Source organism: Lissotriton helveticus, chromosome 4_1 (assembly GCF_964261635.1).
Source record: "Lissotriton helveticus chromosome 4_1, aLisHel1.1, whole genome shotgun sequence".
NCBI classification, from domain to species: Eukaryota; Metazoa; Chordata; class Amphibia; order Caudata; family Salamandridae; genus Lissotriton; species Lissotriton helveticus.
In genome coordinates this window covers 1,764,997,375-1,765,069,463 of record NC_136063.1, presented here as the reverse complement: position 1 = coordinate 1,765,069,463, position 72,089 = coordinate 1,764,997,375, and the positions used below count along the sequence as shown (strand labels likewise).

Sequence of the window (72,089 nt, the reverse complement as noted above, 5' to 3'; positions counted from 1 at the left end):
TACCTTTGTGACTGCATCAAGCTCACAATACTAACAGTTGCTCACTCTCCTTTTTACTTATCAAAATCTTTCACGAAAGGTTACTTGCGAAGGCTGATTTCATCCCACAAATGCAATACTGTAATACAAATAATTTGAATGTAAACGAGAAGTTACTTTACAAATTGATGGGGATGCAGAATTCAGCTATTCGAGTCATTTTTCACTAAGCAAATTATGCAAAGTTGCTCTGCAATGAACTTGATTGGGAGACGTGATGACAAAGTAAAGGCACGAGTTGTATCCGTAGGTGAAAATTGGGTAAAGGTTCAGGTCGGCCGTATTATTCAGAATTGGCAGAACCCAGGTTTAGAGAAGCAAAATATTGCACAAAAGAGTCTGGAAGTAGTGAACATGTATTGATGTATTTATTAGAAGTTTTATGTACCACGAATCGCTCAGAACTAGTAACAGAGCACTTTACAGAAATTCTTGAATTTAAGGGACTCGGGGCAGGGCTATTAGGTTCTGAGATATCGGTTCGATAGTGTAAACGTCTGGGGGAATTATACGCAAAACTTACAGCTTAAACACCTGAGGAGTAAAACTTACTAGCTGCTGCTAGTTCTGCTCTGTTGAGAAGTGCTTCAGATGAATGGATAGCGATCAGTGCCATTCATTCATATATACCTAAATTCTGCCGAAACAGTAAGCTGTCTAATTCTTTTTTACATGAATCTTGGGATGACATTCTACTGGCTGTACAATACCTGGGGAAGAGTACTTTAGTATTCTATCAGGCTTTAAATCAGGAGTTTCCAGCAGGCTCCTAAAAATGCGCTGGCCAATCGAGATTGACAGTTTTTGGCCATGGTAGGCAGGGGTTTCTGCATGTAGCTCTTTGTCGGGGATGTAGGCTATTCGATGAAAGACTCTTGCTTCAAAAGGAATTTGTTTTTATTATGAGATAAAAGAACTGACGCGATCAAATGCCCTCACTCACATGGCCAATCCGGCAACTGCATGCAAGAACAGCACTGAAATTTAAAAGTGCTAAATTGGGGAACATTTCAACACATACCTTGAGAAATACTCATGTGCTGTACTTTTCCAAAATACTATTGAAATGAAGTTTTTTCCTATAAGCCACTTAGATTCATGCCTTATCCACCAATCTTTACAACATAGTTGGTTCATGTCTGTTTAGTGTTGTATGGGCAACATTTTTGTTTGAGCCTTGTTTTTAATTTGTATCCGTTTTACTTTGTTATTGTCTCTTTTGATGACGGTGTGTACTTTGGTCTTCCAATGGAATTATTGTTTGCCAACTGATTGTAAATTACAAATAATACGATTAAACTAAACTCCTAATTGTACTTGCACGAAGTTCGAAAAGACAGACAATCACCGTTTTTCCAGACACAAGACAAAGAAACTGTAAACTTGATCAAAGTCAACGTTTGGTCCCACTTCATACTCCATGAATTCTGACATAGCTACATATCTCACTTTTCAATCTTGGTCTATGCATCTACAACAACTTATTGTTCTACCCTTCTTTTTTATGTAGCAGAATGAGTCTGTTATGTACCTAATTATGCTGTGTCTAATTTGCATTAGGCGGCCTAATTACAATTTCATTGCAAACGATGTGATTCAATCTATAGGATATTGCAATATTATTCGTTTTCTTTCAACGTTTTGGAGGTCGGACACTTTCTTAAAGAGGGTGCGTGTATTTTTAGTTGAGTTGCCACATTATTTTTAACTATATTTACCTAGGAATATCTTTTCTATTTTTAATTTACTTGCCGCCAAAAAAAAAATGAATTTGTTGAATTGGATGGTTGTATAACATGTGGTTTTAAGAAGTGCAAACAAGCAAAGACTCCTTGTTCAATTACTTGATTCGTCTAAAGGCGACCCTCCTGACTTCGACGTCCCTTTAATACTGGTAGGCGATAAAGAATTAAAGGTGCTGAGTCTATAGAGAACAACAACGAAAGAATCTACTACATGCAAGGAAAGTCATGATATCCCATATTGTGTATGGTTTGGTTTACTGAGCTTAAGGAAAGAAACTTGGAACCAACATCTATTTTATTAACTTTTTGCACCTTTGCTTGAAAACTGAAATAGAATGTGTACTTTAGAAACACGATAAGACAGAAGGAAATTATTTCTCCATGACCTTTACTACTATGAACAAACAACCTTGTCCACGTTAAGTCATGTGAGAACATTGTATATTTCTTGGTCTTCTCGGTTGGGAAATCATAGGGTAAACATTGACCTTTTGCGAGTATTAAAAAATTAGCTCTGGCCACAACAGGCCCACTATACTTGAAATGATGAAATGTCGTGTGAAAAGCTCATTTTGAAATAATGCCAGTTTGTTTTACTGTGCTTTTACACACATGCAAGGGGGGTTTGGCACTATTTCCTTTATTTCAAAGCAAAAAATGACAGCTTATGATAAAAACTCACTGCTCGGTAGTTCTGTAGTCTGCGCGGAGGAGCAAGATGGCGGATTGACACCGCCACTGTGAAGAACGCTTACTGAGGGTCCGGCTATCGGCAGCGACTTTCACCTTCTTGAACGGCTGAATGTTCGTTACTTAGCAGCCCATAACCGCGATACATCAGCGGTGGTTCTAAGGGTGCATAAAAATAAGAAAAGAAATTTGGACACCGAGAGAGACACCAAGACAAGCGAGAAAAGCACGCCAGCCCGCTCGTCCACCCGCTCATCCGATTGCAGACTCACCTGCCTGCCGGCGTTTTGGCCGGCCTGCCTCCCCAGCTGCTAGTCATCAACTGCGTATACGCTGCATAGGTGGAAATCACGGTGTGATTCTCGGTAAGGCAAGGCAGAGAGCAGCGAAGCAGCGAGGTAGTGAAGGCGGCGGGGAGCGGCTGGGTCGATCTGTCGGGTCGGGTCTGCCGCCGATGAGGAAGGAAATCAGCAGCTCACAGGACTGAGGCGGTTGCTGTGGCGGTGGCGGTGGCGGTGCATGGTGCATGGTGCATGGTGCTCAAGGCAAGTGAAGGGCTGCTTGGAAGACTGGGATAAGACTATGTAAAAGAAGTGAGTGACTGTCAGCAGCGACCGTTTCTGAGATCGTTTCTGAGAAGGAAGGCACACTGCATATTGGCGAGAGGCTGGGGGAAAAAAGGAAAAAAAACTTTAAAAAAAAAAAAACATTTTTCCCCCTTAGCTTGGCACAAAACTTTGGTCTTTTTTTTCTGGGGGAGATTTAGAGTCTGAAATAAGTAATCTGTACCCAGGAGAATTATATATATTATCTAGCTGAGTGGGGCTGGTGGCTGGCGGCTAATGCAGTGGTTGCAGCTAATTGAAAGACGGGTGAGGGAGCTGTTAGGTCTTGCACGTCTCCCACACTCCTTTTTGGTACTGCGGAAAAATTGGACTTCCCACGGGCAGTTGGGCTCACTGACCTGTAGGATAAGCTTAGCACGTGCAGTTGGGAGGAACGCAAGGATCGGGGTCATGGCTCCCAAACCCCAGGGGAGGAATACCCGGACTACAGCAGCAAAGCAGATACTAGCAGGCATTGGGGGAGAAACTAACGTATCTGCTTCTATAACTACTCCCACGGAGGTAGTGGGGGTAGAACAAAGAACAGCCCCAGATGCTGGGAAGAGAATAGTGGGTAAGCAACTAGCAACTGTGCCATCTAGTGTTGTTGATGTTACCCACACACCTGCTTTTTCAGATACTATATTTGGTGAGGAGAATATCGGATCACCAATTATGCAAGCAATAATTGAGGTTAACCAAACAAAGGTGGTTGCAGCCACTATTACCAGCTCTACGGCCCCAGTAGGGACGACGGAGGAGGAGGCTGTCCCAGTAATAATCGCTAAAGATCTGTTACAGGTGATACAAGAAATGGAAGATATAGATGAAGCGGAACAAGTCAGCAATGCGGAAACAGATGAAGAATACTGCGATATTTTAGATTCTGGCAGTAAAACATCTATAACCCATGCCAAAGATAAGGCTAAAAGTATTAAAAAAGACAGAGCAAAGATAAAGAATAAGGCTAAGAGGAACATAATCAAGCCTAAGCCCGCTACAATGAAAGCGATGGCGGAGAACAGCCCTATCAGAGAGTGGGTACAAGCTAAAGGCGGGGTGAAATCCATCGTACTAAGGTTATCGGGCAATAGCCCTACTGAGACAAGCACGGGGCCAGAAGAGATAGGGGGGGTAACTATATCTTCTACGGAAGCTGCGAATATTGAAGCTATGGACAATACTATGTTAATGGACCCTCCTATATCAGTTTGCAACCATCTTAATGCTTCTGCCCTCAATGCCGATACAACAAATATAGGATCAGAGACAGCTAAGGTCGATCCAACAACGACAACTGGGGGGGTCTCTCTTCGACCACTTAGGTCAACAATTCCAACATCTGCACCGGCAATTCCAACCCCGGGACAAGTATACACTGTAACGACTCCTCCAACGACATCAACTATTTCTGGAGTTAATCTCGGCTCTTCCTCTCTATCTTATTTACCCTCTGGACATGACTTACTAGCCAGTGATAATACTAGTAGTCCCCCTATCAATGACGCTTGCGGGAGTAATATGAATTTGAACACAAACACGAACTGGAACCTTCAGGGAGAGGTTTCTTCTTCTTTTCAAACGATCCTCCAACTACTGAGTGAGCAGAAACGCGAAGCTCAAGTACATTACGAACAGATGCGGGAAGACAGTAGAAGAACTCAATCATCCCTGCAAGAGATGTTTTGTAAATTAAATACTGTTTCACAGGATGTCGAGGAACTTCAGCACAGAGTGGTTGTAACTGAGGAAAGATCTACCCGGTCGGAATTTGTTGTAAACAAACATGATGCTCAGATATGTCAATTACAGGCAAAGTTGGAGGACATGGAAAATAGGCAACGTAGACAGAACCTACGTGTTTTTGGAATATCAGAAGGGGCAGAAGGGGCTGATGCGAGAACATATATGGTTCATTTATTCCAGAAAGCTTTCCCCGACCTATCAGACTGGGATTGGGACTCTCAGATTCAGAGGGCGCATAGACTGCCACTAATACAGAGAAACAAAGGGGATACATTTCCGCGTCCAATGCTGCTCTGCATTGGAAATTTCTTACTACGCCAAGCAATATCGATTAAGGCAAGGCCAAATACCCCGGTTACCTTTGACTCTACCACATTTATTGTAAGGTCTGATCTAAGCAAAATTACGATGGAGCGACGCTGGCGGCTGAAACAATTTATTGACCCTATAAAAGAGCTAGGAGGTCAAGCTTTCCTACAAGAACCAGCTAAGCTGAAAATTCTCAAAAATGGTCGTACATATTACTTCTCGGATGTAAACGAGATTGAAGAGCTAATGTCTGAATGGAAATCTGGGGAATCTGGGGAAGGCCGACAATAAGCTTGCTATTATTTGGTCTTTGTTTTTTTTTTTTTGGTTTTTTTTTTGTTATAATTGGAAGCTTCCCTCCCCCCTTTGTTAGGTTAATTCTAATTTTGAACTGATTGTGATGTACAAGCATAGAAGGTGATATATGATCCATGGTGGTTTTAGAATACTGACCTGTCGGGCCCTTGGGGTAGCGTCTTCGCTCGGCTGCCACTACAGCGGCAGTCTGGTAGTGGGGGGGCTCCTTGGTAGGCACAAGGGAGGGGGGGTGGGGGGTAATCCAAGGGTGGGTAGGGGGGGAACAAGTAAAGGAAATGGGGGGGAGAAATAAAAAAATGCATCATGAGTATAAATATATTTGTTGCGTTGGCTAAGGAAAGCTTATATGTATGGTACAATGTGTTTTTTTGGGTAGAAGGTATACTAGAATATATATTAAATTTCATTAAATGTATCAGGTAAAGTTTCTAGCATGGAATGTGGCTGGATTAAACAGTCGGACTAAGAGGAGTCTGGTATATGAAGAGCTTAGGATGCATAACCCCCAAATAGTGGTTATTACTGAGACTCATATCGCATATAAGGATAGACGTTTATTGAATCAATTAGGTTACGATCTTTTGGTAAGCACGGAGTTTAATGCTTCAATCCGAGGCGTGGCTATACTTAAGCACAAACAGTTTAAAATGGAAGTTAACAGAAAAATGACTGATAAAGCTGGTAGGTGGGCCATGGTACAAGTGACATTGGAATGCTTTAAATATATAATATGTGGGATTTATGCCTCTAACCAGGATGAACCAAGAATAATTGATCAGGTTAATATGGAGCTGCTTACATGGGAGGGGGAGCGGATAGTGTTAGGAGATTTTAACTGTATCATGAATTATAATTTGGATACTACTAGAAAGGGCTCGTTTCAGAGGATGCGTAAGACGAGGGCAGCGATTCTAGACTTGGCCACTATACATGCAATTAAAGATGCTTGGAGGTATTTATACCCCTATATAGCAGGCTATACTTATTATTCAGCTGCTCACAAACTGTGTTCTCGCATCGATATGGTCTTTGCTTCTGACTCTATTTTATCAGCCAGTACAATGTCAATATGCCCTAGGGTAACATCAGACCACAACCCGCTTTTATTTTCAATAGAAGTTGTTAGAGATATGCGTCCACCTAGGCCTTTCTCGTTTCCTAGGTATTTATTCTCTGATCCTGAGTTTGTGAGCATGCTAAAAGAACACATAAAAGATTTTACTGATATAAATAGGTTCTCTTCATCTCCTTTGATGGTATGGGACGCTTGTAAGGCTAGCATCCGTGGGTTTACCCAACAGTTTGTCTGCCAACAAAATAAAGCTGGTAGAGCTCAAAACAAAAAATTACTAGATGATATATCTAATATTGAAGATAGGCTATCTAAGATGTTAACTACTAATACAGGGGCAAATGAGGTCGAGGCTTTAAATTCAAAATTAATGGAACTAAGATTAGCACTGAAAAATCTTTTTAGGGAGAAATGTATCTCCAAACTAGCTAAATATAGGCTGGATCAATATGGAAGTGGGGAGAGGATAGGAAAAAATTTGGCATACAAAGTGGCAGAAGACCGAGCCCAAATGTTGATTAAGGAAATAAAAGGAGACGACGGACAATTACATCAAGACCCCAAATTAATTTTATCTCAGTTTGCTTCCTACTACCAAAAGCTATACACACCTGAAACGTCCCCATTAGGAGATAATATAAAGGCCTATTTGATTGAAAATGTGGTACAGAGTATTGAGGAAGAGCAAGCTGAGCGTTTAGAGGCAGATATAACAGCAGGAGACATTCAGGTAGCTATTAATTCCCTAGCAATGGGAAAGGCTGTTGGCGAAGATGCAATTCCCCTAGAGCTTTACAAAAAATGTATGGAAGAATTAATTCCACTCCTATTAATGGTCATTAAAGCCATTGGCAGAGGAGAACAAGCCCCAAAATCTTGGAACCACATCAAAATCATATTTTTTCTTAAAAAGGGTAAACTCCCACAAGAGAGAGGGTCCTACAGACCAATATCATTAATTAATGCCGATGCAAAGATATTTGCGAAAACTTTAGCAACTAGGCTTGCACCATTACTGCCACAAATGGTTTCACCATTTCAACATGGGTTCATTCTTAAACGGGACACCACTGCCCATATTAATACTGCTATAGCTGCATTTTATGTTGCCAGGACGTGTCCCACCCCGCTCGGTATGATCCTTTTAGATGCAGAAAAGGCATTTGATCGCGTGGGGTGGGACTTCCTCTGGGCAGTTCTGGCCGCATTCGGCATAAAAGGACAATACATGAAATGGGTTAAATCTCTATACGATCAACCAAAGGGTAAAGTATGTTATTCAGGACTATGCTCACCTACTTTTCCAATTGAACGTGGTACAAGACAGGGGTGTCCCCTATCGCCTTTGTTATTTGCTTTAGTAATAGAACCTTTTTTGATTGCACTGTACAAACAAGAAATGATTCCCCCATTTAAAAATGGTCTTAATGTACTAAAAATAACTGCTTATGCAGATGATGTGGCAGTTTTTTCTACAAATGTCCCTGATGCGATACTAGGTATTGGCACTGAAGCAGAGAAATATGGTTTAGTATCAGGGTATCGACTAAATATTAGCAAAACGCAAGTAATCATAAACTTTCCCTCATCCACACCATTAGTAGGGGTATGTAATGTGGCAACATATCTTGGGGTAAAAATATCTTCTAACCCTGAATCAATAATAGCACTAAACTACGAACCTCTACTAAAAGAAACCTCTATTCTCCTTAAAAAATGGCATAAACTTCCGTTGGGGATTCTGGGTCGAATCAACTTAATAAAAATGAAGATCCTGCCTAGATTCTTATACCTTTTTCGGTCTATACCTTTAAGAGTGTGTAATACATATTTTTGTAGACTGGAGGGTATCATCAGTAGCTTCATATGGGGGTATAAGAAAGCACGACGGGCTTTATCTCTGCTTAAACTACCCTTTGATCATGGTGGACTTGGGTTACCAGACTTCAAATTGTACTATTGGTCTGCTTTTTTAACTCGTTTTCGCAGTTTGCTTGTCCCTGAAAAAAGCCTTTTTTTTTCATAGATTCATACTAGGGGGGGAGGCTATGATGTTTTTGTATAGACTTAATGACCCTAACTACTTTAAACGAGTACGGTTTAAGACGATCCGAGACACGCTTAATATCTGGCGTTCCATTATTAATAAGAATAATATCTCTCTTTTTCATGCCAAAACTCCCCTTTGGTCTAATCCAGGTTTGCCAGAAGTGTTTCATGATCCAGTTAACACTATGTTCTCTGATCATGGCATAAGTAATCTTGGAGATCTGTTTGATCATATTGGATTCTTTACTTTTGAAAAGCTGAAGATAACGTATAACTTACCAGAAGGGGCTTGGTTTAAATATAATCAGATCAAAGATTATCTTACTCGTAGGTTAGGCCTTAACAGCATAGCTGAATCCGAAGTCTGGAGTTGTATGTATAGAGATTCTGATAAAGCATTAATTAGTTATGGTTATAGGACTTTTTCTGTTTTACACAAGGACGACATCAGCAAGGTGGCAGAAAAGTGGAGTACTAAGTTAGAGGTGAATGTAACCCCTGATATGATAACTTCTTCACTGAACAGTCTAAATAATGCAGTTCAATCGTCAAGTCTGAAATTACAGCTGTTTAGAACATTATTCCAACTGTACTATACTCCAGACAGGATTCTAAAATGGGCTTGTGATAACGATTTGAGTGATCGTACAAAATGTCCTAAGTGCGCACTTAAAGGGGCAGATATCATTCATATGTTTTGTTCCTGCCCTGAATTATCTATTTTTTGGAAGGATGTAGTTAGTGTTATCTCGGCCAAAATGGCTAGGCCAATTGTACTCACCCAATTGGATATCATGATCGGGGTCGATGGGGAAAACAATACACCTAGGGAATTAATGAATATACTTTTGACATGTGCCAGACTAGCTATTGCTAGGGTTTGGATTCAAAATCATCCCCCCATGGTTATGGAATGGTGGCTTTTGGTTAAAGACATTTATCATATGGAAAGCTCTTTGGCGGTAACTAGGGGACATGGGAAAAAACGAAAAATGGAAAAAATATGGGGATCAATTATGTCCTAATGTTTTAACTGATACAATGATTTTCAATACTGTTTGGAGCTATGCTTTATCTATTTACTTATTTTTTTATTTTTTTTTTTTATGCCTCTTCTGACCCTTATTATTTTTAGCTTTTCTGAGCTATTTGTATCTGATGTTACTCATGATGCTAATAAAAAATTAAAAAAAAAAAACAAAAAAACTCACTGCTCATTCAAAGCCGATAGTTGTATCAATTTATGAGACATATCACATAAAGTAAGCAGTGAGAGTGCTAAGTTAAGACTCAGAGCCAGATGTAAGGACCCTAGTAAATTGTAACTCGCAATTTGCGCTCAGTTGCGAGTCCTAAATTGCGAGTCGCAATTTACTATGTACAACAGTGCCCGAGACATTGATTGCAGTTCCCAATGGGTCGCACAATACGAGGCTCATTAATATTAATGAAGTATTAAAATTTTGCGACCCCATTGGGAAGTGTTGGCTCACCCAGGGATGGTGGCGTGCTGGGCTCAGCAGACCACTATGTCTGGGACTGCTTTTAAATAAAGCAGGTTTTTTTTTTAAATGCAGCCTGTTTTCCTTAAAGGAAAACGGGAAACATTTAAACATTTTTAAATGAAACGTTTTTGTTTAATTTTTTAAGGGAAAGCAGTGGTCCCTGGAACCACTGTCTGCCCTTAAAAAATATTTTCGCATGCATTTGCAAAGGTGAGGGGGTCCCGTGGGTATCCCCTTCCATTTGCTATTGCATTACCACCTACCTGAAGTAGGGGGTAACTTGTGAGTGTTTTGTCACTGCCAGTAGCAGCTACTGTTGGGAGTGCTGCTGGGGAGTGATTTGGGTCGGGGGAGGGGCAGGGTGTTGGGTAGTTAACACAAGAATACATATGAATGCAGGTAAGTAGACAATTAAATCAATAAAACGAATTTCATTGTGCACGCTGCATTGCCATATGCGATGCAGCACACGCAACAGCATTTTTTAAATTGATTTAATTGTCTACTTACCTGCATTCATCCGTATTCCGGTGTTTACTATCCCTCATCCTGCCCCTCCCTCGCCCCACGTCACCGCCCGTCAGCACTCCCACCAGTAGCCGCTACTGGTGACCGCAATTGCGGTCGCAAAGCATTCATACATGGCTCATGAGTCTCTATTAGGAAGGGAACGCGCCTTCCTAATAGCGAATCGCAAAACCTTTTTTGAGAGTTGCTAATTGATTGATCGCAAAATAGGTTTTGTACATTGGTACATGGTCCCAAGGTTTTTACTGTGCGCAAACAGGTCTAAAACCCGTTTGCGCATACTTAAAACTGTCGAACATCTGGCCCTCAGTGGGCTGGATCACAAAATACCTTTTACCGGTTTATTTTCGCTAATTGATTAATCGCAAAATAGGTTTTCTTCATGGGTACATGGTCCCATGGTTTTTACTGTGCGCAAACAGGTCTAAAACCCGTTTGCGCATGCTTAAAACCGTCGTACATCTGGCCCTCAGTGGGCTGGATCACAAAATACATTTTACTGCTTTATTTTGAAAACAGAATTCTGGAGGCCATAATACATCAAAATACCATTTGGGTACATGTTGTTTTGGCAGTGATGTGTTTTGTTTTTTGAGTTGCAGTGTTTTGTGCTACATTCTTACAATACGATACATTTGTGTTTTATTGTGATTGTTGTGTTGAGTTCATTATTGACTGTTTTGTTGTTACTTATTTTGATTCTGTGATGTTGTGTTTCCTTGTAATGTTATAGCCCATCTTTATTTAGAGGGAATTTCACAGGGCCTAAATAAGAACCTAATACACATGAGCGAAAGCAATATAAGGCCTAAAAAGAGAGATGCTGAGGTCATGTCTACTGGAATATTATTTACCAGTTTAGTTGGTTGCTTGTGAGTGCATTTCGGAGCTCATTAACTGAACTTAAAGATTTTCCATTAGTTGGACTAACATTTGATAGTTCAACATTGCACACTTGCCACTTCAAGTACCTCCAAGCAATAGAGACCTTGGACAGGCCCTTCACAAATCAACATCCATCTCAGATGCACTGCTAATTTGAAAGCCTTGATTATGACCGGCCTATGTTGAAATGCCAACCACAACCGCTTTGTCTTATTTAGACTCTTCATATAGACCTTGCAGAGCCGCAAAAAAAATGCACTGGAATTGGATCCCAAGAATTCCATAGCATGTCTTGCAGTTTACATTGAGCGCTATTGTTCTTCCTTAAAGGGTTTTACTTCACCTTTTACCTAAATCTGTTGCACGTTTATTCACTCCATACTGTGACTCCCACATATGTGGTCACTTTGTGCCATTCCAAAAAAACTGACTGTAAGAATTAGGGTTTTTAGTTGCAAAGGATGTGAGTCCTTCAGAAGTTTTTTTTACTGGAAACCAAGTATAGCCCTTGACTCTCTCAAGGTAAGCAAAGCAGAGGAGAAGATGTGGGCTAGTGTTGGAACTGGTTGGCTGAGCCGAGGCCCTAGACAGGCAGAACCTACCACTCACATCAGGGGTGGATGATTACACCCACTGTATAACCTGCGCTCACCCTTGGGTAGCATAGCACTGTGCAGTCAGGCTTATTACTGAGGTATTGTGTGAAGCACTGGCACAGGTCTCTCACACAATAAACATTGAGTGTAAAACCTTTTTTCTTTGCAGTTTTATATAGCGTGAACTCGACCCGAAATTATCAGAGCACTTCACTTGAGCACTAGTTGCATTACAGACTGACACATTCATTTTTTTAGGCCAGGGGAGATTAAGTGATTTGCCCAGAGTCACAGGTTGTTTGAGCCTCCTGCCAGACTCAAACCTGGTTCCCCAGCTTCGAAGCCAACCGCTCTAGTCTTTAAGCCACATACATGGTTTATGTAAATAAAGTTTGTATTAAACACACACATTAATTATACAACATGAACATCATGTATTTCCAGGCATAAATCAGTTTGAAATATCACTAGCAGTATTATGACCAACAGTGTTAAAATTACATAAGTAATATGCACACTTGGCAAAGATTTTACTACCCCCAGCACCCTTATGTGGTGAAAAGCGTTGTCAGAACAAGGCCCACCATAGCAATTATTGCAATTCAATACCACCCAGTTATTGAGTGCACCCCTGATCACAACAATATATGAAATGTGTACCAACAGATAATTACAACACTTTTAAACAGCACCGTGGGCTGAGGCCGCATATGTAAAACCAATGTCAAATGTCTAATTTGCAAGAAATCAACATATAAAGCACCCCCATGTGATGCTTTAATAACAGTCAGTCACTCCCACACACTCATTCAGCACTGAGGTCCGCCAGAGGGCAGCAGTGAGCAGTAAGCAAGCAAGCAGCAAGCAAGCAGTGTGCCGTGAGCCGTGATCCGGGAGGAGTCGCAAGCCGTAAGAGGCTGCAGGAGACCACAAGCGCCTCTTTGGTACAGAAAACTTGGCTCTGCAGCGGTGCCAGCACCAGTGAGAGGCAAGTAGGAGACTGCGAGTGCCTCTCCTGACAGAAGTAAAAAAAAACTTCGGCAGTAGGAGGCGGCAGGCAGCAGGTGGCAGGTGGCAGGAGACCGCAAGGAGACCGCGGGTGCCACGAGTGTGAGTGCCTCTCCATAGCTGTAGTAGCTGCAGAAAACCCATCAGCAGCGGTGGAAAACGCAAGAACCGCAAGAAGCGGCAAGAAGCGGCAAGAAGCGGCAGGCGGCAGGAGTCCGCGAGTGCCACGAGTGTGAGTGCCTCTCCAGCGGCAGGAGTGGTGGGAGCTACAATAATCCTTCTTGCAGCGGCGGACGCTACGAGGGTCTTTCCCTGCACACGGTGGGAACACTGGTGGTAGAGGCGGCTGCGGAGGTGAAGACTTGCGGGACGCTAGAGACCTCAGCTCAGAAAAACGAGAAGTGCAAAGTGCCAAATAGAAATAGAAATAGTGGTTGCCTCGAGAGTAGTGAGACCCCTAGTTGGAGCTTCAGGGCGCTCAAGTGTGCTCAAGTGTGCGCAAGTGTGTTCCAGCTAGCAGTGAAGCCTCCTGAACTCTTGACTCTTGACTTACAGTGCAGCACTTTGAAATCCCTTTTTTAGCACAAGCAAACTACCAGTCAAGAACAGCCAAAAGCCCCTACAAAACATAACACATGTGATTTAAGAGAGCACAGGCTAATAAGCCAACACTTTGCACGACCATCCCCACAAGGAGATATACCTGCAATAGAACAGTGGGCGATTAGTTTTTGATGCAGAAGCAAAAAAAGACTCTGTAACTCTGTAATGACTGAGCATCGGCGCATCTGGGCTTTGGTGCTACAGTACCATAAGGAGTATTTAAGAAGCATTCAAGATCCGAGATTGGTGAATTGCGAGAAGCGAGAAAGCGAGAAGCGAGACCCTGTAGAGAGTATTGTGGCTGCAGCACAATACCACACAGTGCTCACAGCGCGGGCCAGTGGGAGAACCTGCCCCCCTTCATAAATCTGGGTAGTGGTATCTGTTGTGCCGGGTCTTTGATAAGGAAAGAAGAAAGCCATCAATCACACAGCCGCATAGCTAGACAATCATATATAGTTACGTGACCCCCAGCTCTATACATATCTATATAACTACATAACTACTTAAATAATTAAATAAATAATTGTACTTCACAACAAGAGTTGGTGAACGCGACGGGCTGGAGTGACAGCCTCTAGCGCCTTACAGTGACCACAGTGATAAGTGAAAGGTCTGTGCACTTGGTGCACCGGGTCACTATCCATTCTCTGCATTGCAGGCACCATGAGATCGGGCAAAGAAAGACGGAGTGTCTCATCGCTAGTGAACAACCGTAAGAAGAAAAACAAGATACTTAAGGTGTCCTCTGATAGCCAGGAGAAGCTAACAAGTCAATCGAGATCTGGCCTACATCCTGAGGATGATACCTTAGTTACTCTGGTCAGGGACGCCGAAGCAGAGGGACCATTGCTCGATCAATCTAATCCACAAACCCACATCATACAAAAACTAAAAAGACCTCTTTCCCAACCAAAAATCTATTCCAAATTTGCCTTTGTAAAAGATGCTGGAGCAGTGCTAAACTACATGAACTCCACACAGAGGGACCTTCCCTCCCCTATGCTCCCGGAGAAAACTGCCTTGACAAAACCAGACGGCATAGAGCCAGGAGCAAGCTCTCCACTGGCAATGACATTGGCAACTCACCTGGACAATGATAGTCCTTCGCAGCCCCATCAGGCCCCTACGTCCAATTTGTCTATGTCTATGTCTAAGCACAAGCCAACTACAGCAGCTATCATTCACCAATACATTGAAAAAGATGGAGCAAACTCCACAAGGTAAACTAAACGACCAGAAGCCATTAAGGAAGTGCACGCAAAAAGAGGTCTTGGAGCAGGCGAGTATGATGTCCAAGGCAAAGAGACATCCTTTTATGAGCATCTAAAACAACTCCCTCTACAAAATCAATTGAACCACTCTACACCAGTTAAAAAATCAGAGTCGGAGCCCCTCGAGCTAGCTCTGGAGAAAATACCTCCACCTCGACCTAGCCTCCTTGGCACAATTCGAACTGAGCAAGCCGTAAACTGGCAACAAACGAAAATTGCCTCTCCACAGAACAATGCTATCAACAAACAACAGTCTCGATCGCCGGGGACAGTTGGAACCAATTCATTCTCCCTGACAACTGAAGAATGGGAGAAGATGGTGGAAACATACTCCCAGGGAAAAGGGGCGATGCTACCTCAAGACAAAGAAAGCAAACCTGACGACTCAGCAAAGACTCAAAAGACAGAAGAGAGCGGTCTATGGGCGTCACTTCTAAATACTATGAATCTCGTGACAAAAGCAATGGAATACCACTCGGACAAAATGGACATTCAATTAAACTTGCTAACTCGCTTGACCACTCACGTCATTAACATTGACACTAAGTTATTAGATTTGAATGAGTTGATTAAAAGAGTTCAATCACAAACTACAATCATTCCGCCCAGTTGCACATGTTATTCTATCATCGACAAGTTATCCACCTTACCAAATGCAATGAGCGAACTTTTGACAGACCTCAAGTCTGTAAATAACTTGCAAAGAGAGGCGTGGGTAGCAGCAAGTAACGACAGAAACAATCCAGACAATGAAACAAGGGAAATAACTGAGGTCGTGCCCATTCCAAACTCTATCATGGATCTAAATAAATTAAATGATCAGCCCAAGGTTTCGAATGAATCAAGATTCCAACAAGCCGGATGCCTTTCTGCCCACCAGCCAGAAGAACTTCAGCAGGTCAAGACAATTGTCGAAAGCCAGGATCAACTGGGCAAAAGACCACTGACGGCTAAACAAAGAAGGAAAATGAAGAGAAAAGGGTGAAACAAGACAGGCTCCATTAAAACTTATTTCCTAGAAGTAAACAAATCATTGGCAGAACTAAAGAAGGATCAAGGGAGCACAAAGGAGGAAATAAGCACTAGGTCCGGGGAGAACACCTCCCCCGGTCCCGATCTCAAGGGTCCAGAGACAACTTCTCCCAAGCTCAATCTCACAGAAGCACAGCCCACAAAGGGGTCAGATGAAGAAGGGCTAAAACGTGGCGAGTTGGGGGCGACAAACAAAAGTGTAAAAAAATCCTTATCTCCCCAGATAGCGGATTCACTAACAGTTCACAATCTGGTTGTCCAACCGATTGGAGGCACTAACCCTTGGAATCCCGCTACCTGTATCTTTTCAACAGCCAGTAAAAAAGAAATCAATGTAAAGCTTGACATGGAATCACAGACCCGGAGAGTTCAAGTCTCTGGACCAGCTGAAAATACAGCTTCCGAGACAATATCTGGACCATTGCTGGAGAACAACAAATATGACCCCTACCATCTTATAGTTAACTCGGGTCCCTTGACCGAGAGAGAGCATGGCTCACAAGCCCAGAGAGGGCAGGGCTCACAAGTCTACGATATACATCAAAGTATGGGATGGGCTACAAATCATGAATTACTACTGGATGCTACCACAGATGATGAGTATAAAACAATACTCTTCATTCCTGACTATAGATCCAAAGGCTATGAGGATATTCTAAACCGAAGTAACATCCTTCGAGTATTGAACTCGATTATATCCTTAAGCACGCTTACTAGTAAAAACTTGGAATTATTGAATTTATTACTATGAAACACCTATCCGAGCAGGAAATAACAAAAACAATCTGGAACACAGGAGAACTGGGGAAGAAAATTCTAAAAGAAGAAAAACAACTGAAAGAATGGGGGATTCGAATCAAAACATACCTCACCACCGGCTACCCGGCTACCCTACTTCGTAATTCCCAAGAAAAGATTATATCGACCTTGAGTAAACACCAGCCTGGAACACTCAAAAAAACCTTACTAAGAGGAGCACGTGGAAGCTCAGCCGAAAGAAAGGCCGGTGCATCCCCCCAGCAAAAAAATATGATCCCACATCATGAATGGGATTGGATCGCTAAAACAATCAACATTAGACAGCCCGCCCAATGACAATTTAAGGAAAGAAACAGCACCTCCCTAAACACAAGGCCGCCACTAAAAATGTGTTCCTGGAACATAAATGGACTAGGAGCAAAGACCCTTAACAAAAACTTACTGACATACTTCCAGGAGTATGACTTAATTTTGTTGCAGGAAACCTGGTTAGCAGAACCATTCCATCTTCAGGGTTATAAAACATTCCACCTCCCAGCAAGGAGAACTTCAAAATGTGGTCACGAGAAAGGAGGCTTAACCATACTCACCTCGATACAAACAATAAATAACGCAAAAGAACTCCTTAACAAAAATACTTCGGGGATCGAAAACGGGATCATTGGAGTCCAGCTGGAAATATCGACATTGGGAACCATCAAGCAGGAATTAATCCTGGTTAACACTTACTTGCACCCAAAAGGCAAAAAAGGCGGGGCTAAACACCTAGTGACAGAACTGACTAAACTAATAACGGAAGCAGAAAACTCGAACCTTATTGTCTCAGGAGACTTTAACATGTTCCTTTCGAAGTCATCTGGCAAGAATCCGCCAAGGGAAGATAATCTGCTTGCCAGGGGGATTCCCCCACTGGAAGTGTGTCCATGGGGCAATTTGACAAAACTATCAAAAAGGTTAATGGAAGATTTATCAAACCTTGGCCTGATTTCGATAAACGGCCGGTCCCTGGGGGACAGACCCCAGGCGGCAACTTTCCATAATACCATGGGCAGCTCGGCGATTGACTACACCTTCCTGTCTTTTTCAATGTTCACATTAGTACAAGCCTTTAGAATTGGCACATTCGACTGCAGCGACCATCTCCCGCAGGAACTGACACTGAGGGCTCAAGGAACAGCTCTGACATTTCCTACCAATGGCCCAAAGCTATCGGCAACTACAAAATGTAAAAGAATTAAGTGTAACATCAGTGATCCGGAGCGACTAGCGAAAGACGCGAAGCTGTGCTGGGAAAGTGCTGCAGAACTGAATGCTGGTAACATTACTGCCTGGGAGTCTTTCTTGAAATCTTTTGCCCTCCCGAATTCCAAGTCTAAATTGCCTCAAGAAATTGATGTACAGTCATGTCATAAAACATCGGTCCGGCCCATCAGCGACTCAAAAAAACATCCTCAGACTCTTTTATTATAGGATTTAGGGGCAACAAAAACGGCCATAAATAGAACACTCCGCGAGCTGCGGAAAGCCGGGAGTGATAACGCCCTAATTACCAAACTGAGAGCATTAAAGTGTCAAAAGAACAAAATCCTGTGGCAAATCAAGCAGGAGTCCACTGAACAAATCTGGGCGAAACTGCTCTATGATTTAAAAAACAACAACAGCGCAAGATTCTGGAACACCATCAATAAAATAGAGAATCCGAATGCCCATGGCGTGAACTCTCATATCACTGAGGACACCTGGGCAAATTTTCTGTTTAAACACTTTAACGATGAGGGCTCATGCAAAAACCAACAAAGCCCCAGATTTTGTCAAGCCACCCAGACGGTTTCTAAACCCTTCGTTGAGGAGTTCAACTTCCCAGGTTCAACAGTCCAGCTGAAGGGTAGAATCGCGAAAGGCCGGAAGGAGGGAGCTCCAGGCCCAAATGGAATTCCACCTATCCTCTATAAGCAAGATCCAACTTATTGGGCCGACCAACTGCTCCCCCTTTTTGTAGAAATCTGGAGGGCCGAACAACTCCCATCCTCCTGAAGGGGTTCAATAATAGCCCCAATTTACAAAAAGGGTAATAAGAACGAGGCAAAGAACTATAGGCTCATAGCCCTTATATATGTAGACGCCAAATATTTTTCGGGGCTCCTCTTGGAGGAATTAACCGCATGGGCGTCACGCAAAAAATTAATCCCCATTAATCAAACCGGTTTTCAAAAAAATATGGGGACCACGACAAACATTTTAGCCCTTTCCCTGATGACAGATGCTACTATAAAACACAAATAACCACTATATGTGTGTTACATCGATTTTTCCGCTGCATTTGACAGCATTGACAGAGGAAAACTGTGGGCAAAACTTTCAAGGTGGGGAATTGACCCCAAACTGCTGAAACTTCTGATGTTATTACATACAGATACCTGGATCCAAGTAAAATTGGGGGCCGGTAATTGTCTGTCAAAGAAATATCAACCACAAAAGGGTTGAAACAGGGGTGCGTTCTCGCACCGACCCTGTTCAACCTTTTTATGTCCGACCTCTCCAAAGATCTGGATAACTGTAACCACCATGCCCCAAAGTTAGGGGGTTTTACGCTGTCCAACATACTATACGCAGACGACCTGTTACTAATCAGCCAAACACCAGTCGGCCTGCAACACCTCATTAACACCGAGAGCAAATTAGCCGAAAAGAACGGGCTAAGCGTAAACACAGAAAAATCAAAGGTGATGGTTGTTAGACCTGGCATCTTTGGCGTGGTTTCCCTTATCTTTTTGCCTCTACCTCCTGTATTTTTGATGCTGTGCTGGATTTCTTTTTTGCTGGTTTAGATGCTTTGGACACTCTGCCACTGCTGATCAGTGCCAGAGTGTAAGTGCTCCCTGTGTAAATTATTATTCTGATTGAATATACATGTTTGGCATATTTGTATCACTATGAAGTCCCTAGTAAAGTGCACTGGGTGTGCCAGGGCTGGTGATGACAAATGCTACTGGTGGGCCTGCAGCACTGATTGTGCCACCCACAGGAGTAGCTATAAAATGGTGTCTCAGGCCTGCCACTTCAGTGCCTATGGGCAGTTTAGAACTGCCACGTCCTCCTGGTCAGTGTCCCCACTGACCAGGCCTAACCCTTCCCTTTTTGTGCACATCAGCCACCCCTATGGAAGGCCCAAGGTACCCCCTGGGCAGGGTGCAGTGTATATGAAAGGTAGAGCATGTACTGGTGCAGGTAACATGTTCTGGTAGTGAATTACAGCCATTTTCGTTTTTCACTACTGTAAGACTATCTTGCTCCATAGGTTAACATGGGGGATGCTGGCTACAGTGGTTAACAGCATTTCTTCCCATAGGAACAAGATAGGACATAAATATCTAGTATCCCTGAACTCAGACTTTAATAACACATCTTTTAGGAAAGGTTGTTTTTAAATCCTGTGTTTGAGCACTTTTAGAAAGTTGCTGTTCTCTTGTCTGACCCTTCTGTGTGTCTGGGCCTGTTTGTGTATTGACTGTCTGGTTTGAGAGTGACAGGGGCTGGGGAATTCACCAGGAGGCTGGATGAGTCAGCACTAGGCTGAATGACTGCATTTGCAACTGGAGTGGTGGGAGGAGTTAGCACCTGGGCTGAATAGGTCTGTGCCTGCCTTCCACAATGCTGGCTCCACCCCCCTGCTGGGCGGCTGAGGACCCTGCCCCTCACTCTGAAAGGAAGGATGCAGCCAGCAAAACAAAGTGCTCAGGATCCACCCAGAACTGGTTTAGACCGGGCTCAGGGCCCACATGCACCAAGAGAACAAAGGCTTTAGGGGTATAAGTACAGGACCCCTGATAACAGAAAATTAGATCATCCTGGAAATCAAGAAGGAACCTCTGCCAAGGAGAAAGCTGAAACTGAAGAAGGAAGATTGTCCTGCTGTTGCTCTGCTGGACTGACCTGTTGCTTTGCTGCCAAGGAGAGGGGAAGGACTTTGCTGCTGAGCTGTGTCCCCTGTCTTGAAAGGAGTCTCCAAGGACCTGAGAAGAGCTGGCTCCCTGTTTTGAAGTCCCAGGAACAAAAGGACTTCGCCCCCAGCTTCCCTGAACTCTACTGAGAGAGTTCTGTCCTTCTAGAGTGCTTGATCCAGTTGTGGGGCCTCTGGAAGTTGTACCTGTGCTGGGAAGCTTGAAACTAAGCTTGCGTGACTTTTGAACTTGAAAAGTGTCGCATCGCTCGCTTGCGGAGCGCATCCCCGACAGTGCGAGAAGTTTCCCGCCGCTACGGAGGTCGAGATCGTCGCAGCGCCTGACGCCGCTGCCAGAGACGTCGCATCCTTCGTTTGCGGGACGCACCAGACGGTGCGGGAAAATCGAACATCGCTGCGACCTTAAGAACTCTTTTCGAAACCATATTCTTGAACTGTGTATGTTGGATTTTTGTCGTTTTGGTCTTGTGTAGTTTAGATTAAAAATACCTTTATTTTTCTAAACTGTTGTGGAGTCAGTTTGTGGTGTTTTCACTGTGTTACTGTGAGTGTTGGTACACATACTTTACGCATTGCCTCTGGTTAGCCTAGACTGCTCGTGCCAAGCTACCTAGAGGGTGAGCAGGGGTTATCTCAGAGGGTTATCTCCTTGCCCTGACTAGAAGCAAGGGTCCTTATATGGACAGTGGTACCTACCTCTGCCAACTAGAGACCCCCAGATCTAACAATGGTACTAAATCAAAAATCAAAAAGGCATGCTTTCCAATGGTCTCTCCAAGACAAAAAAATGGAAATAGTCCAAGAATATAAGTATCTGGGCATAATTTTTGACTCAAATGGCTCCTTCAAGCAACAACAAACATCAATAAGGAACAGAGGGATCTCATTGGCCATTGCATTAAAAAACATCAAAAATAAAATAGCGGGCCCAAACTTAATCCCCTTGCTAGACATATTTCGTGCGAAACTGCTGCCGTCAATTACATATGGCAGTGAATGTATGAGAGGGAAGGATGAGACCATCTTAGACAACGTGGTCAGTAAAACACTGCGAATATTATTCGCGCTTCCTCCATACATTTCCCCAGCACAGCTAAGGCTCAAGTTTGGCCTACAGAAGCAGCAAATCGCACGCAAAGGTGCATATGTAAAATGCTGGCACAAAGTGAAGAATGTGGAAACTGACTCTCTGAATGCCCATCTTTGGAAAGAACTGGAAACAAACAAGGACTCCCTTGCAACGGTCTACCTCCAAGCAGCCATAAATTCCCTTGCGCTAAGAGATCCTTGGGACTCGAGTTGTACACACAACTGCTTTAAGCGTCTTGTTAATAAATCAGTGAAAATAATTTCCTTGGAAGAGGACAAAACAGCGCTAACCAAGAGGTCTCATGGGTGGTTTGTGATTCAAGGCTACATCAGCGCCTCACCACAGCCATACCTTAGCACTAGCTTTTCAAGGAAGGCAAAGGAAGACTTTTTGAGGTTGAGGATGGGGGTAATATCATCTCAACCACATCTTCCCCCCTGGATGCGCCTGGACTGCAACCCCAAGTGTAGGCTTTGTGAAAAGGCTAAAGACGATGTCCTGCACCTGCTGTGTAGCTGCAAAGCTCTAGATAGTATCCGAAAGAGCTTACTAACAAATCTTTGGAATCAGAGACGTGTGCGAACTCGCAGACAAGCTCTGTTGATGAGCTTTAAGGGTGAAGACATCCAACTGGCTTGTAGGCTAGTGCGCTTTATGAAATTAGTCAACACGGCCCTAAACCCAGCGGTTAGTAATTAAATTTGACTTATTGCAAATGGCTTCTGCTCTTCAAGATAACCAAAGTCACAATTGAACGTGAAAGACCTTCTTTTCTAATGTATAGTACTGTACCATCCGCATGGCTCTTCTTTTACCTTTTTAACTTTTCTAAATGTTCTTTTTAAAAATTGTTTTTCCTAAAGGTTTATTCATGTACTTTTTTCCTTCTTGTTTTTATTGCCTAATTGCAAAGATTTTAATTAATCATGCAATAAAGATTATTATTATTATCATTCAGCACTGATACGCAGTGCCACGGACATCAGGAAGGTCTGTATAGACACATTCACACACCACAAAGCACAGAAATGTGGTGCAACTGATATCCAGCAGGTCAGTTGATATTTCATATGCAGACCCCGTGGCCAAGGTCCTCCCTCACCATTCAGCTAACCCTGACCAACCTACACCCAGGGGCTGGAGATAAAGGAAACCTTGCCCTTGATACTAGGCTGACTGCGGCCGGAGTCACTCTTAGTTAGCGAAGAAGGTGGGGTTAGGTTGCAGGGAAAGTTAGGTGTCAGTTGACAAATTGGCATTTGGCCACCACTCTGTAAGTTCACCCACTCTATGCAGAGCAGAAGTGGGCTGAGGGCAATAGTAATTTAATCAAGTGATTCCACACTGTGCCTTCTGGCACCAGCTCAGTTCTGTAAAGCGCAAGGGGGATCGCGCAGTCTCTTCTGATCGCTCTCAAAAGAGTTCCTTAACCTAGTCAATAATTCTCACCGCCCAAGCCCGACCCCGCAACACAGAGCTGTTGGGCTAGGCGAGGGCAATTGGTCCACCACACTAAGAGCACAATCAATGAATGAGGGATGAAGCAGGGGACCCTGTCAGACACAAGTTGTTAAAGTAGCACCCAGGCAACAAATCAGTTTCGCCACACTTCCCTGAAAAAGAGGCACAAGGTCTACTGCACATTGATACGGGCTGCACCACACTGTCCCAGTCACACACAATGAGGAGTCACACACTCAGTACCTCCCTGGAAATGAGGTACATTGTCTGGTGCACATTGATCTGAGTTGCAGCAGACTATTCCGGTCTCACACAACAAAGAGTTACAAATTCATTACCTCCCTGGAAATTAAGCATAATGTCTGGTGCACGTTGACACGGGTCGCACCAGACAATTCCAGTCACACACAATGAAGTGTTGCAAATTCCATACATCAATGAAAATGATGCTCAATCTCTCGTACACGTTGATAGTGCTGCAACAGACAAGTCCAGTCACCAACAACAAAGAGTTGCAAAGTCCGTACCTCCCTGGAAATGAGGCACAACATCTGATGCGCGTCGATATGGGTCACATCAGATGAGTCCGGTCTCACACACACTGGCGCAAGTTCAGCAGTACCACATGAAGTAGAACGATGCATTTTAAAGGTAGTCACCCTCCTCCCTCAGAGGATCACAACCTGTGAATCAGACACTGTATGCAATGAGCATGCAATTGGCATGCTGCATGAGAGCGATGCGGCTCGATAGACAAAGTGGGCCACGTGGGGGTCCTTCAACCAGTGAATCTGCTCACCACCAACAAGACACATGCATCTTGATGCCCCACAATGCATGGGCCAAATTCCTTAAATGTGGAGAGTACTTTTGGGGCTCCGCACAAGGCAATCTAGTCTCCTACCACAATGCTTCCTCACTCACGCCATGATACCAGATGGGATCAACAGATGATATGGGCACTTAATCACTCCAGCTATCTCAAGAAGACAGTATGAGTCCCTCGTGGGAGGTCTTTGGTGTCCCTGTGACAGCTACAAGATAACAGAAGCAAGCCAACAAACCCTTGAAGAGCACATTTCAGGGTGCCACACAGCATCAGGTAGTCAGCCCAGGCCAGCCACTATTTAGAAAGGGTGCACACTCCCTTCAAATGCCAGTAATCCTCCTTGTGCACAACAGATTTCTACGGCAGTGGGCACCATGCAATTCAATGACCTCCAGTACCACATCTCCACAAGAGAATCTCCATGCTGTTGAAGTATGGCACCATTAGTTATACTGTAGTGTGCCTTTGAAGATGGGGGTTGTTCAGAGGTTTTCCCTTTGAACCACTGATGTCTCCCCTAAATTTCAGTCCTGTCTGGCATCGGACAATGGAATGCATTTCTTAATCTTTTATGGAGCCATGAACTGGCTTCTGAGAGGCCTAGTGTCAAGACCTCACGCTTCATTCTATCCATCCAGGCCCTCAAATGCCAGAGGTCTGTCGTTCCAGTTACATGCCCAATGTTTATAGCTGTCTCTGAGTGATGCACTAATGTGCTCCCCAGTATCAAGTGTGGACTGGAGTCAAACTAAATAGCAAACAAAGAGTTTTACAGCAGATAAATGTCCACTTTATAGAAGGGAAATTTCTAAGCTGTTAATGACGAATCCCCCTTTACAACCCGAGAAGTTTGTCATTGTGAATCCACTGAAACATTCTGAGAATGCTCAGTTTGCAGTAATATCAACCATTTCCCCCATCTTAACCTATGGGAAGAGCACACCTCTTAGGTAGTGAAAGCACACATGGGCACATGGGCATTTCTCACTGACTGGGCAGGGAACACACATTTGTACATGCCCTGCCTTTCACCTACCACTTGCTTTACCACTTATGACTTACCCCAGGGGTGCCCTAGTAGTAGGGGAAGGTCCCCTCAGGACCAGCAGGAGTTTAGAAATGCCAGCCCGAGCATAAGTGCAATTGTGCACACAGAGGCCTATAATGACAGACTTGACACATGTTTAACAGCACCATAGGTGCAAGAGCGTACATACAGGCTTTCAATGGCATGCGGGAAATATGTGCAAGCCTAATAATAAACCTAATACGTGCAAGTGTGCACACACAGGCCTGCAATTGCAGGATTGAGACATGTTTGAAAACATCAGGTGAGCACCATGTCTTAACATATGTAGGAAGGGCATGCATACTTTCCCACTACATTACAGTGGGAAAGTGCCCAGAGCTTTAAAGCCACTAAAAGAAGAATTGGCAACATCCGGTGGTGTCACATGAAAAGGGTCAACCTCCTAGGTAAGGAAAACCCACACAAAGGTTCTTCAGTACCTGGTCAGGCAACATACATGTTCACCTGCCCTTCCCTTTGTATTCCACTTGCTCCACCCCCAGTGCTTACCCTAGGGGTGCTCTAGTGGTAGTGGAAAGCTCACTCAGGATTAGCTAATAAGATAGAAATGTCAACCTGAAAATAGGTGCAACTGCGCACCCACAGGCCTGCAATGGCAGGCTTCATACATGTTTGAATGACTATTCTGGCACAATCACTGCTGCGTCCCACCCTTAGACAGTGCAGTAACTGTCCTGTGTATGTGATATGCCTGTGTATAGGGTAATCACAGATACAACAGCAAAACCAATCAAGGAAGCACCACTTTTTAGCATTGGTAGGCAGGGCACGTGCGCTCTCACATCGCATTACAGTGGCCAAGCTCCCAGAGTCTTAATGCCATGAAAAGAGAATCAGCTAAAACTAGTAAGACCAAAAGCAAAATGTTTTCGGAAAATCCCCTAAGAAGGGCCACGTTCAACAGCTAGAAATCCAAACTCATTAATGCACAACTTCAACACACAATGCCTTAAAAAAAGAAAAGTACTATTAATACACACACCCACACAAACACACACACACTCTAATACATGCTGAACACTAAATTAGAAATCCAATAAGATGGAAATATCTTTGGAGTCAGCTTCTTATCACATTAACCTGCTAGTGGGCCTTGAACTCTAGAACCACAATACCCCCAACCTATTCTAGGTACACCATCAAAGCATAAGGAGGTGTTTTATCAACAAGCCCATCTACTGGCTTTTTCATGGTATCACCACATTAATGAAAGGAGCAGAATGTCATGTTTCAACTTTTCAATACCAATAAAATGAATAAGGTTGATAATCATATTCAATTGCATCCTTTATAATGATAAACATAGTATTGTTCCTCATAAGCATTATCGTAAATGTTTTCTACAATTCAAAACATGTGTCTTAGACTAGTTTTGCCATACCTGGACTACAATTGCAGTCATAGGACCAACCACGGGGGATTCTAGCAAGTCTGAACCCAAGAGCAAAAGCTCAAGCTGCAGGAGTACATAAACTCAGTGAAAACCTCTCCCGGAGCCATGCATACATGTAAGGCCCCAGGACACTTATGGCAACATTTTTCTAAAACATTCTCAGGTACTGGTGCACTTCCTGACCCCCCGCCCCCCAAATACAGTCTATTTATCAGAAGCTAACAGAAGCTAAAAGGCACAGTTTCAGCTCCCTCATGGGGCATCATGGCATTAACAATTGCACTTTTGGTGAGAGCATGCACATCAAAAAAGAGGCTTTCCTGCTTTTTCTTTTGGTTATTTTCTTGTTGTTTCTTTAGGGGTGCCCCTTTTCTACCCAGGGCACACCCAGCTGCAAGGGTCACTGAGGGCTATTGGGAAAGCCCAAAGGCAACCACAGCCTTGCTTTCTCCAAACATGGGTGCCAGACGTCTCTGTGTTCCTGCCTGTGCTGCCTCCAGCGGCCAGGAGCTGAGCACAGTGTTCCTCTTGCTGTGCACATCATGGACAGAAGCCTCAGAGTGGGGGTGAACCTGCTCCACTCAGATAGGGGTTCAGGAGCAGGTGAGCAACCCACAGACCTTCCTCCTTCTGTGTCCTAGGGATGCAGTCCTCTAACCCAGTCCCTTGAGATGAGATACTTAGGGACAAACCTGATTTTTGCAAGGGGGCCTCACATACGACTTTTCCCCAAGAAGGGGCGATGTTACATTTTTGGAGGTGGCTGCATCGACCCCATAACATGTGTATTTGTAAAGTGATATTTCACCAGTAAGCATATTGGTACTGATTAACAGATGTTTATTGTTACCCAACTCAGTGGTACTCATTTTATCAACCTCAGATGGATTAAAGGCTGAGTGGACCGGCTGGGATTTGAACATGTGACCATGAGGTCGAACACAGGACCTTGCAGTGAGCGCATTAGTCCTATGGGCCACCAGACCCAGTCGGCTTAACTTTTCCCTGGGGTAATTCCTTGAAAGGCAGCAAAGCACTATGTACTTCACTCTCTGCTTGGTACCCCCAAGAGGACGAGCTTTATCTCAGACTCTATGAGGCTGATTTACTTGTGAAAAGTGCTGTTCTGCTCTTGGTGACAACCCTTAGCCACCAGGAGCATTGTGTTCAATGCTCCTTACCTCGAATGGTACACTTGATGTGGGGAGCTGATTTTCTTGCTTCCTGTGCCAGACTTGTCCTCTGCCTGGCTCCTGGTACCTTTTCCCCACTAGCGGGGCATCTTGTGCAGACCCTTCACAATCAACATCTCTCCCTCACCCCCCCACCCCCCACACCCCCCGCCCTAGAACCTCCTTGCTTGTTTAAGTGCACTGGTGGGTCAGGAGAGTCCAGGACCTGTCCACAGGAGGCATATGGGAACCATCTAGGGCACCCCAGCAGGACCAATCCCCAACTGTTCCTAACAGGCATAAGAGGACTAGTGGTACTGGCCCTAGAGATAATCATCCTTCTTGTAAGAACTTGGGTTATTGTTTGAGAGGATGGGAGCCCCACTTAGGCATCTACCACAATTCTTGTCAGCGTGAATCACCAGATTAACCTGTGTCTAACCCTCTGGTAGCTTGTCAAAAAAATCAATTATTCATAACTTAAGGGCAATGTGTAAAGTATATGCAGTACGCAAAGCGTAATCAGGTAAAAACACAACACAAGCAAACAAATCGCATACCACATTTGAAAAATAGAGTACATTTTAATAAAAATAATTTTGCAAGGGTTACAAAAATCCAACCAGAAGCTCGAGATATCCATTTTTTTGATTTTAGTGAAAATAGCACCTACAAGCAAAAAGAGCCATTTGCTGTCATCTGGTCGCACTAGACTAGGAGGAAGTCACAAGTTTAGGCCGACCACGATGAAGCAGGGACCGAATAAAGGTATTAGCTCAGTCCTGCTCAAGAGTTACCCTCTCAAGTCTGGTGCAAAGTGTTTTTTTTCCCTTGGAGGAAGCCACAAGGAGCCTAACTTCAGGATTTTCACCTTTTTCTTCTTGAAGGAGCTTCCACTGATGCAAGCATAGAGTCAAGAACTTGGGGGCATCTCTTGGTGATCAGGACTAACCCTAGGTGTAAAACCTGGCTCAGAGATTTTTTTTTTCACCCGAAATGCATTTTTACGCACACTGGAATGACTTACCGGGTGCCTGCAATCCTTGACGAGATTTACTGAGCCATTTGCACCCAAATGTGCTAGGTGGACGCATAGTCCCATGGGAGTTTGTGATCGCAAAGACGTCATTCGGACGCGCCTTCGGACTTCCGGTGGAAGTTTTTTGAAGAATGCAATTGCGAACATGCAGAATCTGCAATCTGGAGAAAGTTCTCTCACGAGCAGCATCAAAACCTTCTCAAAATGACAATTTCGATTAAAACACTCCTCAGATTGACATTTGCTGTATTTGTTTGTGCAAGGATTCTTTTTTCTTTTTTTACTTCTCTTTGAAGAGGAAGGAAGTGCCCCAGTGTCTCCAACTTCCTGTTCCTGTTCTAGCAAGCTCCTTCCAGGGCTTTGTCCATCTCATGTTCACTTTTTATTTGGATTTGGAGCTGGAAGGATCACTCTTTGTGCATGCTGCATCATATATCATTGGATTTGAGGACTTATTTCATTAGTAAGTTTGAAAATTGGTGTTGTTTGTTTTATTGGGAGCATGCACCTAGCTTTTTTGTACTTTTCATTGTTAAAAAAAATGTATTGTGGTGGGTGGCCTGTAGTTTCAGTAGGGGCCTTGTTGTTTCTTCTTTTATGAAGGAAACATGTTACACAGTTCAATACATTTTCTCTAACTTTTGAAATCAATTTGCAATATTTATTTAATTCACAATGTAGCACAGTAGTCTGCCAATATGCCTGTCAGCCAGTAGGCCCAAAGCTACTCTTAGGTGCATGAAACAACTGTTTCTGTGGTTTCTGTTGAGTTTAACCATAATTTAGGGCATGGATGGCATTGGATTGAAAATATGCAAATTGTGTTTTTTTGGGGCATTTCACTGTTTTTTCATGTGTGTTAAATACATGTCTTTGTTGGATGTGTGTGGTTGTTGTGTAACTTGCAAACCTTTTTTAGCCCTTTCAATTTTTGTTTTTGGCATTGTTGCATTAAAGTTGTATAGTTTGGCATGCCTCCTTTGTCTGGCCAGTGTATGAGTGTTTTGGTACTACTTGGTCAGCATTTGCCTTGTCTGAGCCTCCCCATGTGGCCAGGGCCCATTTTGTAAAGTCTGTGTCCATATAAGCCTGCTCAACGTAATTGTTTTCCAGGCCTCCTGCTTTTGTTGTGAGTGACTATGTGGCTGGTGGCCATTTTGTGGGGTTAGTTAGTGTGCTTTTGCCATAGGCCTGCATGTCTTTCTTTTGTTTCTCTTGGCTTATTGCTTCTTGTTGTGGTTGCCTGGCCATGTGGCTGGCAGCCATTTTATGAAGTCAGCCAGTGTGCTTTTGCCATAGGCCTGAATTGTCTGACTTTCCGCTCTTGTTGTTGTGGCCTGGCCATGTGACTGGCGGGAGTTATGTGAAGGCAGCCAGTGTGCTTTTGCCCTATGCTTGCATTATCTGTCTTCCCTTTCTTTTTGCTGTGGCCAGGACAAGTGGCTGTCAGCCATTTTGTGAAGGCAACCAGTGTGCTTTTGCAATAGGCCTGCATTTTCTTTCTTTCCTTTCCTGTTGTTGTAGCCTGGTCAAGTGGCTGGTGGGCATTTTGTGAAGGCAGCCAGTGTGCTTTTGCCATATCCCTGAATTGTCAATCTTCCCTTTCTTGTTGTAGTGGCCTTGCCATGTGGCTGACCACCATTTTGTGAAGGAGCAGCCAGTGTGATTCGGCATTATGCTTGCAAGCCTTCTTTGTGGGGGCCATACCTTCTTGCAGGTTGTTATTTTGCAATGGAATTTTTTCTTCTTTTATACAGCAAAAAATGTAGCACAGTTCACGCAATTTTCTAATACATTTGCAATATTATTGATTTGAATTGATTCACTATGTGGCCTAGTCTCCTAATGGGGTTTCCAACCAATAGGCCCAAAGCTACTCATGAATGCATGAAACAACTGTTTCTGTGGTGTATGTTGAATTTAAATACCATTGGTTGTAGCTTGCAAAGCTTTTCGTTGTTGGCATTGTTGCATTAAAGCTGTGTTGTTTAGCATGCCTCCTTTGGCAGGCCAGTGTTTGAATGTGTTAGTAATAGTGGGCCAGCATTTGCCTTTGCGGAACCTCTCCATGTGGCCAGGGGCCATTTTGTAAAGTCGGTGTTTCTATATAGGCCTGAATATAGGCCTGTTTGAGATCAGTGTCTTCCAGGCCTCCTTCTTGATGTTGTTGTGACTTGTGAGTGACCATGTGGTTGGTGGCCATTTTGTGGTGGCAGTTAGTGTGCCTTACTGCTTTTGCCATAAGCCTGCATGTCTTTCCTTTATTCATCTTGGCTTATTGCTTCAATCAATTCTTAGCTGCAGCTCCCTGAATGCTGCATCCATGTGATGCATAAGGCCAAACCGTTACATTTGTATTTTTGTTGTTGTTCTGCTTCTTTCCTATCCTTCCAGAGTTAACGGTACAGTAAACCATGAAATTCCTTGTTGTTGTCAAAGTCTCACAAATGACTACACTGTATTTATAATTGTTTTTTTAATAACTGAGATAATATATTTAATAATAATAATTTACACTAACAAGTGTGACTACACACTAAGTTATATATTATATTATATTTGTTCGTTTGTACTAGTAACAATTGAACCACAACAATGAAAGCCAAGTTTCACTGATGTTCTTCTTCTTCTTTGCTTTTAGGTGCACAAAAGAGGAGGATGCAACATCACCCATTGTACTACCAGACATAAGTCCTGGTGCACACGGCGTCATGGGACGTGTGACCACAGACTTCTCTTCAAATTGTGCCACTACGGGCTGCTGACATCTTCAAGATGGCCCCAAAGAAAAGCACCAGGTCTAGTACCAAGAAAGTTGCCAATGAGAAGAAGGCACTGCAACTTAGCAAGACTGGTATGTCTCCCAAGACCTTTTTAGGGAAACCAAAAATTGCACCTGCAGCAGCGGGGTCTGGGGAGCAAGCTGGGAGCAGCATACCGGCATCAGTGGACTCTCCCCACCAACCTAGGCCCAAGCCCATGTCTGTTGCCGAGGCAGCCAGTCTATTCACAAATCCAATGGCAATGAGCAGTGATGTTGAAATTGACCTATTGATATAGCAAAGTAGTACCCAATCAATGCAGGAAACTCAGATAAGTAGGAACCAACAGCCGTAACCACCCCCAATAGTAATTATTCCTCCTAAAGTATGGGCAGTTCAGGAGATCGAGCTTCCTACAGAGTAAGAAGGAGAGCAAGCCACTTTTTCAGAAGATCTATTGTTCTCCAGATCCCCAGCAAGGAAAATAAGGGCCAGTCCATCAACTTCTTTTGCAAGCCCCCTTCTGATGATCTAGGTGCCACTTGGAAGCCACCTCAGTCTGAGAGTGAGATACGCCAGGCAAGGCTAAGGAAAAGAAAGGTTCCAGAAAGCCTTAGAGTTATGGAGGTAGATGTAGAAGAGGAGGATGATGACAAGCTAGTCATCATGGACAGTAGCCCCACACCAGTGGAGACTGCAATTACCCCATCCCAAATTGCTGTGAAGAATTTGGCACTGATACCACCTATACAGATACCACCAACACTACCTACTACTGCTATATTTACAAAGTCCTGGCAGCGATCTACAGTCACCACAACAACCTCTTCAGTAGAAGTAGGTACTGCAGAGAGTCAAAAGTCACACCCACCTACCACTTCATCCGACATTGCAAGAGGCACCAGTAGCGTCAGAAAATTGGCCTCCCCAGTTTAGGACTTCTTTACGGTTTGCAGGAAGGTGGTGAACATTGCTATATGGTCCATTTGTGTAGCAAGTGTTAGCTGGGGTAAGCTTGGTACAAACTATGGTACCGGAGAATAACAGCCCATCTGAGAAAACACCACTTGATCCAGTGGGGGGCACACCTTAGCAGGCAAAAAACTGCAAGTGTTGTTGGTGTAGGAGATTATGAAGAAGAACCGATCACATTGGAAGGTGAACAAGAGGGAGCCATTTTCTCTGCTACACAAAGCAGCCCTGTCCCCAGCAGTGTAGTGCACATCATCATCAATAACATTGCAATGGTACAAGAGTCAGGATTAGACACCAAGGGGTCCAAGGCAAGAGAATACAGCAAAGGAAAAACGCACATTGAGCCTAACATCAGATGTCAAGAGGTCACCTGAATCAGTGGCACCAAATAAGAAAATAATCCAGGCTACCAATCTCAGCATTTTTAGGTCGGAGGGGCAGTATGAGCGCAACAACCCAACGGAAAGTTTGTACAACACGAAGATAGCTAAAATGTAAGGTACTGGCCCTCCTCCCTTTTCTTTTGTGGAAGGGGTGGGTTTTCTTGAATTTGTGGCAGCCATCTGTCCGAAATGGAAAGTTCCCAGCCAGTCCTATTTTGACAGAGCTGCTGTTCCAGCACTACATCACGACGTGCTGGAATGGCTTTGACAAGCTTTGCAGCAGAGTGTTGTTTACACTATCCACCTGACAACAGACATGTGGACCAGTTGCCAAGCCACTCATTACATGTGCATCACTGCATACTGGATCTCTTTTGTGCGGGTTAGCGAAAAGATATCTGAAGGTATTGACACTGCTGAGATTTTTAATGCAGCTCGGAAACATGCAACATGTTTGCCATGGAGAAATCTTATACTGCTGCAAATATTTTGGAATACTTTGGCAAAAAGGTCTTTGAATGGCTGTGACCAAGAGGGCTTAACATTGGTTTTGTTGCCACGGACAAGGGCAGTAAAATAGTTAAGGCCATGGACGATGGTTGCTATTTCAGGGTCCTGTGTTTGATGCACTGCATTAACATCATTGTTTAAGATTTTCCGAAAAAAGTAGACAAGGTCAGCAACTTACTGACCAGCTGCAGAGGAATCTGCACACATATCAGCCATTCTTTTAGAACCTGGAAGCAGCTGAGGATCATTCAACGTGATTATAGAATGCCAGTTAAAGCACTCATCCAGGAGGTGCCAACACATTGGAATTCAACTTATTACATGCTTGAACGTCTGTTTGAGCAGTACACACCAATCAATTAATATGTCATGCAAAGAAGGGGATGATACTGTGAAAGTCATGATAATTGAGATGGACCAATGGTGCCTAGTTAAATGCCTGACAGAGATGCTTCTTCCTTTCGAGGGCTTCACACGTGAAGTCAGCAATGAGGACGGTGCTATGGGCCAAGCTATCCCATTGTTGTACATACTACAGGAACAGCTGAAGGGGGTTTCTGCAATGTACGCAGGTATGAGGAAAAAAGGAGCATATGATTTGGTGGAGAGCTTAACCCTTCGCTTATCTGAAAATACAAGGGTGCAAAGAGGCATTGTGTTATCCAACCATTACATTTCTGCCACAGTTCTTGATCCACAGTGCAAACCATTCCTTTTTCTGGATGTTGCCAGCTACGAAACTTGGATAGCTGTGCAAGGCAGTCAGCTAGAAAAAGAATGTCCGGAAATTAGAGGCCCGGTCCCCCAGGGCACAACAAGTATTGCAGGGCAGCCGGCTTCAAGTTCAACTTACGAGTCTGAGGGCAGTGCAGCTTGCTCACAGCAGCCAAGAACAACATCAACAAGAACAGGAGAATCAGACTCAAAATTGGCACATGAATGGTTTCTACAGGCAGGGTTTAAGTCCAGTTCTAAGGCAAAGGCAAAAGAGGCCGAGCAAAGCAGAGCACCCATGAGCATTGAGTGGATGGTCCAGATCTAACTGGCTGACCCAACAGAGGTCTACTTTGATCAAACCTCATTGCTGTATTGGTATGGGAAAAGGCGCCAATGGCCAGTGCTCAGCAGGCTGGTGATAAACTATCTGGCTTGCCCTGTCACAAGTGTTTCTGCTGAGCATGTTTTCAATGCTGCTGGTGCCATTCTGACAGTGAGAAGGGACAGTCTCTTGCCCCAAAATGTGGAGAAGTTATCCAAGATCAAAATGAATCAGCACTTTATATCACCGGATTACACCATACCTGAAGTAGCACAGCAGCAAGATGATGACGGTAACTCAGGTCATGGAAGTAGTGTGTTAAGTGACCTAGTTCTGGTGATCCATGAGTGTTTGTGGACAAGCTCTACTTCCCAGACAACTAGGCTTTTGAGTTACTTTCTTTCTTTCTTTGATGCCCCTAAAAAGATATAGCTAAGGAATATTATTTACCTTACTATTTGTGTGTGTCGCAGTCTTTCTTGTTTGTATCACAACAAATGCATCACCACCATCTTACGCTTTTATTGCCGGACTGGAGTTGCAACTGTGTGCAGCCAGTGAAAAAGTAAGTCCACTCCTCCTGAGTCCTCCTGACTAGGCCTAAATCCCTTTCCCTCGAGCAAGACATTGGATGGTGAATGCATACAACAAACGTGATATGTGTGCCTGCATCGAGCCCATAGTCTAAATCTGACTTTATATGTAACCTATCTGAGTCTAGAGGGACTACCCCAGAAGAACAGGTAAATTATGGCACGCTGATTGATTGGTGTTTTCTTGTTCATGATGATTGTCTATCAGTATTCTACACACAAAAAAGTGACTCAATTAATTCTTTCCCTTCTTGTTTTTCAATATACAAATCGCACTACTGCAGGCGGATCCATTGTAATTTGTCTAGACGAGTCTGGATTCACTCGGGACACTTCTGGTACAGAGTTGGACAACATGACCATACGATACTCACAGTCAGAGTCATTAGGATTGTAGATAATTGATGGAATAACTTTGGGCGTGAAGTGGCCTAAAAGGTAAACAACAACACCAGCCCTACATGTCTGTGTAGTGGTGGAGGCAAGTGTGGTGGTGTGACTAACAACGGTGTATTGATTTTATTACTTAATTTGAAAAATGCTATGATGCTGTGTGTGTATGTGTGCTCCGTGCTGCCTTGCTCAAATTCAAAGGTAAGTGGAGGTTGGGTGGGAGTCCTGCTCCTGTTGTTGGAGCTAACTGCTGGAAACAGACATCATTTTCCCATGCCGCATCTCAAAGTCTTCTTGTTGCACACCCACTTAATTATGCAGATTACATTTTCTCCTTGATTTTTCAATATCCTTTTTGTTTTTTACAGCTACAGGCTGGCTTTTACCATGCACTATACTGGGAAAAACAACTCACACTTACCTTACCAAAACCTAACTGCCAGGCACCCAAGATTGACAGACGGACAGTCCAAGGAATGACCAAGAGGAATGTGAAGATGCAACTCCCAATTTGGCAATAATTATAGTATCATTTAAATTTTTCTCTTCAATCATTACAACTGAGTGTGTTGTTTATGTTTGCCAATATTTGACTCCTACAGATATTTTTAATATTGTTTGCTATCTTCAACGGAAGCCTAGTACCACACAACATAAAATATATGTAACTTGGGTCTCTCTAGGGGCAGACAAGCAAGGTGATTGTATAATTAATAATACACTGCCCTGTACCAGTCTAGTAGTACTCAGCAAGTCATCATCATGCATGCATTTTCTTTTTCTCCCTTAACAGATTTATGATGGTCGACTCAGCTGCCAAGATGAATGTATGTTTTCCATGTGTAGTGTTTCTCTTTATTGAACCTTTCCCTCTACTCCCCCTTCTCAACCATTCATCAAACCCTATCCCCCTTCGGCTGTGTGATTTATATTGAGGTTTGACTAAATTCAATTTGCACCAATAATAGATCACACACTTGCTGGGGCTGATGTGGTGAAAGCAACAAAAACTCAAGGCAGGGTGAGGATCGTTGTTATGCTCTAAGTATATACTATAGCCCAGACTTGCAATTCAGATTAGATCACCCACCCATGCACAAAATTCGATATTTACATTTTTTCCAGAGGATCATAATTCATCAACCTAGTGTTCCAGCACTAAAGTTTACGCAGCTGCTTGTCCACTTCATAGCTCGAGTTTACTTCAGTTTATAACTTGTACTAGTATACCCCTCCATTCTGGTTTATTTTACTTTAGCTTTGCTTATCATCATGGTTTCTTGTTTGGCAGTCTTCTTCTTGTGTACTGTACTTCTACTACTTGTTCCCTAGTCTCCCTCAGGTGACTGACTGTCCCATCTTCTTTTGTTTAAATGCTACTGTCAGTGTCTACTACTACTACTACTACGTATTACTACCACCACCATGGGACGGCCCCTTGGGAAACCAAACCCACACCATGCAGCCATCGCTTTGCCTATAAAGTATAAACATCAATTACAGGCAAGAGAAGAAGTTTGGTGAGGCATAATGTATGTACTATGGAAATATGCATTTTTATATTTTAAAACTGAAATAAACCCTGCTGAGTCCATGAGAATTTTAGTTGCAGACGGCATGGACTAGAGGAAAGACTGACAATACTAGTGGGAAAAGTGAGGGTACCACATCTATCTGTTGGTGCGTTACACTATCAGCAGATTTCAATCAAATAGTGTCTGCAGCCCTGCAGCAAAGGAAACAGTGCAAAGTAAAAGAGTAAACCCAAAAGAAGATTTAGATCATATCACAGGTAAAGTATAAATAATGTATTCCCCTAACAAATAAAGGAGAATGAAAAAAACTACATGTGACCCCACTCTCCCTAAGTCAAATTGTCCACCATAAATAAAAAAATCAAAATGTCCACTAAAAAAAACACGTTTTCCCCAACGCCCAATGCCCACCTACACAAAAAAACAGTCAAGACAGAGTCTAGGAGTAGCTTGCCGGATCTTTTGCTCTATGGTGTTCAATTGCTCCTTGATCTTGGTCTCTAGGAGTGCCATCTGGTAGAACATGTGGCACTGAAATTGTTTGCATGCACAAAAGGGGTAGGCAGCAGTGTTTGAAGTGAAGCGGGCAGCTGCCAGAGCATGGTGCCATACTATCGAAGGCACTGGAGGCCTGACTGGGGCCTGAGGGATTGGAGGAGGCTGTAGCTGCTGCCGCCTCCTCCTAGTCCTTTGCCAGAACCACCAGCTGCCGATATTCCTCAAGGATGGCCTCCAGCTTCCGTTGCCGTGCCCTGGCTGCTAACTCCTGCATGTTGAATTGTTGTTGTGGTTGGGAAGGAGTAGCTATGTCAAGAAAGAAAAAAGACAATTGTAACCAATACTCTTAGAAAACCAGTAAAACAAAATTATATACATACATTTATAGTGCACAGTACATAACATTTGTGGTATCTCCCCATTTCCTCTGCCCCTAAACTTTGTGTGATTCGAGTGTCAGGCATTACTAGGCACTATGGAGTAGAAAAGTCTGCTTCTTCTCAATCTTTTTTAGCTAAATTAACATTGTAGGCATGCCAGCTCAGTCAGCTTGCACCCTGGACAGATATACTTGCGTCGCAGTCAGAGACTCACATTACTTTACAACTGCCTGCCGGTGGGTCAGCTGTACTGCACAATTGTCTATTTTTCCACTATGGCCATACTCTGTTAAATCAAGGAAAACTGCTCACTTTTATTTTCACCCTGACTACTACAACAAGGCAGAAGATATATGATTACTAATATGAATGATGATATACTGGATGACAAGAGGTGCTACTATTGTTCGATTGTGAAACCAACCATGCAGCTGATAGGCCAACTATAGTTGACATGGTCGAAAAGGCATAGTTAGGGAGCGGGAGTGGGCTTCGGAGTCAGGGAGAGGGGATTGATACATTTTAGTGGGTACATACATACACAACATATATGCTGTGCTTGCAAACTATCGTGAGTCAAGGGAGTAATCTGAAATACAACCTTAAGTCAAACGCCTTGAAAATATTCAGTCCTTGTTTCTTCCTAGCAATTTTTCAATTTTTCATTGCATTGCTCTTCTAGAATTTTTTTTTTTTATAATCTTTCCCCTTGGTTTTGCCACCTGGCAGTTGATTTTTCGTTTACATTATTTTCATCCAGCCTCCACCTATATTGAATACTATCCAGGCATCCATCCATTCAAAGTAAGCAATACTTGGCTATCATACTTAGTCATTCCCAAGTCACTCTCAACAAACCTTTCACCAACAACATACATTTGTCATTTTAACCACCACCTACGCATCATTGCTTGCCTTTGAGTTTGACCCATCAAACCACACAGACAATTGCCTTTCACCCATACAGTTTCACACACTTAGGCCGGCATCCTTTCTTTTACCTTTTACCCATCCTTCAACCACCCATGCATCCTATCAGCCACCTATGCATTCCAGGCCCCCTTGCATCACCCACGCATCTTTCTCTGCCAGTCATATATATTACATGTCACCCATCCTTTCTCCATCCATCCTTTTTTGTCCTTTTCCATCAACCCACCCATCAAGGTTGTCTGACTGTGAATCTTCTTCATAACATTTTCATAACTGAGTTGAAGTCAGATAGAAGAGACCATTAAGTTACTCAACTCCCGCCGCTATAGTTAATGCTAATTAAAGGGTGTCTTATTCAACCGTTGTTTATAACAACTTAGTCTCTCCCAACAGTACAGTTTACACCCTTGCAGAAGTGTATTGTCAATAAGAAAGGAATACAACTTACCATCACCTACCTCCGCTGCTGGCTCACCCCCTGCAGCTGCCACATCTTCTGTTCCCTCCTAACTGGCATCGCCTTCGCCACTAGTGGTCAGTACGCCTAGAAAAAACATTTCAAATGTTTTAGCTGCCATATGCCTCCTCCTATTTTTTTTCACTAGCAAGACTGAAAATACAATGCATATACCACGCACATCACTAGTACTATTCAGTACTAGTATATAGTATCAAAAATATTAAAATATTAACAAATCTGGTTGGGCAGCCATTTTGATTGTGGCAATTTTTGAAAAGCCTCTCAAACAGAAGACAACCCAGAGGACTGAACTCAGTGGCTAGAGCTATTGGTGAATATGGGTTTTTAAAAAGAAAGAGTGGCCACAGGGCGGGCAATCGGACATGAGGTCTCTTTTGGTTGGAAAATATAATGGTGCTCTCCTCATACTTCCTACCAGCAATTGTACACGGCGATCTGTTGTTCAATGTTCACCATCAACTGCTGCTGATAGAAAAATGGTACTAGGCCTAGACGAGAAAAAGTAAAATACACCACTATGGGGTATCCAATGTGACCCTCATTTTATTTTATTTACCGATTGAGCATGAGAAAGAAAGTAAAAGAAAGCCTTCTTCTAATTTTAACAAACATGCATAGAATACCTTATTTACACATGCAATATGCACAGCAGAGTAGTAGTAAGGACCAATGTGTTCTTTGAGTCTTACAGTAGTATCAGCACCACTAGGCAGTCTAGAAACTATAAGGGGAGAGGGAAAGCTGACTAAAAAAACTGAATAAAGCAAGCTACAATAGTACAGAATCAGAGGCAGTTCGATTTAATGTAAAAAAAAAAACAGACACTAGAAATATAAATAACTAAGTTGGTGGGTAATGCAGGGATATCAAGTAATTTTGAAACATATCGAAGAGGATTTGGTAAAAAATAGAATTAGGAAACGGAAATAATAGTTAAAAATAAATAAGGTGCTGTATAACAGCAGGAGGACTTATTGGGGCCAGCAGAGCCATCTGCAGAGGAGCGTTCCTGGGAGGTACCTCTAGCTCATATCTCGGCAGACCCCGTCTTCTTCTTGCCCTGGATGCTGATCATGTAAGACATAATTAAAGAGACAAATATTGATTGGTCTGAAATCAATATAAAAAAATCACTCCAAAAATATATTTTGACAGTAGACTGCAATTGCAATAAAATTGCCTATCTAATCAGATCAACTAGTAGTAGTCGCGGTTGCGGACTGCCTTATCTTTAATATTCCACAGTTCCATACTGATTCCAGAATCCTAAAGCTAAGTGCCACCTAGCCCGCCTATACCAAAGACGTTGGAAGGAATTGCCCACAAATTATATTTGCTTCTTCTAAGTTCTGATCTCATTAGCAATCATCAACCACCTTTGCATTTATTTTAGTCCTCAAAAAGGCATTGATGGATGTGGTCATAGTGCATACACCAAAATTGGTTGGTTGCTGAGTTGCTATTTTATTCACTCACTAACAAACTATAAAAGGTTTTACTAAGGAGTCAGCACAGCGTCTAAGCGGGGGACATGTCACTCGGACAGCTAAAAAATTACCAACTAATGCTAAGTAACGAACTAAGGGCCAGATGTAGGTAAGGCTAAAAGGACATAGACCCTGTCACAGGGTATTGCATAAAGACACTTTCAATTGAAATAGATATTCCTAACAAATATCTACACACAGTATAATAAAACAGGCAGACTAACATTTAGCAACAAAACAATATTCAAATAGTATTCAAGGTATCACGATACATTATTAAATCACGTCTAAGAAAAATATTGGTTAAAAAATGTATTATTTTTCATATATCATCAGACTAGTTCCTCCCTAGACGGTTACAATCTAAAAAGATAAAAGAACGTGTCTCTGTTAGTTGAGACAAGTACAGTAAGTTCAAAAAAAGTCGACGCGGCGTTTCGGAGTACAGTAGTTTCCACCTTCATCAGGACGTAACAATTTCTTGTATTAAAATCTTATTATATTTATAAGGTTATGTGTCGTCAATTTCATAATCCCTAAGGCACTTCAATTAGCCACCTTGCATTTGCTGTTCAATTGGGGCTTCTTCAGTTTATTTATAATAGCTCCCTGTTGCAGCTATACGTTGTAGCCACCGTCTAGTAGGGTCGGGTTTTGATTAGGTTTTCAGCGCTAAAAATCGGTATGAAAATCCCAATAGTGTTTTCTGGTTTCTCTATATATTGGGCACCAGGTTATATGGAGTCTTTTCATCAATTAAGACCTCCAGTGCTTCTATATCAGTAGCGGCTTCCCGGCTGCAACGTATAATGCCATCATCACCACCACCATCAACGCCACCAGCACTCAGAGCCAGAAGGCATGCAGTGGCCATCCTCCGGCAGATGGAGGAGTCTGAGGTGGTGCAGGCCCACAGTCCCCCAGAGAGCATGCCCACACACGTGCCAGATGCAGCAGGGCAAGGGCAGCCAGTCCACCTTCACAGGGCGAGGATGAGAGTGTGTTTGCCGGACTTGAGGGCAACATTCTCAAGGTACAGCGCCTGCAAGGCAAAGCCATAAGGTCAGTACAGCGGCAGATGGCAGATGAATGGGCACATGCAGCGAATTGAGGAGGGCATCTGTTCCATGAACAGTACTGTGGCTGAGGGCATGAGTGACATGTCTGAGGCAGTGAGGCTGCTGTGCAGCAAGTTGGATGAGGACCCGTTTGGCAAGGCGCAGGGAGAGGCAGAAAATTGACAACTACACCAAGGCGGTGAAATGCCTCTCCACTGCCACCTCTCTGCTCTGCAGGCGCTCGGTGGCCATGCAGGAGGAGATGGCCCACTGCAGCTGTGATGTGGCGAGGGAGCTGGACACAGTGACCGGTGCACTAGAAGTGCTACAAACCAACAAGATAGCCACTGCAGGTGATGGGGGTGAAAGTGAAGAGGCTACTAGCCACAGTAGCATCACGCCCCTCCCACAGAGTCCAGGAGGTGCAGCGAAAGGCACAGCACTGCCACAGGACAGACTGGCAGTGAGGACAGTGGGGCTAAGGAACGCACCCTCACTGTCAGATACCAACCATCACATGATTTACCAAACTGGATGATGTAATCCGTTTTTGTTTTGGGAACTGCTTTTGAATTAGGCCTGGCATGTGACGCACTTCATGTAGTGGTTGTGCGCTATGATAATTAAACACCGTCACTCGCTTACACTTTCTGCCTATGTCTCCTTACTTACTCAGAAGTAGTTGCGTGTTATCTCAGCACGTCTGTGTCTCCCATCTGGTACTGCTGCCATAACTGCTACGCTGTGCTCTGGCTATGGACAGTCCTCACCCTCGTCCTCAGAGTCAGTTAGTTCCACTGCTATTCCTTTCCTTATGGCAAGGTTATGCAGCATGGCACATGTTGCTATTATTTTGCAGCAGATGATGGGGCGGTACTGACGTGCACCTCCACTTTTGTGGAGGCAACGGAACCTGCTTTTTAGAAGTCCACAACGTTGCAGGTGCTTTTAAGTGCCACATTGTTTCTTCTCTCACTTGGGGTGGAATGGTTGAGGTATGGAGTTAGGATTAATGCCCACACGGCATATGCACTGTCACCTAAATGGGAAAGGAAGTGCCATTAATAAGAGTGACCAACACATTCATTAAAGGTATACATCAGGGTGTATCACATTGATTTACCTAGCAGGTATCCTTCTCCAAGTTCACCACCAGCCAGACGTGTGTAGATCCCACTGTTCCTGAATATGTAGGAGTCATGCGTACTCCCTAAAAATGTGGCCACGATGTCAGTGTTGACGTCCACATCGTATATCCCCTGCACGTTGATGGAATGCATAGATTTGCGGTTCCGGTGTATGTATTCTGTAGCTGCAGGTGGGTAGATTGGTATGTGGGTCCCATCAATGCACCCTATTACATGTGGGAACTGTGCCTTTTGACAGAAATCCAGCTTTGTATTCTGCAGTTCAGCCTGTGTGCAGGAGAAGCGTATGTAGTGATGCATTCTCTGCATCATGGCATCCAAGAAGGAGTTGAAGAAACTGGACAGGCAACCATGTGACACACCACCTGCCACAGCTATCGCCCCCTGGTAACTTCCTGATACAAGTAGGTGCAGGCTACAGAGCACCTGTACATGTGTTGTTATGGCGTGTGCCCTTGGTGTCTGATGCTCCAGGAGTGGGTGCAGGTCCCATATCAGGTCTAGGATGGTTTGGGGGTGGAGCCTGCACCTCTCATGTACTTCAGCCTCAGTCATTTAGAACAGTGTAACACGCAGTCTGTACACGCGCTCCTCCCGTCTCCAGATCCTCAGTCCTGCTGCTCGCAAACGTAGCCGCCTTGTTATTATGGAGAGGGCGGCCATTGTGTTCAGACTGTTGCATTTTGGGGCTGTTTATATGCAGTGCACCTGATTACCACCTGCTTGGAGTCAGTGGTAATTAGCGACTCTCAAATACCGAAATATCTTAAAATCGGTATTACCGATTTTATGTACATCGCCTTTGCGATTATTTAACAATTTCTCATTTACCGGTTCGGTATTTAGGGGTTTCAGTGTTTGCTAATCGCTAAATAAGGAATCGGTAACTGGTTTTCTGAATTTTTACTGATTCCTTATTTGCAATGGCGTTCGGTATTACCTACATCGCACATGGCTAAATACCGGTCGGTAACGCTAAAATTTACCATTTTCCGGCGTTACCGACCGGTATTGGGCCACTTACATCTGGCCCTAAGTTACTACCTACCACTATCTTAGTGAAAGGATAAAGGAAAGGAGTCTCTCTAGTCTACATTACCTAACTTAAGTTCTCTAATCTCTCTTACATATTCAGCCCAAGCGAGCGCAAAGTTGCAAACAAGCAAGATTAGTAGTGCCGAGCACCTGTCTAGAAGAATAACAATCACATAATATAATATTTTTAAACATTACTTACCTGCATGTAATCAGCAGGAGCATTCTTGCTATTTGGGAAAAATAATATTTGCAATAAAGCAGAACAGAAACACATAATAGTAATATAATTAGCTACTCACTAAGCCCCACAAACTCAACACCTAGCGGGTCCAGAAGGCCCTGCTCTTGGCCCAGGATGTTGGACCACTGGTGCATCAGTTGGTTATGGGTGCACCGGACCTCAGACCAGTGAAATACTTCCCAACACACCCTTGCCCACTGGTGGTGACGCACCCGGAACCAGGCCTGCTGCCAGGTTTAAGGGGAGGTGGCGTTGCACAAAAAAATGAGTGCAGCCACTTCAACCTCCAAGAAGAAGGCCAGAGGCTGCACCCCTTCTGAGTGTCGCCTTCCATAAGAAAGGCAGATTCCATTGTTTCTCCTGGAACTGGAGGAAGCACTAGTCTTGGCCATGGTTTGGGGGGGTGAAAAAAATGTAAGAGTAAGAAAAATTAAAACGCAAGTAATAGAGAAACACTACAAAAAAGAAGTAAAATACACAAAAGTAGAAAAAAAAACAAGCAATACACTTGGGTGGAGAGAGGGATAGATATTAAATAAAAAAGATCAGAAGAAAAGTTTTATAGACAAAGGATTGGAAAGATTTAGGAAGAATTGAAAAACAGACCCCAGAACCATAACCAGACAAGAAAAACAAGATGACTGCGCCCATGTGTGACCGCGTGGTGAAGTTCATGCAATTTTTCTCCCTAACACGCAATCTGTGTTGCCGGATGTCAGAAACGTCTCGAGAGCATACTCAAGCATGCAGAACAAGCAACTCTGTATGCTTGACCACTTCGCAGAGTTTTGTGTAGCGTTGCTATGTGAACTGTACCCGGGCTTCAGGACTCTCCACAGCAGAGTCCAACATCAGGGATCAGGCAGGTCCAGTTGCATCTGGTCAGCAGGGCAGTTGTAGGAGGCCTCAGTAAGATTGTTGTGTCCCTGTACCTCATATAGGGGGTCTGACAGCTGACCCTTGGGGTCACTCTGTGTAGCCTGGGATCAAGTCAAGCTGGTCCAGTCCTTCTTCAGACAGCAATGCAGTCCTTAAATCAGCAACGTAGTCCTTCAAGCAGCTATGCAGTCCTTCAAGCAGCAAATCAGTCCTTCAAGGAGAAAGGCTGTCCTTCGGGCAGCAGGGCAGTCCTTTTGAAATTTCGCCATGTCCAGGAGTGCACTGAAGAAAGGTCCTATTTTTATGCCTGTGCTAGCCTTTATATGGTGGGGACTAGTCCCAGGACAAATCTCTCCCTTCCCTTTGCCAGGGCTCCAAGCTCTATGGGGTGACCAAAGGCAGGGCAGGCCTGGGGTCTGGTTTCTTTGTACTTGCTGGCGGCAAATCCCTTTGAAGTACAGTTAGGGCAGGCTACCGCTCTGCCTAGTTATCCTGTCAGGAAGGCCTTCTACCTGCTACACTCAAGTCCTATTATTTAGTGTCTAGGCCCAATATGCATTTGTAAAGGGGTAGCCAGTAAGAGTCAAAGGCAGTTTAAAACTCCTGTAATCTAATTTCCAACCATCCCATTAAATAGGATTTTAAATTACAATTCATTTGAGGTAACACAGTCTTAGCTGATGGGAGATAGGCCGTACAGAAGTGAAAAACAACTTTAGGAGTTTTCACTACCATTCATGTGAAACTGAAACACACATGTTTTACCTCCTAAATACCAATTATTCTGCCCTCTGAGTGTTGACTTATCTTATAGGTTTTAAAAGAAAAAGTTTGGACTCGGAGTTAGATCTGGGGGTCTCTAGTTGGCAATGGTATTCACCTTTGTCCAAAAAGGGACCCTTACTTCTAAGTCAGGATAAAGTGATTACGCTCCTTAATAACCCCTGCTCACCCTCTTGGTAGCTTGGCACTAGCAGATGCTTATCTCAGAGGCAGTGTGTTAAGCATTTGTGAATATACACAGTAATACAGTGAAAACACTACGGATGGACACAACACAGGTTTTATAAAAATAAGTATTCTTTATATAGACTTAAACACAAGACCACAAACAAAAAACATCCACAATACTACACTTAAGATTGCTTTAAAGATGATCAAAGTTACTTAGTTCAAGTTGATGATAGATGCAACAAAGTTCTCAACAAAGTACCTGGATGCGTAACGCAAAGTGAACAAAAGGCGGGCAAAAGGGGAGATGCGTCGGTTCCGTGATCCGGGGGAGATGATGCATCGTGCCTCAATGCTTGTTGCGCAGAGTAGGGGATGCGTCGTAATCCTTACCCGTGCGGATGTGATGCGTAGATTCTCGGCCTGCGGGCCGTTGCAGTGTGCAAGATGGTGCCTTGATGCGATGATCCAGTTGCGATGCGAGAAAATGGCATCCTTGATATGACGATGCGATAACGCTGCGATGATGGTGTGTAGGCACCCTGACAGCCTTGCGACGACTCTGTACTTTGGAGCAGCGACAGGGCCTGCGACACGCTTCTACAGTGACGAGATGGCAACTCTCTCAATGGCGTCACGCTTCTCCGGTGATGCGACAGCAGGCAGCTTCAATGAACACACGCTTCCAGGGAGATGCGGTGAAGGCTCGCTTCTCGGCGATGCGACGATTTCAGCTACAGCGGCGACACGCTTCCTCTCGATGCGTCGAGCTTCCAGCTCCCAGCGACACGCAAACGTCTGGAGTTGAAGGAAATTCAGAGGAGAGCTGGAGATGTAGTCTTTTGTCCCTGAGACTTCAGCAGGAGGCAAGCACAGTTCAAGCCCTTGGAGAATATTCTGAAGATGATGAAAGTCCTTAAAAAGTTCCTTCTCCTTTCTTTGGCAATGAAGCAACCACTGCAGGCCAACCCAGCAAACAGCACACTGACAGAGGTGCAGTAAAACTCCTGCAGCTTCCTTGGTTCTTCTCCTTGGCAAAAGGTTTCGTGGTCCAGAAGTGGTCTAATCTCTTGGAATCAGGGTCCCAAACTCCTTTATTCTATGAAGGCAGAGAGGCCTCTGCCTATTCAAAACCAGTTCCTGAGCACTCTGTTTACATGACTCTCTCCTTCCTTTCACTGTGCAGGGCAGAGACATCAGACGCCCCACAGGAGGTGGAGCCAGCACAGGGGAGGGAAGGTACCGCTATGGAACATTTTGTTGACAAGATTCCTTCTCTCCTTTCAAAGTGCAGGGCAGAGACATCAGACAAGCCACAGGAGGTAGAGCCAGCATTGTAGAGGGAAGGCCCAGCCCTATTCAGGTCCTAGGTGCAACTCCTCCCTCCCATCTAGATGCAGATCTCTCTATTCACCACTGGGCTGCCTTAGCCTGTCTCCTGGAATCCCCCAGCCCTGTCACTCACAAACCCAGACAAGGAATACACAACCTAGCAGAGGCAGGCTTGGACAGTTAGGCAAGAAAATACCTACTTTATAAAAGTGGTATTTTCAAACACAGAATATTAAAACCAACTTTACTAAAAGATGTGTTTTATCATTCTGAGTTCAGGCATATTAAAATAGAATGTCTACCATGTTCCCTGAGTCAGTTAGGATTATAAAAATGTAATAACTACCCATTCTAGCCTATGGAAAACTAGTAGCCTTCAATAGTGAAAAACGAAAATGGCTGTAGTTCACTATTAGGACATGCTACACACACCAGAACATGTCCTACATTATACTTACAATGCACCCTGCCCTTGGGCCCACCATAGGGGTATTATAAACAACTAGGAGCCTAAGGGGGAAAAAAGGGGTAAAAACAGGTCGCCCCCCCACTCTACATCTACTCTGCAACAAAGGACCTACCCCTAGCTGATGTGGAGTCAATAATCTCCCATATAATTTTATGAGGAATATCTGCTCAACATATAGGGGTGTCTAATATGAAGCAAAGGGAAGGTTTAGAGACTGACAAGTGGGTGCACTGGCCAAGTCAAAATGGCAGTGCTAGCTTGCACATAGGCCGTGCAATAGCAGGCTTGAGATACACTTTACAAGCTGCTTCTGTGGGTGGCACAAACAGTGCTGCAAGCCCACTAGCAGCATTTGATTTACAAGCCATGGGCACACATGGTGCACTGTAGTAGGGCTGACAGGTAAATCAAATAACCCAATCATGGAATCACCAATTAGTACACCAATTTAACATAGGGAGCACTTGCAATGTGGCACTGATTAGCAGTGGTACAGTGCCCAAAGCATATAACCAGCAAAAACGTATCAAAACAGAGGAGGCAATCCGTCAAAAAATGGAAGGGAGACTCACGCCAATTATGCCAGGTCTAACACTTGCCAAAAGGTTTATTTTGCCAGGTTGATATGGCAGTTTAAAACTCTGCACTACAGGCTGCAATGGCAGACTGAGACATGTTTTAACTGTTACTTTAGTGGTTGGCATAATGAGTGCTGCAGGCCGAAATATGAACATTTTCTTGAAATATATGCGATCTACTACCTTGCAAATCTTCGATGACCAAGGACATTGACTGAATTTCTAAAGGAAACATCGAATCCCAGTGAATGATAATAAGGGCTGCCCTGGATAGTTTGAGAGATGACCAATAAGGTGTACCTTTTTTAAAGAAAGATTCCTTTAGAGGCACCCATTCTTAATGAATACACAAGGTTTTTTTATGTCTGTAAAATTTTCAAGAGGACTGAAGTATTTTATGTTATTTCTTGTTGGTTTTCATTTTGATTTTCTTGACCAATGGATGATGTACAGATAACAATGTGATAGTCCTATTATGAGAAAGCACATAAAGTTTCCAAATTTCTTTAAACAATGTTATTCTCCAATAGTGAAATAATCTCTACTGTTCAGCTGTCAAATGGTACAGATGAATCCTTATAGAGAACCATTGCTGATAATTCATGAAATGCCAAGATTAATTTAGGGTTATACTGGCTTTCCTCTTGTCTTTGTATGCAGGCCCAATAGTAGCATTTAATTTACAGACCCTGGATACAGATAGTGCCATTTACTGGTGTCTTGCAAGTAAAATACATTTGCCAATTAAGTCAGGCCTTTTTACCACGTTTTAGGGAGTGAACGCAAACACTTTAGCACGGATATATGACGTTAAAACGCATGTTTTTACAACGCATACCGTTACAACGGGACTTTTACAACGCCAATACTATTACCACGCATGTATTTACAACGCATTTTTTTACAACGCAGGTACTTTTACAACGCATACCATTACAACGTAAGTATTGGTAAGTATATATATATTTTTTTAATTGTATATTATTTAAAATTAATATAATGTAATGTAATTGTATTTAATTTAATTTAATTTAATTTAATTTCATTTAATTAATTTAATTTAAATTTAATTTAATTTTATTTTTACCATGTACCCCTTTACCCAAAAACCCAAAACTGACCCTGAACCCTAAAAATACCCCTTTACCCAAAAACCCAAAACTGACCCTGAACCCTAAAAATACCCTTTTACCCAAAAACCCAAAACTGACCCTGAACCCTAAAAATACCCCTTTACCCAAAAACTGAAAACTGACCCTGAACCCTAAAAATACCCCTTTACCAAAAAACTGAAAACTGACCCTGAACCCTAAAAATACCCCTTTACCAAAAATCTGAAAACTGACCCTGAACCCTAAAAATACCCCTTTACCAAAAAACTGAAAACTGACCCTGAACCCTAAAAATACCCCTTTACCCAAAAACTGAAAACTGACCCTGAACCCTAAAAATACCCCTTTACCAAAAAACTGAAAACTGACCCTGAACCCTAAAAATACCCCTTTACCCAAAAACTGAAAACTGACCCTGAACCCTAAAAATGCCCCTTTACCCAAAAACTGAAAACTGACCCTGAACCCTAAAAATACCCCTTTACCCAAAAACCCAAAACTGACCCTGAACCCTAAAAATACCCCATTACCCAAAAACCCAAAACTGACCCTGAACCCTAAAAATACCCCTTTACCCAAAAACCTAAAACTGACCCTGAACCCTAAAAATACCCCTTTACCCTAAAAACCCAAAACTGACCCTAAACCCTAAAAATACCCCTTTACCCAAAAACCCAAAACTGACCCTAAACACTAAAAATACCCCTTTAAAAAAAACCTAACATATAACATTTTAAATATAATTATATACTTACCAATACTTACGTTGTAATGGTATGCGTTGTAAAAGTACCTGCGTTGTAAAAATATGCGTTGTAAATGAATGCGTGGTAATGGTACTTGCGTTGTAAAAGTTCCGTTGTAATGGTAGTGCGTTGTAAAAAATGCGTTGTAATGTGTGTTTACCCTTTAGCACTGATTAGCAGTGGTAAAGTGTACAGAGTCCTAAAACCCAGAAAAACATATTCAGCAAAACAGGAGGGGTGAAGCCTAAATGTTTGGGGGGAAACAGCACACCAAATAAGTCAGGTCTAATGCTAGTCCTAGAGTCTCACCTGCAGTCAAAGTCCCAATGTCCATCCTTGCTGGGTTTTGTGAGGCGTCTCCATATAACTGGCCATTCTTTCTCCACTGTTGCTTCCAGGTCTAGGGTTTTCTCAATGGTCTCTCTCTTGGGCAGTGGATTTTAAGTGTGCCCCTGTTGCATTGTAAATTGGGGGACTAAGTCCCCTTCAATCCTGAGGGTCCCTGGGGGCCAACTAGCCAAACAGGTACCTCCAGTAAGCGCCACAGAGCTGCTTTGCAAAGATGTGGTCCAAGACCACACCCCTTTTTACACAACTATGCAAACACGGCTTCTGGTGCAGTGCTGGTGGGGCGATAAGGTCCTCTAGTGTTCTGAGGACCTTAGGACACAAGTGGACTTCATCCACCGGCAGTGTGCCAGAAGCCGCGTTTGCAGAGTGGTCGAAACCCATTCCTTTGTCACCTTGAAATAAAAAACTTTACAAACCTGTTGGATTGGGCTCGTGGAATCCCTATGCTGGCATCCAGTTTTGTGTGTAATATGTATATTTATCAGTTATAGTTCGGACCTGTTATCCTTAGGAAATCTGCAACATTCTATTTGGAATAACTTTGGCGCCGGTTGACGAATCTTCGCGAATCTTTCAAAACTCGTGGCCCGCTCCTTTCCGTTCTTATCCAGAAAGTCTCTGGGTGATTTGTGTAGCGGGGCTGAGAAAAAAGGGGGGTCCCAAAACATGTTTTGCCCATGCAATTTTCCATAGGTACCTTTAGTCGCAGCAACAGCCCGAACTGCTGAACGGAATTACACCAAATTTGGCAGAAAGGTAGACCTTGGTTCAGAGTCGAGGCACAAGAAAGCAGAAAAAATCTTGCAAAATGCAAAAGGGGGCAGGGTAGAAACACCCTCACCCCCTAGGCCTGCTCAGGGGGTCCCACAAAGACCCCCAGGGCCAAAAAAAAAAGTTTAAAAAAAGAAATCGACGAGATTCGCCCACCCAAGGCGAATATCCGCCCAAATTAAAAAAAAGTCCTCGGCACAATTTTTTTATGTGTATGGGGAGCCCAGAAGAGCCCAGAAGAGCCCCCAAGGCCCAGGAACTACCACCTCCGGGACTTCCTAAAAATAAGTACAGGGGGACTCTCAGGCCCTTCCAGCCCAGGGACCGCCACCCTCCGGGGCTTCATCAAAATAGGTGGGGGCTCTCAGGCCCCCCAGCCCCGGGGACCGCCACCCCGGGGCTTCATGAAAATAGGTGGGCGGCTCTCAGGCCCCCCCAACCGCGGGGACTGCCACCCCCCAGGGCTTTGTGAAAATAGGTGGGGGGACTCTCAGGCCCCCCCAGCCCCTGGGACTGCCACCCCCTGGGGATTTTTAAAAAATAATACCCTGTGTGGTGGGTTCAAGACCCCCCCACGCCCCGGGGACCACCACCTCCCTAGGGCTCTTCAATTTAAATTGGGGGGTCCGTGATGGGCCCCAGGGACCACCACCCCCCAGGGCTTTGAAAATGTGAAGAGGGGGGCCACACAGCCCCCCTCCTGGCACCATTGATGGCCCTGGGGACTGCCACCCTCCAGGGCCAGCTCCTGCAGTGTCCCGGGGTGCTCACCCCTGGGACACTGCCTTTGTAATGACAGGGCGGGAGCCTCGTGGCTCCCACCCTGTCATGAAGTGGGCCTGCCCCGGGGATGGGGTTCCCGGGGCTATAAGTGGCCCGGGAGGGGGGCCACACAGTCCCCTTCCCCAAAACTTAAAAAACATTTTTTATGGAAAGCTGGCCCCGGGGGACATAAGTGGCTTGGGAGGGGGTCACACGGCCCCCCTCTCCAACAGTTAAAAAAATTCAATAAAAAAAAGGAAAACGCTATGCCCCGGGGTATGGGGTCCCCGGGGCCTATTAAGGCCTCAGGAGGGGGCCACACAGCGCCCTTCCACATTTTTTAAATATTAAAACCAAAATTAGGGGGCAGGTCCTGGTGGGTGGGCTCCCCAGGTCCCAAAAATTAGAAAAAAAGGGGGGGCTAACAGCCCCCTTCTTAAAAAAAAAAAAATTTAATTGCCCGAGTCCACACCCCTTCCTTTCATCACTCTGCAAACACGCCCCATGGCACCTTTGCATTATGAGGAACGTATTCCATTTGAATACTGATGGTCCCTGGTGGTCAAGTAGCCCACCATGAACCTCCAGGATGCGCCAGGATGCTGCGTTGGAGAGAGATGTTCTAAGGCCATGCCTCTTTTTACACCTCTCTGCAGCGCAGCTCTGTGGCACTTACTTGAGGTAGCTGGTGGGCTAGTTGCACCCCAGGGACCCTCAGTTTTCAAGGGGAGTAAATCCCCCAACTCAAAACGTGCCTCAAGTCGCGTTTGCACAGTGGTAAAGGGGGCACTTGAGTTCAGATGTGTGCAAACACACCCAGAGGCATGGTTTAAGTTGGGGAATTAATTCCTTGTCAATCCTAAGCGTCCTTGGGGGCTAACTAGCCCAGCAGGTGCGTCCAGTAAGCGCCACAGAGCTGCGTTGCAGAGTGTTGTAAAAAGTGGCGTTGCCTCAGAACACCTCTCTGCAGCACAGCTCTCTGGCTCATACTGGAGGTACCTGTGGGCTAGTTGTCCCCTAGGGACCCTCGGGATTGAGGAGGAATTAATTCTCCAACTTAAAACCCGACCCAGGGCGTGTTTGCAGAAATGTCACCTCAGGCCCCGCCCCCTTCCTTCACCAGTGTGCAAATATTCCTATAAAATCTGCCGAACTACGAATTCCGATTTACTCACCTGTTATCAGGAGAGACCTCAGTGCTGCATCTTTGAGCCCAGTACTGATCCTGAAAAGTAATTCTAACCGTACTTACCAGTAACTTGAATTTCCTTCCATAGGCTAATATTGACTGGTTTCACTTGGAAATTCTTCTAAGTGTGGAGTTTTGGTACTTACAACTATTCCTCTGAAATCAGCTGAACTACGAATTCCGATTTACTCACCTGTTATCAGTAGAGACCTCAGTGCTGCATCTTTGAGCCCAGTACTGATCCTGAAAAGTAATTCTAACCGTACATACCAGTAACTTGAATTTCCTTCCATATATCATTGCCTGCTTTATGCTGAAAAAGTGTCCAAGTGTCGATTTTTGAAACTTACAAATATTCCTCTAAAATTATCCGAACTACGAATTCCGATTCACTCACCTGTTATCAGAAGAGACCTCAGTGCTGCATCTTTGAGCCCAGTACTGATCCTGAAAAGTAATTCTAACCATACTTACCAGTAACTTGAATTTCCTTTCATAGGCTAACATTGACTGGTTTCACTTGGAAATTCTTTTAAGTGTGGAGTTTTGGAACTTTATAATATTCATCTAAAATCAGCCGAACTACAATTTCCGATTTACTCACCTGTTATCACCCTTCTGATTAAGATTACTACTTTTTGGCTATTAACATAATATATGGAGTGCAGTGATGTCATCAGTGATGTCATTTGAGATAACAAAAAGTAGTAATCTTAATCAGAAGGGTGAACTGCTCAGAAGTGTATGGCCCCAGGCAACTTCAATTTGGTGGAGACATGTACGTTACACATTTGGAAAGAATTTACACTCAGATTTTGTGAATAGCCAAAAGAGTTAAACTTGCTCAAACTTGTAAATTACTTAAAAGTGTAAGTTAATTTTGTGAACCAGGCCTTGATTCTTTTTAGAAACATTAGATCATATGTTCTGACCATTCCTTGGCCTATGTGTAATGCAGCTGTTTGAGTAATCTGGTCTTGTAGAGCTTTACATGTGTGTGTGTGAGAAGTTTGAATTGGCTGCGCTTGTGAATGGAGAGCCAATACCGTGTCCTGACATGCGGTGTGGTGTAGGTGTAGCATGGAAGGTTGAGTATTAGTCCTGTGGCGGTGGTCTGGATGGTCTTGCAGTGAGGGAGTCATGGACCCACTTTGATTCTTTATTTTAGTTTAATATTTCACACATTTTAGCAGACTTTGTTTCAGAAGTGTTATTTTTACATGTTTTATTTCTAAGATACCACTGCACTTGCTTCTTTTTTAGACAGCCTTTCCTGCGACATTATCTGCACACTGCGTTCAAGGCTAAGAACAGAACAATTTATCCTAGTGTTTGCGTTGCCCACTCTGAGACAGCTTCTAACATCTAGACACATCATTGCATCAGAGCTGTTTCTCTAAAACGTGTGTTTTATTATATAAACCGTATACTGTCCCTCTACGGGTAAGAGGGGCACTCCAGCCACGATGATCCTGAAACAAAAGCTGTGTTCGGCATGCAGCTCTGCTAATGCTGAACTTCCATCCTGATCTTGTAGAGAGAGATTGCTAACTCTATTGCAGACCAAGTCATTTCAGAATGGGGTCTCAGGCTAACTTAAGGGGTCAGGCAAAGGGTACACCTTCTATGCTCTCAGAGTAGGGGCAGTGATAGGTAGTGATAGGTAGGGATATATATATACATATAGAAATCAGACTGGCATGGTTTGACTGCATTCTTTTCACTATGTTCGTAATGCTGGTCACAGCTTTGTTTTATTTTCTTAATAATCGCAGCTCATTCTCTCTATGCACACTTATGGTTGTTTCAATAAATGTATTGAAAACCTCAATCATATCTTTCTTATGTTTACCAAGGGCATGCATGAGTAGACAACCAAAGGAGTAAGATTTGTTTCCATGATTTCCCTGGGGATCAGAGTGTTGTGTTTTAATTTGCCAAAATCACCTGCAACCCTGGAAAGGTTAGGGGTTTGGGCAAGGCACAGTGAAGTAGATAGGAATTGGGCCAACAGTCTCTGATGGTGTAGATGGACTCAGTCCCTGCATTCGAATGTTCTGATGTCCTAATACATAGTCCTATCTTTTCTAGTGGGAACCGTATAAACAGTCTGGCGTCTGTATAGGAGATGCTTTAAGATTCCAGCCTGGAGAGTGTTGCTGTATTCCAGTCTGCTGGTGATGAGTGCTTGCATGATGTTCCATATGGGGCTCTGAGGCAACCATTTGAAGATCTTTCGCAGCATGTGTGGGTTGTAAAAGCAGGAGGAACAAACTGTGTTGACGTGGGCCCTCATGTTTAGCTTTCCATTTAGGATTATCCCTAGATTTCTTGTGTCGTATGTGGGTGTGGGTGTTGGTCTTAGCTTAGAAAGCCACCATGAGAACTCCCATGGGGAGGTCCTGTTTCCAAAGACCAGTACTTCCATCTTCTGGAGTTTAGCTTTAGGCAGTTGGTTTGTATCCAGTCTGGGACCACGTCTGAAGGTGGTTATCTTTTCTGTCAAGGAGAGGATGAGTTAGATGTTATCAGTGTAGGAGATGATCACAATGTCTTGTGATTGGATGATGCTAGCAAGCTGTGTCATGTTATGTATATCTTGAAAAGGGTGGGGCTGAAGGACAATCGCTGTGGGACTCCATATTTTAGTTTCTTTGTCTCAGATGTGAAGGGTGGCAGCTTTTGGGTTATCCTCATGAGTAAGGAAAAGGTCCAGGTCCATTTAAGAGTTGATCCTTGAATGCCATTCTTGTGGAGTTTTCTGATGACGGTGCTATGGAAGACAGTGTTGAAGGCTATGGAGAGGATGAGCATGATGAGGGCCACTGTCTTTTCCTCAGTCTTGAATGATTTAAATGTTGTTGGCTGCCGCAATGGGTGCTGTTGTGGTGCTGTGGTTCTTTCTGAATCCTGTTTGAATGTTGTCTAGTACATGGTGACGTTTGAGGTGGGTTGTGAGTTTCGTGTTGACCTTCTCAATCACTTTGGCTGGATAGAGGAGCATGGAAATGGGTAGGAAATTGTTCAGTTGATTTGTGTCAGTTTTGGACTTCTTGAAGACGGTGTTGATTTCTGCAACTTTCCATTCATCAACGTTTTGCTGATTGGTAATGTTCACAGACTGTAGATGTAGTGGGGCACAGGTACGATGGAACCCCTGAGTGCAAGGTCTGCATGGCTGCCACTGTGTCATTTCTGTTGATGGTTGTCCAATCACTCAGGTGGTTGTCTTAATTGGTCTTTGGTCAGTTAGCGATAAGTTGTCTGGGGTTTGAATATTGTATGAAAGTGCTGCAGATGTTTGTGATTTTGCTGTGGAAGAAGATGGATAGGTTGTCGTTGAGTTGTTAGGAGGCAGCAATGTTGCTGACAGTGGCTGTGGGCGAAGTAAAATCCATAACGATCAAGAAGATCTCCTTGCAGCTGGTGAAGTTTTCTTCCAAGTGGTCCACTAGAGCTTTTGTCTTCTTGTCTCCTATTTGCTGGTAATAGGTGTTGAGTGAAACATTGTTAGTAGTCCTGTCAGTGGTGTCGTGGATGGCTCTCCATTTCCTAACCAACTGTTGATAGTGTTGTTTGGTGTCTCAGAGGTCTTCTGCCTACCAGATGACCTGCTTGTTTGATCTATTATGCTTTGATCAGTGCATTGGTGTCCAGGCAGTTCTTGGTCCAGTTATTGGAGTGTTTGATATCCTCGTCAATGTTGTTTATGGGGCTAGGCTGATCCTGCTGAGAATGCTGAACTAGTCTGCTTCCGTGATTTTTCCCCAGTTGCATCTTCGAATACTGAACCATTTAGGGGTATTGACTTGAGGTGTGTTGATTTAGAAGTGGATAACAGAGTGACACTGCAAAAGCTGATACCCACATGAGGTAGTATTTAAGAGCAGGAAAGCTAGAGCCACTAACAGCAGCCACGAACAAGTAAAAATATGTTTCAGAGTTGCAAGGTATCAAATTTGATCCTCAAGCTAATCATCTTACATACTCACCTCCTGCAACAAATATTTCTTGACTGTAGTCTGTAGAAAAGTGCCTCCCGGGTTGGTGAAATGTCCTGTTTGAGAGGCTGCCGCAAGATGGAGAGTGGCACAGGTGGTGCAGGCTGAGGAATGGCACAGGAGAGGTGGTGGATGCAGGGGCCTGGGGCTTCTGCCAGGTTCCCAGCTGAATCTTGGGAATGCTGAAAATGCTGGTGTGTATCTTCCTGTACAAGCTGCAGCAGCAGCTATTGTAGTTGACTTCAACCGTGGGAGGCCGCCTGTACATCATGCGCCTAGCATGCTCACGTCCTCCTAAGACCTGCAATTGGTATACTCCACTGGTTCCTTTTCCTCCTGCCTGACTAGAAGACTCTGTGGAATACACAACACAATTAAACAGAAAGAGTATATTCACTGTCTACACAAAAAAAATTCCCAACATATAATGATTTAGCAACATTAAGCGGTAAAATGAAATTTAAGTTAGGTGGATTTTGAGTAAACATTTCTTTCCATATCATTTGGAAGCAATATACACCCACGACCACGGAGTCCAACTGCTGCGGATCCAAGCACGAAAATGAACATTGCTTGAAAATCCACAAACAGCAAACGGACATGGAGCGTGGAACATTGTTGAGCATAAACAATTTTATGCATGAGGAGATTGCATGCAAGACCTTCCATGGAAGACTGCGTGTGTCCTTATTGTGCACAAGCATGAGAACAATACCACACAAGGTTAAGATGAAAGTGCAGAAAGGAGGAAATACAAAATAAGGTAATATTGACTACTTGTCTTTGGGAAGAGTTTGTTGTCTGTCATCTAGACACTGGTATGGGGAGAAGACAGAGGACCTTCAGTCTGGATATAAACAAAAGTCACAGCTTAAGACTATTGGGTGGCCCTGTGTTCCTCAACATCTGTGTAGGGTAATCAGTATAAAAGGACAATGGTTCTTACTGACTTATTTTTATATAGCAAATTTTACTGACTGTGGCTTGATCCTCTCCCATTGCTGTTTCCTGTCAAAAGATAAGCACGGAATCCAGAAATGTAACTCAGTATTCAGGTTTATCACAAAACAGGTGAGGTATCAATTATTTGCAGATTTCTATAACATTTAATAACATCACATAGCAGGAAGTGCTTCGGAGAATAGAAGTGAGATGTGATAACCCATTGCACGTGAGTTGTGAACACATTTAAACACAAGCGATCTTAACAACTCATTTACAAATAAGGAGAGATGACTACCTGAACTCTGTTGTAAATGTCCAACGCCTTATTCATCATGTTACATGATAATAACTGGTAGTTAATATCATGTTATGTTTCCCCCTCGCGCACTGCTTGAAAGCAGTGGGGTGACACTCCTCCACCATATAGGAAGAGCCGCCACTGTTCTCATATGCGAAAAGATTTAAAACGTATTATGCGAGTTCAACTGCAGATACACAGTCAAGCGCTGAAACGTGATTTCAGATTACTTAAATGCATATAGCACAGCCTTAAGTGCACCAAAACAAAAAAATAATACGATACATACTATGTGCTATTCTTTAATCAAGAATGCAATCCAACATTGTTCCATGCTTATCCAACATTGTTCCATGCTTTTAAATCGAGCGTTTCTGCTTTGCAGTCAAAGTTTGAGAAATGTTGACATGCGTGTAGGAGAGAATGCATTTCGTGCACGTTAGTCAGACTGAGACTTTCGTGTCTTAGTCATTAGCATCGAGATATAATTTCAAGATATTCTAAGGCTCAGTTTAATGTAAACTGTCATTGCCGACACATTTGTTTTCTAAGAACCCAGCTCTCAATGAGATGGTAATTACATGTTATGCTAATGAAATTTTTACTTGCAGAAAGGACGTCTTTGCTGCCACCTAATAGCGAGCATGTGTTCATCAAATAAAAAGTATCCATTCCGCTCAGATATGCTCTCCTTTAATGTCGACTTTTAGTGTAATGGTTATGGAATATCACAAGTATAAAGCCATTTCGTTGAGTAGTGCCAGTTTATTTCTTATCTTTTTTAGGCACTTGTCATCAAAAGAGTATGATTTCATTTTGGCGACCTCGCTGCACCACAGCATAAGCAATAACCTACTTGAAATATGGCAAACACTGTGAAGCAGGTGGTGTGCATTTTTTTTTAAGTTTAGAAAACGATTCACGTTTCTTTCATTTTGCCTGTACGTATTTTCCATTAGGTTCAATAGTTAATTGCACGTAGACGATTAGCAAAGTTTGGATAAAAAAATGGGAAATTAAAAGTCATACATATATGAATATACAAACCTGAATATATTAATATAGGTAAACATGTAGTGTTGTCATCAACGCTTCCATAGTACCAGAGTCACTCATCAGATACAAAGAAAAAGTATATAAAATATGTAAATGTAAATGTAAATGTAAATGTAGTATACTTGTAAAGCGCACAGCTGCCCCAGCAACGGGGCGTCCCGGCGCTGTATAACTCTGGGGAACCCGTCCTGGCTTTCCCTGTGGGATGGTCCCTTGCTGGGAGTCCCTAAGGTTGAGCCAGGCATCCCTGGAATTGGTGGGGCCGTTGTGGAGATTAGGCAAGCTAATGCCCAGAGTTGCCGAGTGGAACCCCTGATTAGAGTAAGCACCGAAGCGAGAATTATCGAGTCCGCTGACCAAGGTCCACGACCCTGCCGCGTCGGGAATTGAACCCTGGTCCCAGGCTGACTTCTGCTCTCAGGCCTGCCGCCTCTAACCAGTGAGCCACACTACTCCACCTAAAAAAAAACTCTATGCAAAAAAAAGCGAATTTACACCAAAATTGGATTAATATGATAATACTGGATCCACGTACAAACCAGAGATGGCAGTAGAGATAGTCTAGATACATATGGAGGTGACTATGCTATGAATACGTTTGGTTAAATTATTCATGTGTGGATTGGCATTAAATGTCCATGTCAAACGCATCTACGAATGGTGGTAGGAATGAGGGTATTAATTTGTGAGGGGGTAAAACTACCAAATTTATAAATCCACCCTTGTTAGATCAAAACACAGTTCTGAGAGAATCTGTGCTCAATTCCTTGTTGATTCGACACAAGCAGCTGGCCATCCCCAGAAAATTGTGTGTTAAGTTCAAGCCGTACCAACAAATTTAATTTAAATAAAGCAAATCAACACACTTAATAAACCAATTCATATACAAAAGAGAAAATGTTAATTACCAAAAAGATGACAAAATCATCAAAATGGGTTACGTTTTCAATCAAAAAGTGGCAAGGAAAAGTAAAGCACCAATCAAAAGTCACTGTTTTCAGTTGACTGTGACCTAAGCAAGATTTCAGGCTGGCAGCCATGAAGAGGAGTTTGGCTACACTAAGAGCATGATTTCAGGCTGGCAGCCATGAAGAGGAGTTTGGTTACACTAAGAGCATGAGTTCAGGCTGGCAGCCATGAAGAGGAGTTTGGTTACACTAAGAGCATGATTTCAGGCTGGCAGCCATGAAGAGGAGTTTGGCTACACTAAGCGGGTCATCTTGGTCAATGTTTTTATTTCAGACTTGGGGGCATGTTTAGAAGGAAATAATGCAGTGTGATGCTGTGGAAAAGTTTGCAGTGCTGCATCATTTGAAAAAAAGCAGGGATGTGCAATATTTACAAGAATATGGCACACAACTGTGTTTTCCCTTGCGCTAAAACTATGTGCCTAGCGCTAACACAGACACCCTTGTTCCGTAGTACAAGAGTGAGGTCTTTGCAGGGATGCTTGTTTTATGTGCAGGAAGGCGTCCCTTCCTACACACAAACAATCAATAATGGTGATTTGCTACATCTATGTGTATTGCATTCTGCAGCACACACAGAATGAGCAAAATTGCCATTATTTAATGATTGATTTAATTAATGGGATTTTGCTCTTTCTATGTCTGCTGCAGAAAGCAAAACACATAGAAAAAGCAAAAACGAGACGAAATAAAAGTATCCCTCCTCGTTGCACCAGTCTAATGCCTGCCTTTGCATGGCATTAGTTTTTTTTGCTGCGGTCTCAGATTTACACATCCTTGTAAATATGGGGCCGCGTAAAAAAGCAATGGTTGTTGTGGTGGAACACCCACAGCAACACCCATTGCACGCACCTTTCACACACATACCTGCGTGAAAGGGTGCCATATTTACGAAGCGGTGTTTAGCCATGCTAAGTGTTCCGATGGCACAATCCCCTTGTACATATGCCCCCTCGCGTCTGAAATGGGATTCATATTATTCTTTGATTTTGGATGTCGTCATCAAGTTCTGGCTGAAGCTGTTGGTGCAAAATGCTATGAGTGGAGGGATCTTCAATTTCAGAGCTGCCAAGGTCGCTTCATAGGTCCGACTTGCCTCAGTCCATGGACCTCTTTTATGGTATTCTGGCATAAGGCAGCCCAGCATGGCACCTTTGTAACATTGTCATTTGTCTTTGCTTGGTGAATCTGCATCAGAAGAGTTGGGCTATTTGCAAATACCAGCCAGCCAGTGCATGTATTTCAAGTTTGATGGAGATGCAGTGAGTTGTAGGCGATGCAAAAGGGGAGGGTCAAAGCATTTTTGATTTACTAAAACATTTGACTTAATTGGATATTTCTCCCCAATAGTTGGTAGAGACGTAGCCGATGTAGCCTATTGTTACTATTTCCAAATGTGTTCAAACTGCAAATTATGAAATCCCCTACTGGTAAGTCAAAACACAGCTCTGAAAGAATCTATGCTCAATCCCTTGTAAATACGGCACAAGCAGCAGGTCACCCCCAGAGAGTTGTTTGTAAAGTTCAAGCAGCACCAACATTTTATATTTTTAAGTTTAAAGTTTATTGAAAGAGAGAGCATACCATACATCAAAAGTACCATCATAAAAGTAGAGTCATAATAAAAACAAATTAATGCACAATATTAGCAAATTAAAATCCATGACTAAGAAAAAAGGAGAAAAATCTAACCTGAAACATATTGTTAATACAACAACAAAAACATCAGCAAAAAAAGTTGCAACACAGAAACTTTGAAATATACATTATGAAAAAGGGAGAAAGGAGTAATATCATAAAACATGAACTAGGAAATAAGTAAACAGACAACAGGAATTCATGGAGGTTTTTTAACTTCATCTGAAGAAGTACGACATTTAGAAGCGTTGGAGGCTAAGGCTGTTAGGTATGAGGAAAGAGGAAGCCATAAAAGATCTCTTTTAATGCATAAAGATATTGGAGCACCGCTATTAGCAATTTTGAAGTAAAAAAATAAAGCAGATCAATAACATATCCAAAGCAATTTAGAAAAAACTGAGAATACATTTATTTCCAAAAAGATACCAACATCATTGAAATAGGTAAAGGTGACCCAAAGTGATTATTTATTCAGTCAAACAGTGTCAAGGAAAACTAAAGCACCATTCAAAAGTAAGTGTTCGCAGTTGAGTGGTACCTAAGCACAATTTCAGGCTGACAACAATTGAGAAGAGGTTGATTACACCAAGCGGTTGTCTCGGTCATAGTTTTTTCCTTCAAACAATCTCTGAAATAGCATTCACATATTTCTTCTAAATAGGAAGCTCTTCCAGAAACGATTTGTGCAAAAAACTAAGGGGCATATTACCAAGAAATAGCGATAATTATCGCTATTGTTTGGTTAGAGACAAAATTTTACCACTGAGCTGCGGCGATTTTTATCGCAGATGAACCTTGGTATTACCAAGATTTATCGCAAATGCGATAAAAAACGGCCGCAATGCATGAATATCACTGAAAAGTCAGCGATATTCATGCATTACCGAGCTAATGCTTTTAGCCATGTTATCCACCTCCCATTGGATAACATGGCTAAGAACTGCTCAGGGCAGGTGTTAGCTTTTGGAGATATTCACGCTTAGCGCGAATATCTCCAAAAGTTGGTAATAGGATATAGCGATGTTAGCGACTGTTTCCAGTCGCTAACATCTTGGCACGCCCCCTTGTTACCCCCTTCTGGAAATAAAAAGCATGGTGTGCAGAATGAGAACAAGACTATCTATGTTGCAAACCGAGGTGAATGCGGTCAGTGTATCCTCTCAACGCCACCAAAGATGCTTTTCTCTGACCTGCGACTGGATCCAGCAGAAACCAAATCTTACTCACACTGTGAGATGCTCCCCGGGCATGGCATGCCATCATTGCAGGAGCAGTCCATCAAATATGTGTGTAAGCTAACCTTCTGGTGTCAGCATATGAATGCTCTAATAAAACTGCTCAGGGTGCCTTTCCAAGTTCTGCGTCTGCATGGGATGAAGGACTACCAGTTTCCACATGATGAGGAAGTGGCTCCCTCCAACCCTTTCCATGTGGACGAAGAGGGAGTAAGGAAGTACTCCAGAGATGTAGATCTTGCCACTGAGCTGTTGATGGTGGCAATTTCTTCATCTCTATAACATCAGTAACAGTAATGGGAAAGTAGGCACCTTTTGCATTTTTAAGACCGTATATAATTGGAGAAGATGTAATTGGGACCTTCAAGATCTTCGAAGGAGTCATTTCCTGCCTCCATAAATCTGTTAACCTACAAACTGAGGAGGCCACACAGGAAGAGTTCCAGAGGCGACGTGGTCAACCAGTATCACTCTGCATGCATGCCCGGCACCAGGATGCTTGCCTCCACACTTCCAAGTCCAATGTCAGCTTACCCTTTCCACTCAGCTCTGCGATATTCAACCAACATTGATTCCCTGAAGTAACAGCTGCAATTTGAGTTTTTAGCTGCGATATGCCCATTAAAGAGCTGCTGACCAACCAAGGGGCATATTACCAAGCAATAGCGATAATTATCGCTATTGCTTGGTTAGAGACAAAAATTTACCACTGAGCTGCGGCGATTTTTATCACAAATAAACCTTGGTATTACCAAGTTTTATCGCAAATGCGATAAAAATCGGCCGCAATGCATGAATATCGCTGAAAAGTCAGCGATATTCCTGCATTATCGAGCTAATGCTCTTAGCCATGTTATTCACCTCCCATTGGATAACATGTCTAAGTACTGCTCAGGGCAGGTGTTAGCTTTTGGAGATATTCGCGCCTAGCGCGAATATCTCCATAAGTTGATAATAGGAGATGGCGATGTTAGCGACGGTTTCCAGTCGCTAACATCTTGGCACGCCCACTTTGCATGTCATTAGTGATAAATATCACTGACATGCAAAGTGGGGCCCAAGATGCTCGCTATCTCCTACTAGCTGTCGCTAACTGGTGTTAGCGACAGCTAGGTAATAGGGAGATAATTTTATCTCCGCTTTCTTGGCTTTTAAAGCCAAAAAAGCGGAGATAAACCCCCTTGATAATATGCCCCCAAGTCCTGGCCTCCTAAGAATCCCAGGGGCATATTATCAAGGGGATTTATCTCCGCTTTTTTGGCTTTAAAAGCCAAGAAAGCGGAGGTAAAATTATCTCCCTATTACCTAGCTGTCGCTAACACCAGTTAGCGACAGCTAGTAGGAGCTAGCGACCATCTTGGGCCCCGCTTTGCATGTCAGTGATATTTATCACTAATGACATGCAAAGTGGGCGTGCCAAGATGTTAGCGACTGGAAACAGTCGCTAACATCGCTATCTCCTATTACCAACTTTTGGAGATATTCGCGCTAAGCGCGAATATCTCCAAAAGCTAACACCTGCCTGAGCAGTTCTTAGCCATGTTATCCAATGGGAGGTGGATAACATGGCTAAGAGCATTAGCTCGGTAATGCATGAATATCGCTGACTTTTCAGCGATATTCATGCTTTGCGGCCGTTTTTTATCGCATTTGCGATAAACCTTGGTAATACCAAGGTTTATCTGCGGTAAACATCGCCGCAGCTCAGCGGTAAAATTTTGTCTCTAACCAAGCAATAGCGATAATTATCGCTATTGCTTGGTAATATGCCCCCCAGTTCTTCAAATCCTACTCTATTATGAATAAAGCAAATATTGAGATGTCCCACGGTGCCCCGAGTTTCAAAACAAACACACGTGTATCAATCGCTCTTCTTCACATGTTGTAGTGTTGTGAAAATGTGTTATCTCTTTGGTATCTAAAAGGCCTGCAGGAAGGTCTGGCTCTGTGGAACTTCCAGCAATGTTTTTTTATCATTCACAACCCCTCTCTTAGACTGGTTTAAGTTTGTCTTCCTACACAAGGGGGCATATTATCAAGCCAGGCGATAAAATTATCGCCGCTTTATCGACAGAAAACTGGCGATAATGGGCTTGATAATATGCTCAATGGAATTCCAATCGAAGCCCATGTTAGATGTCTTCACATCTAACATGGGCTTCGATTAGAATTCTATAGAGCATATTATTAAGCCCATTATCGCCGCTTTATCAGCAGTTTTCTGCCGATTAAGTGGCGACAATTTTATCGCCAGGCTTGATATTATGCCCCATGAACCTTTGAGATGGGACATTAACTGGTTCTGCAAATTTCATACCTTTCATACTTACTCGCATGAGAAGTCGCTCCTTTACGTTCCTTGATCCAAAGCTCTGTAACGTTCTGAGATCCTGCACAGCCTGTGACTGTTTTGAATTCATCTGCCCTGAGTGAAACTTTACCCCTAGTATGCAGCTGTTTACGCTATGAAAGCATTTTAACATAACACTATGTGAAAATCTGCAAAGCTTTGAAAGGTTGCTTTCCTATGGATATATCAAGTGTTGTGCCAATGCAGGCTATGAGACTAACATTTGCCAATAGTTTTAGCTACCTCAACTATAACAGCCAGTTAGTGCATTTATTTTAGGATTCATGTAGATTCAATTGTGTAGGCCAAAGTTAAAGAAATTGATGACAATGCATTGGTTAGGAACCTGGAGAAAAAGGAGGCAAGGAAAAGAGACGGGAGACACTGGTTCGGTTTCATTTTGTCTGCCTACACTCGTGCTTTTGAGATGGGAAAGTGACTTGTTCTGCAGATTTCATACCTTTCATACTTACTGGCATGGGAGGTCGCTCCTTCATGTTCTTGGCCCTAAGCTCTATAACGATCTGAGATCTTGCACTTTTCTGCTCCTATTCGCAGACAACTAAAGATGTGGTTGTTTGGAATACATCTGCACTGGGATAAACTTTATCTGTTGCTAAAAGCACAGGGAAACCCTGAGTGTGAAGCTGTTCGCACAATATAAGCATTTTAACATAACAATGTGTGAAAATCTGCACAAACTTTGTCAGAAGTATTGAAGGGTTATTTTCTATTGGTGTATAACGTTTAGTGTCAATGCGGGCTATGAGGTTTAGATTTGCTAATAGCCTCAGCTACGTCAAATATTACAGGCAGTTGGAAAATTACCATTTTGCACTTATTTTAGGATTCATGCAGATTCCATTGCGTGGGCCAAAGTTAAAGAAATTAATGGCAATACATTGGTTAGGACGTGGAAAAAACAAGCATTTCCAATGCAATCGGTCTCGCCTTTGGGACTACCACGTAGGTCCTCTGCATCAGCAGCTCTTAAAACCCGACATTGGCTTCTACTGCATTAGAGAATCGTATTCAAGATACTCTTAATCACCTTCAGAGCATCCTTAAATCTAGACCCAACGTACCTCTCAGCTAGATTCACCCCCTACACCACGGCCAGGACTCTCAGATCCTCATCGGCTAACCTCCTCAAACCGCCCCCCCTCCTGTTTTAGGTATCAAACTAAGGGAGGAAAAACTGTAGCAGCATTAGGAACTAAAGCCTGGAATCTCATGCCAACACAACTGAGGTTGTTAATAACAGAAACACAGTTCAGGAAGGGCCTGAAAACTTGGATTTTTAGATCGTCAGACAAATTCCAATTCTGCCTATCCCTCATATGGGATCCCCCCCATGTTCCTCCTTGACTTTCTTCTGCCCAGTGCCAGGATGCTCATTTCGGAGTAACAGCCCGAGCTTTATAAATGTATAAATCAAATCAAATCAATAGATTTCTTTCCATTATTTCAGGATTCACTTATCCTCTCCAGGAGGGTTCTGGGAACATAAGCAGGGTCCAGCATTGCCGAATTCAGAACTGGAGTTAGACATGCCATGCTAAAAATATTTTTTATATATATTTTATTACTCTGGATCCCCTTGGGCCCTCTGCCCCCCACCCTTCATGAACTTGGCAGTCATGATAGGTTCACCCTGCCCCTAATACTATTTTTCATTTTATTTTTCCCACTGTGCTAGTCAATGGTAGATGTAACAGCAATTTGTATGTGACAGCTAGCCAGTCAGAGAGCTTTGGACTCATGAAACCACAGGCGGATTCATGAATCTGCCTTGGATGATGGGAGAAAAAGATATCTTGTCCAATGCTGCATCTTTATTTAATTTTTAATGGATGAACAAACATCACAAAGGATCCTAAGATTAATGACCCAGATACTTCTAAAATGTAACCTCTTCATGCCCCGGCATGAACATTCGTTAAACACTAGTCTAAAGCTAGTAAATAGATTTCTACCAAGCAAGCGCACTTCCTTCCCTAAAGTTCTAAAAACATGCTAAGACTGGTGTATTTCTATTCAGCGTTTTTTTCTATTTCAAAAAGCAAATAATCTTATTAAGCTAAAATAGGACACGTCACATTTCTGCCCCTTCTGTTTTTAAATCCCAGCTTGATGGGATTGCATGAAGAACTTACATTAAACAAAAACAATTTTAGAAGGTTTCGTGCAGATTCATTGAACATTACCAAAGTTAGTAAGAAATCAAAACTTTTGTTTCAATGGTCTAACCATACCTACAGAGGCAATATGCTCGTTATTAGCATGTATTTTACTTTCCACATTTATTTGGAGTAGTCTTGTTCAAAGTGCAGCTAACTATGGACACAGCTTAAACATAGGATCCTTAACTTTGCTTGTTTATATATATATAAAAACGAATGTATGTCTGTCAGTCTGTTTGTCCTTTATGCATTACTACACCATTCATCCGATCGCCATGAAACTTTGGGAAGTTGTTTTGTACACTTCCGCCAAGGTTTCTGGCATAACATGTTTTTAAATATCGGCCCCCCAGGGCCCTCATAATCTTTCGAATATCGCGCGGAATTACAAAAATCATCAGTGGCTCAGTGCACGTGCTATATTAGCAGCTACGAACAACGATGTAAGTGCCATCAATTTTAGCATTCAAAACGGAATACCAGGCGAAGCAACAACATATAAGTCTATCGATACTGTGATGAATCAAGACGAAGTTGTCAATTTTCCAACAGAATTCTTGAATTCACTGGATTTGCCCGGTATGCCACCGCACATTTTGACATTGAAAATTGGCATGCCTATCATTCTTCTCCGAAACATCAATCCACCACGACTTTTCAACGGTACAAGACTTTCGGTGAAAACGATGATTAACAATGTCATCAAAGCTACAATCTTGAATGGGAAATTCAAGGGGGAAGATGTACTGTTGCCACATATTCCAATGATCCCAACAGATATGCCATTTGAATTTAAACGTTTACAGTTTCCGGTGCGACTCGCTTTTGCAATGACCATCAACAAAGCACAGGGACAATCGCTGCAAGTTTGTGGACTCCATTTGGAGAATCCGTGCTTCTCACATGGACAACTGTATGTGGCCAGCTCACGCATCGGAAAACCTTCTGATTTATTCGTGGACGCACCAGACGGAAAAACAAAACATATCGTGTATCCACAAGCACTCGAATAAATAAATAGAATTAAAACGACACTTTGAAATGTTTTCCATATTAAAATGAATAAGTTTCAATAAAAATGACACAATGTAAATTGAATGTTATCATAACAAGTTTCCTTGAATTTCCTTTCTTCTGAGATCGCAGCAACGCACAACGGGTAAGCTTGTGTTTAATAAATTGATGATACAATGGATTGATCAAGTAGATGTATGTGATTGTGTGGCTGCAGCTAGTATCGCCTAATTATGAATTGTTAGACATAGCAGCCTTTTTTACCGGCGTTAGGACTCGGTGCACTTAACCACTACCAACCAGTGCTAAAGAGCATGTGCTTTTTCCCCTAAGCATTCTAATATTGGTTGATCCCTAATTGGCATATTTCATTTACTTATATTCCTAGTAAAGTGCACTACATGTGCCCAAGGCCTGTAAATTAATTACTACTAGTGGCCTGCAGCACTTATTGTGCCACCCACAAAGTAACCCTTTAGCCATGGCTCAGGTCTGCCATTTCACAGCCTCTCGGTGCAGTTTTCACTGCCATTTTTACCTGGCAAGATAAACCTCTTTCAGGCCTTAACCTATCATTTGTATACTTAAAGTCACCCTTAAGTCAGGCCCTGGGTAATCCAGAGTGCAGGGTGCAATGTATTTAAATGGCAGGGCATGCACGTTTACCTTTTACATGCCCTGGTAGAGGAAAACTCCCACATTTATTTGTCACTACGGCAAGACCTATCTCTCTTAGAAGATCACATTGGGATTAGCTTATTACATTTTCCAATTGTGAAGAAAGCGATTTTTCAAGTTTGGCGTCTCTGGACTCAGAATTTAAAATCACAACTAGTGGTGAACTTGGATTTTAAATTGCAATTCTAAAAATGTCACCTTTCTTGAGACATTCTGTGCCTGCTGCCTGTCTCGGAATACACATCTGTGGTGGGTGATAGCAGAGCATTCCCTCTAGACAGCCACACACACAAAGAGAGCTTAGATGTGAATGATGGGTCATCTAAATCCTGATGGGCCATCCTAGCGAGGATGGAGGGGGGAACTGGACACAGCCTCACACTTACAACCGAATAGGCTGTGTCATGTCCACACGCAAAGGGGTGCATACTCCCCTATATGGAGTATGGAGACAGGGCAGAAAGGGAGGACCTCTATGTACTTCAAACACCATTTTTGATTGTGGTCTCCTCCACTAAAAAGGCACAACTGGGTATAAGCACTGGACCTCTGACACCACCACTTCAGTACACTTCTGGACCTGTGAAGTCTTTGCCTGGAAGAAGAACTGCTGTGCTGCTGAAGGACTGTCACTCTGCTGGACAGCTGCTTTACTGGACTCTTGCGTTGCTGCCCTCCTGCCTGCTGCCCTCCTACCTGAGTGAAAAGGGCACCATCTGCATCACATGAACCCAGAGTGACTGAAAGGGCTTGATTCCTGATTGAAGTCTTAGAGACATAAAAGACTTCCATCTTACCTGCACCTGCACCTGAATGTTGCCATATTTGAGTCTGGCCTGCCAAGTGGTGCAAACCCAGTCCTAGACCCTTAGAAGTGGCGCCTAAAGTGCTTCTTCAAGCCAACCCGCATATCCTCATTGGAACTTTGCGTTAGTCATAATGGGCATATCTTTGTATTTGTGGGGAGACACTGGTCGAGGTACGCTTGTTTCTGTTCCAGGGAGGACCTGGCCTGGCAGTTTCGGCTGAAATGTTCCCATGAGGTACAGGGGCAAGACTGATTTGCATTTGGCTGGATCTGAACTGAGGTGGCAAAGTGAGCTAAAGAATGATGATGGATTCAACCCAGATCTGAGACTAGGGGTGAATGTCTAAAAAGCTTCAGTGCTCCGTTCACCATCTCCTTGTGTTTGCTTTGTTCACCCTAATTTGCCAGGGTATGCTCGGGCGTGGATCCCTTGCTCACTTTGCCACTGGATTTAAGCTAGCCTGGCTGATGAGGGGTGTTACACTGAAACCGGTCCCAGGATGCTTGTTTCTATTCCAGGCAGGACCTGGCCTGGAAGTTTGGGCTTGACTGTTCCCAGAAGACACAGGGTCAATACTGATTTGCATATGGCTGTGTCTGACAGGGGGTGGCAAAGTGAGCTAAAGAACCATGATGCATTCAACCCAGATCTGTGACTCAGGGGTGAGTGTCTGAAAAGTTTCAGCACTCCATACATCATCTCCTTGTGTTTGCTTTGTTCACCCTAAGTTGGCAGGATATGCCCAGACGTGGGCCCCTTGCTCACCTTGCTTTTGGATTCACGTAGCCTGGCTGATGAGGGGTGTTATCCTGAAACGGGTCCCAGGCTACTTGTTTCCGTTCCAGGGAGAACCTGGCCTTGCAGTTCAGGTTGGACTGTTCTCATGAGGCACAGGGTCAAGACTGATTTGCATATAGCTGGGTCTGAACTGGGGTGGCGAAGTGAGCTAACGAACAATGATGGATTCAACCCAGATCGGGGACTGGGGGTGAATGTCTGGAAAGTTTCAGCGCTCTGTCCATCATCTCCTTGTGTTTACTTTGTTCGCCCTAAGTTGGCAGGGTATGCCCAGACATGGATCCCTTGCCCACTTTGCCACTGGTTACAAGCTAGCCTAGCGGATGATGGGTGTTACCCTAAAACCAGTCCCAGAGAGAAAACCATATTAAATGCAATAATCACAGTTGTGCACAATTATGCACAATACATTTGCAGAGGGAAGAAAAAAGCAATCGAAAAATCAATGTAATGCAGTTTCTTTAGTGGTTCAACTTTTTAATTGAAGGGTCGGGGCGAAGGTCCAAAGTTCCAAGGCAAGTTCTTGATAGCTTCCCTGGTTCCTGAGGAAATAAGGAGCAAGGGGATATAGTAGCTAGCACACTTAGAAAGCAGGAGCCATCTGGAAAAGCAAAGAGGATCTTGCAGGCACGTTTGAGGACTCTCATGGGAGAGTAGAGACCACATATCCTTTGGGGCTGTGGGAGCACAGCTGGTTTGAAGATGCCGTGGCCAGGTGGATGAG

At 43.4% G+C, this 72,089-nt stretch overlaps 1 pseudogene; it reads left to right on the top strand.

Moving 5' to 3' along the window:
* Positions 1 to 16,350: 16,350 nt before the first annotated feature.
* Positions 16,351 to 64,169, top strand: LOC144828221 (RAB6A-GEF complex partner protein 2 pseudogene; annotated as a pseudogene).
* Positions 64,170 to 72,089: the final 7,920 nt, after the last annotated feature.